This window comes from Moschus berezovskii, chromosome 22 (genome assembly GCF_049115385.1).
Source record: "Moschus berezovskii isolate FMDL1 chromosome 22, NW_MosBer_1.0, whole genome shotgun sequence".
NCBI lineage: Eukaryota > Metazoa > Chordata > Mammalia > Artiodactyla > Moschidae > Moschus > Moschus berezovskii.
Genome location: NC_142481.1, coordinates 53,244,968 through 53,297,602, shown reverse-complemented (window position 1 = coordinate 53,297,602; position 52,635 = coordinate 53,244,968). Strand labels below are relative to the sequence as shown.

Sequence of the window (52,635 nt, the reverse complement as noted above, 5' to 3'; positions counted from 1 at the left end):
GGTGTACAGAGAAATGGCTCGGTTATGTATGTGTATGTATATATAAAATATGTATGTTTTTCTTCAGATTCTTTTCCATTCTAGGTTGTGATAAGATACTGAATTTCGTTACCTGGGCTATATGTCAGGTCCTTGTTGGCTATCTATTTTACATATAGTAGTGTGTATCTGTAGGAGAAGGCAATGGCAAGCCACTCCAGTACTATTGCCTGGAAAATCCCATGGATGCAGGAGCCTGGTAGGCTGCAGTCCGTGGGGTCGCTGGGGGTCGGACACGACTGAGCGACTTCACTTTTCACTTTCACGCATTGGAGAAGGAAATGGCAACCCACTCCAGTGTTCTTGCCTGGAGAATCCCAGGGACTGGGGAGCCTGGTGGGCTTCCGTCTATGGGGTCACACAGAGTCGGACACGACTGAAGTGACTTAGCAGCAGCAGCAGCAGCAACAGTGTGTATCTGTTAGTCTTAAACCTCTAATTTGTCTCCCAACCCAGACCTTTCCTGTTTGGTAACCATCAGTTTGTTTTCTGTGTCTGTGAGTGTTTCTGTTTTGTAAGTACATTCATCTGTATCATATTTTAGATTCCACACATAAATGATATCAGATGATATTTGTCTTTCTCTGTCTGACGGGTCCATGCATGTTGCTGCAGATGGCATGAGTTTGTTCTTTTTATGGCTGAGTAATGCTCCCTTGTATATGCGTACTGCATCTTCTCTATCCATTCATCTGTCCATGGCCATTTAGGCAGGTTCCATGTCTTGGCTGTCGTAAATAGTGCTGCTATGAACACTGGGGCACATGTATCTTTTTTATTTTAGAGTTTTTTGTTTTTTCAGGGTATATGCCCAGAAGTGGGATTGCTGGATCATATAGTAGTTCTATTTTTAATTTTTTAAGGAACCTCCTTCCTGTTTTCCATAGTGACTGCACCAAGTCACATTCGCACCAGTAGCGTAGGGGCGTTCCCTTTTCTCTACACCCTCTCCAGCATTTATTATCTGTAGAGGGTTATACACTCTAAAGCATGTATACAGTTATAGTTAAATGAAAGCGTTGCTCAAGTAGCCAGTGTACCTGGTAGGAACTGCCCTGAGCTCCTAACTCCTATGGTCTTAACTTGGCTGTCCTGTACATTTACGTCCCCTGCCTGCATCCTGCAGGCATTCATATCCGTGACTTCGGGAACAGACAGTCTTGAGAGTGTTTTCCAACTGGATTATCTCTTGTTTCTCGTTTCCTCTGCCTTAGAGCAGTTCTGGGTCACATCATCCTTTAATTTAGATGACACAGTGGAGATGTTTTTGAAGGCCAGATGTTGAAGTGGGTCAGGTTGCTCTGTGTCCACATCAAGGCCCTCCCCGGACAGCAGGTGCCCATCTGGAGACGCCTTCACTGACTGCTCTGACTCCACTGCCCCCGGGCTTGCTGGTCTGGATGAGAGAGAGACGTCAGTCCCTGTCCCCTCCCCGATGTGCCAGGTCAGTAGGACGGGAACCCAGCACCAGGCTGGTCTCAGAAGGACAAGACAGCGGAGGGAGCAGAGAGCTGTATGTCTGGGCCACTGGAGGATATGAGACTTGAGTCCCAGTGGGTGGGGAAGAAAAGTCAGAAGGGATGGGTTGTTCCCTTGGCTGGTCCAAAATTGTCAACCAACCACTGACCATCTTCCTTTACAACAGACATGGAAGGTAGAAACTTCTCTCCCCATTTCTCAGGTGGGGAAACCGAGCCTGATAAGATGAACCAGGTGGCTCGGTGGTAAAGAATCCATCTGCCAATGCAGGAGATGCAGATTTGATTTCTGGGTTGGAAAGATCCCCTGGAGAAGGAAATGTCAACACACTCCAGTATTTCTTGCCTGGGAAATTTCATGGACGGAGGAACCTGGCGGTCTGCCGTCCATGGGGTCACAAAGAGTCACGCGGAATGACTGAGTACACACACACACACACACACACACACACACACACACACAAGAAACCAAGTCAGGGACTTAAGACTGCAATGATTTGTGATTTTTCCATAATTCCACAGCTGGGGTGCAGCTGGATGGTTCTGCTGGTCTCCCCTGAGCCCAACTGTGCAGCCTGGAGCTTGGCACGGAGCTCGGCTGCAGCTGGAGCGTTCAAGGTGCCCTCCTTTGCTGGGGCATCTCTCCACAGAGCCCCTCTTTGGGAGGTAGTCTAGCCTGGACCTCTTCAGAGCATGGCAGCCAGGCTCCAAGAGAGAGGGTGAGAGCTGCCAGTCTTCTTATGACCTAGGCTCACTGCATGCCTAGTTCACTGCAGACCAAGCCACAGAGCAACCCAAGGTGAACCGAACAGGCACCACTTCTGGGTGTCGGGAGTGGCACGTGCTTGCACAGTTGGGAGGGTTTCCTGGTGGCCTGATTCACCTGTGTCTTCCACAGAGGGGATTTGTGGTGCAGATGTTAGGGGCTGTACTTGGAGTACCAGCTGGGTGGGAGCCCAGAGAGGGAACAAAGAACTTTGGCTGGGGCGGGGTGAAGAGAGAAGGCTTTCTGGAGGATGTGGGACCTGTCTTGGTTGGCTCCTTAGTGCAGTGATTGAAAGGGGGACTCTGGAGTCAGAATGCCTGGGTTCACATCCCAGTTTCAGTTGCCAAGAGCTTGGACCAATCACTTGAGCTCTCTGCCTCAATTTCCTCATCTGTGAAATGGGCATAACAGTTATCTTTGCTTCATAACCCAACAGGGTATTTCTGTAGAGCTCGCAGGACTGTGTCCAGCACATAGTGACTTCTCAGATGTTAGCTGCCCTTGCTGTTACTATGATTACTATCCCGGTGATAATGTGACATTGACAGTGTAGAGGATTATCCAGACTAAGGGGTATAGGAATGAGGGTGCTAAGCAGAGAGAGCCGTCTCTCCTCAGTCCCAGAGCTGAGAGGACCTGATGCACAGAAGGAATGGAAAGAAAACCTGTATAGCAGATGGGCAGCATTTGCGGGGATGGTGGTCACAGGCTGGGGAGGTAGGCAGGGGTAGACCAGCAAGCCTTTGTGAGGCAAAGAAAGGATTTGCGGATTTTATTTTAAGGGTAGCAGAGGTCCACTGAAGCAGGGGCCTGATGCTCTGTTGTGGTCTGGCTGCAGTGGTGGGAGTGAGCAGAGGGAGCAGGGCTGGTGTGGGTCGGTGAGTGTGGGGGCCTCTGCCTCATCCATGGCAGAGGGAAGGGGCAGGGGCCTGGTGGTGGCAAAGAGGGTGGTCGACTGGGAGGGCTTGAACGCTGCAGGAGCAGGAGTGGCTGACACTCAGCATTTGATGGGACGTGAAGGATGGAGGAGAGGGCGGCATCGTGGGTGCCTCCTCAGCCTCTGGTCTGGGGGTCGGGGTGGGTCCTCTGAGGACCAGCTTGGGCAGGGGATGATGACGGCTTCAGTTGTGAAGATGCTGTGTTTGGGGGACCAGTGGAGCCTCCACGCCCTGACAAGTGAGTTTCTCTTGGTAGAAGGAAGGACGTGTAGACGGAGAGAAGAGATGCCTGTGGGTGGGGTCAGGAGGGCAACGAGCACTGGGCTTGGGGGCCTGCGGCCTCAGGCTCTGTCCTCAGACTGGAGAGGGACTCCTCTGATGGCTGCACAGGGGCTTAAGGCACAGGAGCGCAAGGAGGATGAGAAACGAGGCTGGAGAATTATGCCAGGACCACAGCGAAGGACTCGGAGTGCCCTGGAATTTGCACGCGTGTTGAGAGCCGCAGATTACCCGCTGAGGGCTTTAAGCAGAGAAGTGATGTGAGAAAATCTTTTTTTGTTGTTGTTTGGAAGGAAGCCAGAGCGCAGAGGGACCCCCGCTGGTGGTGGGAGAAATTAATGCTAATGCTTTGAACCCAGATTATCAAACCCTGTGATAAAGCCGCTAAGTCAATACTGGGCGTGGGGAGCCAGGCATCAGGTGGGGAACTCATTAAATATAGATATTTGCCCATGAGTTAAGACGATTATGGAGTCTGGTTCCAAGGATTAGAGGCACAAACAGCCTGTTGACTTCTGTCCCTTGGCAACAGAAGTCCTTGTCAGAAAGGTGTAGATCTTCCAGGGTCCCCTCAGACACAGAAGGGAGTTATTTAGCGTCAGCACTCTCTAGCCAGATTAATCTGGCAGCCGCCTCATGGAGATTTCACATCTTTCCTTCCTTCCATCCATCTGCTCTTCTACACCACTCGCTCATCATCCCAGCCACTCCTCCTCCTAGCTTTCCTTCCATCTGTATCTTTCCTCTCCCCTGTCCTCCTCTCATCAACCCATCCCTTTCGCCCATCCATCCACCCAGTCTTCCAACCACCTATCTGTTCCAATCAGCTCTTCCATTTTCCCTTTCATATGCCGATTTCCCACCTATCCATCCTTCTTTCCAGCCATCATCCATCCATCCATCCACACTTCCTTCCCTTTACCCACTCATTATCCTGTCCACTCATCCTTCCGTCTTTCCTCCCATCCCCCTAGACTTCCCACCCACATAGATGTTTATCCATCCACCCACCAATCTGTCCATCTCTCCATCCTCCATCCAAACATCTGTCCCATGATGTTTCCATCTTTCTGTCCGTTTTCATCCACCCATTTCCCCATCCACCATCCTTTTCTTTGCTTCATCCACCGGTCTTTGTCCACCCATGTATCTCCATCTGTAAGTGTTTGGATGCCTGCTGCATTTCAGGTTCTGTGCTAGGCGCTGGGGAGTGACCAGCACACAAGATAGACAAGGTCTCTTCTCTCGTGCAGCTGACCTTCTTGAGCAGCAGACAGGTAGGAAACAAAGGTTAAAAGAGAGAAAGTGATGGATGCTGGAGGCATCCCGGACATCCCTCAGGCGCTGTGAGACTGACTGCATGACTGCTTTCGATCAAGTAGTTGGGAAGACCTGTCTCTCTCTTTCTGAGGAGGTGATATTTGAGCTGCAACCTGAATGGTCAGGAACAAACATGCACACTTTGTTTTGGTGGTGGGAGGAGAGCATTCTAGATGGAGAGAGCAGCAAATGAAAAGGCTGGGTCCACGAATGAGTTTGGTGTGTTTGAGGGACAGCGGTGGGGCTGGGAAGGGAGAGGCTGGCAGACAGCAGAGGGTGATGACCTGCAGAAGGACGGGGCCAGGTCCCAGGACCCTGGATGTCAAACTGAGAAGGACAGAGAGTGGTCACCCCAGGGAGATGACCCGACCTGGCCAAGTGAGTGTCTCCAGCCCCATCTTCCCTGCCTTTGTCCTGTATTATTTTCTTACTGCTGCTCTAACATGCTACTGCAAATTAGTGGCTTAAAACAACACAAATGTATTATCTTACAGTTCTGATGGTCACACGTCTGAAGAGGGTTTTACGGAGTTAAACCAAGGTGAAACAAACACACTAGGCATCCCATTGCAGAATTCATTGTTACCTCTTGGCAATGTATTAGGAACATTTTCCCAAGTCAGTAAGCAGACCGATGCCCCGTTTTAATAGCGCGTGGGATCCCAGTGTCTAAATATACCTAATTCTGTTAACCGAGTAGACATTTGTCCCGCCACCCCATTCCCATGTTTTGCAATGATACACAGTGCGGTGATGGGCTCCCTTGAACAGGCATCTTTCTCGATTCACCTTTATTGCTGTTTGCTTAGCATTCAGGCAGAAGGACTAAAGTCAGACCAGTTACTCTCCTTTAGTGCAAAACACCCAACTTCTTTCCCCAGCAGTGGCAGGCTGCTTCCAGCAGGGGGTGTCGTGAGTCAGTCCTGCAACTGTCCTTGACACCTGGTATTCGCTTCATAATTAATGATAGGTTCCAGTCCCCGCAGAGTAGTGCCTGGGGCCCCTAACTTTCTCAGGGTCTGTTGGCAACTCTGAAATCTGTTGGAGATTTCAGATGTCTCCCTTCTACCTCTTTCCTTCCTTCGGTCGCTTTCTTTCTGAAGATTCAGTTATGCTCACTTCCTCTACACATCCTGGACCACTTTTCTGAGACTTCTATTAGACACGTTTATCAAGAACTGGAGATGTCACTTCTCGATTGCTGGAGGGCTGGGACAAGTGTGAAGGGGCATCGCTGGAAGCAAACTGCTTGGTGCTTGCCTCTGCGGGGTCCTCGCTCAGTACACAGACAACACTGGAGGCAGGTAATAGGAGAGATGCTCTGGTCGAGGGGAGGGGGCTCATGGCTCTGGGGGGAGGGGCTGAGAGCCTCATGCATTTGTCCTCCAAGGAGCTGCCACCTCCTCCTTTCCCTAACGCTGGGAGGTCTGGGCTCTGACACTGGACAGTAGGATTTAGCTAGAAGCAGGGAAGAGCACTGGGGAAGAAGGCAGGACACGAGGAAGCCACATTCCCAAGCATGTATCTGGGCTGCTTGGGCATCAGACACAGGGCACACACTGGGATTTCACCACCAAGAAGATGCTCAGGGAGGATCCAGAGTCCTATGCAGTCCCTGGGGAGCAGAAAAGAGTGTGTGGACACTTCTACCAGCCTCCAGGGGGGAAAGTTCTCCTGGACTAGCCTAGGGTGACCCAGGCTGCAGGAGCTGGGCATTGTGTTGAAGGGGAGTCTTTGGGTCAGGGAAGCTGGGGCCTGTGTGACTGTAGGTACTTGTGTGTATGTTGGGGGTGGGAGATCTATGTCTTGGGCCATCAGGTGACTTGGGACTCATCTCCACATTCACATGTCAGGGCAGCAAATGGCAGAGCCCGGGTGACAGTGTTCTGGTTATGATGGAGCCATCTCCGCCCTTGACCAGCTGGGTGACCCTGGGCAAGCTACCTCTGAGCCTCGGCTTCCCCATCGGTGACGTGAGGCTGATAATAGTACCTGCCTCGTAGAGTTATCATATGCATTGAGCATCTTCTTGGCTTAGAGCAAGACTGTGTAAGTGTGATTGTTATTGTTATGCTTCCATGGTGGCTCAGAGTGTAAAGAATCCGCCTGTAATTCAGGAGACCCAGGTTCAATCCCTGGGTTGGGAAGATCCCTTGGAGAAGGGAGTGGCAACCCTCTCCAGTATTCTTGCCTGGAGAATTCCATGGACAGAGGAGCTACAGTCCATGGGTCGCAAAGAGTCGGACACGACTGAGGGACTAATACTATAGTTGTCACTGTCCACGCCATGTAACAAAGGTCACAGAGTCCCTGTCCTGGGGGTGAAACCGCCAAGAATAAGGGGTGTGGGCAGCAGTGGGTAACAGGTTCTCTGTCGCCCTTGGACGCTTGGCTGCTGCCTAGGCCCTCTATTGGGCTGGGTGTCAGTCACCCGCTCTGCACAGCCCCCTTCATGTGGAAAGCTTTCAGCTTTGGTCCAGAGTGCGGATGGTCCCTCTGACATTGACACATGTATCTCTGTGTCCCAGACGTGCTCATCAGTCATTCACTCCCATCTCATTCCCTGCCCGTCTGGCTGATGCGCGGGCATGTGAGATCATTCCCCAGCTTTTTCTTTCTTTCTTTCCAGTTGCCTTTTGTGATGTCCCCAGATCACAGGCGCCTTGAGAGTCAGTTATTTAGACCAACCTTCTAATCTTCTATGATGAGATCACCGTGATTGACATGTAATAAAAGCACTGACTGTGTGTTATATTCTATAAAAAGTCTTTATATTCTTTTAAAAGTTTGCGCATCAGTCCTATGGGGCAGAGGCTATTATTGTGCCACTTGATGGTGGGGAGTGTGTCAGAGTGTGGATGCATTTGTGCTCCAGGGGACATTTCTGGGAAGCGGCAGAGCTGGGATTTGAACCCAGGGCCATGGTCTTAGTAATAGGCGATCACTGTAGACAAATTGGAAACTATAGGTTAGTAATAAAGGGGCTAAAATGAAATCCACCCAAATTCTACCATCCAGGGGAAGCCACCATGAGCATTCTTTTTGTTTTGGCAGTGATAGTCCCTCTTTTATTTTTAGTTTTCATAACATTTGTCATATTGATTTTTCTTCATGAGTCTCATTTGAGACTTGTCGGTTTTACTGATCCTTTTAAAGAACAAATTATAGTGTCATTAATTTTCTTAATTACTTTTGTTTTTAATTTTATTAATGTAACCTTTTCTGTTTATTTTTATGACTGACCCTCTCTTCCTCTTGATTTAGATTAACTTTGTTCTTTTTTTTCTAATTTATATAGATAGAAACTTAAATTATTAGCTTGAGATGTTTCTTTTATTCTAATATAAATGTTATAAATATGCCTCTAAGCACTGCTTTAGCTACATAGTACAAATTTTGATATGTGGTATTTTCATTTTTATCTGGGTCATAGTTCTTTCTTAAGATCTCATCTTTGCCTCATGGATTATTTAGAAGTGTTATTTAATGTCCAGGTGTTTGAGGATATTTCTTTTGTCTTTCTTTCATTTATTCCTATTTCAATTCCATTATGGTAAGAGAGCATACTTTGTATGATTTGATGCCTTTTAAATGTGTACATCATGAGGAACGCTGGGCTGGAAGAAGCACGAGCTGGAATCAAGATTGCTGGGAGAAATATCAATCACCTCAGATATGCAGATGACACCACCCTTATGGCAGAAAGTGAAGAGGAACTCAAAAGCCTCTTGATGAAAGTGAAAGAGGAGAGTGAAAAGGTTGGCTTGAAGCTCAACATTCAAAAAACTAAGATCATGGCATCTGGGCCCATCACTTCATGGGAAATAGATGGGGTAACAGTGGAAACCATGTCAGACTTTATTTTTTTGGGCTCCAAAATCACTGCAGATGCTGATTGCAGCCATGAAATTAAAAGACGCTTACTCCTTGGAAGGAAAGTTATGACCAACCTTGATAGTATATTAAAAAGCAGAGACATTACTTTGCCAACAAAAGTCCGTCTAGTCAAGGCTATGGTTTTTCCCGTGGTCATGTATGGATGTGAGAGTTGGACTGTGAAGAAAGCTGAGCGCCGAAGAATTGATGCTTTTGAACTGTGGTGTTGGAGAAGCCTCTTGAGAGTCCCTTGGACCGCAAGGAGATCCAACCAGTCCATTCTAAAGGAGATCAGTCCTGAGTATTCATTGGAAGGACTGATGCTAAAGCTGAAACTGCAATACTTTGGCCACCTCATGCGATGAATTGACTCACTGGAAAAGACTCTGATGCTGGGAAAGGTTGGAGGCGGGAGGAGAAGGGGATGACAGAGAAAGAGATGGCTGGATGGCATCACTGACTTGATGGACATGAGTTTGAGTGAATTCCGGGATTTGGTGATGGACAGGGAGGCCTGGCATGCTGTGATTCATGGGGTCGCAAAGAGTCGGACACGACTGAGCGACTGAACTCAACTGAAATGTGTTAAGGTTTATTTTATGATCTAATATATGGTTTATTTTGATGAAAGCCCCATCTGCACTTGATAAGAATGTATATTCTTTTGTTACTGAATGGAGTGTTGTATAATGCCTTTGTTGTTAAGCTGTGTCCAGCTCTTTTGCAACCCCATGAACAGTAGTAGCCTGCCAGGCTCCTCTGTCCATGGGAGTCTTCAGGCAAGAATACTGGAGTGGGTTGCCGTTCCCTTCTCCACACCAAGCGTGTTTGTGATGGGAGATCCAAGGCTGTGAATGGTGTCACTGTTTGTCTGGTTTGGGGCCTCCTTCCTGCCCCCCTGATGTCCCACATGTCACTGTGGCTTGGTGGAGCTGGGTGGCCCCAGCACCACAACTCTGGAACCCACCCCCTATCTATTTGCATTTGTTAATATGCTTGGGGAGTCTTTGTTATATTAGGTTCAAAGAAGAGGGACCAGAGTCTTTGGGAGGAAGAGCTGTCCCAGAGAACAAAGAGCCTGAATTGCCTGAGAGGTCGAGGATGAACAAGCCTGGTGTGTGGTCCCTGGAGCCTCACAACAAGCCTTCTCTCCAAGAGAACTCGGAACTAGAACTTGGAGTTAGCACAACTGGACAAAATTTCCTAACTGAATGTCCTGATATGCAAGGCAGAACCATGAGGTCCCACATAGCATGGCTGAAAAGCTGTTTCTTGGTTTTGTTCCACAGAGTAGACACCCTTTGGCATGTCAGTTACGTGATGATGCTTACAACAAACCAAGCAGGTGCTCACCTCGGGGCCTTTGCACCTGCTTTGTCCATTGCCGGGAAAGTGCCTTGACCTTCTCTCCATACAGGTGATATATTTTCATCACTCTGATCTTGGCTAGGATGTCACCTGCTCAGACAGACCTTCCCTGCCCACCTCTGTATTTATCCGTCTCATTCCCCTGCTCATGATTGCTTTATTGTCTTCATAGCGCCCGCCACCCTGAGATAATCTTGTTCATTCACTGGTTTCTTGTTCTGACAGGGGGAGCAACACTCCCTCTTCCCTTATTACAATGCAGGCTCCCCAGGCCTACAGGAATACCTGGTACAGAGTGGATGCTCAGTAAATACGTTTAACAAATGAATGGAAAATTTCTTCCACTGTGGCATCCGGTTCCGTCTGCTTCTGATCCAGTTAGAGGAAGCAGAAGAGGAGGAAAGGCAGGCACTGTGTGTGTGTAAGGAATGGGGGCTGTTTTGCAGTGACTGCCTGTCTACCTGTACTTGGTGGGCCTGTTTCCCCTAGAGCCATCCTCCTCTCCTGCTGCGGGGGACTCTACAAGGGGACTCATTCCAGTGGGCAGTCCACCCCCAGCTGTCGTGTCACTGGGCTCCACCAATGGGAGGCCCCGATGGAAGGCGGGAGGGCAGGAGGCAGAAGCAGAGGAGAGGGGTTTCTCCCCATCTCTACACTGGGAGCAGGGCCCTGAGCAGTGGCTGTGTCTCCTCTGTGGTTCCAGCGTCACCAGGCATCTTCCTCCTGTGACCGCATCCCATCTTCATATCACCACCCACCGGGGGTGGGACAGCGGCGTCTTGCTGTTGTTTGTCTCCAGGTCACCTCACTGTCCCTTGTTCAGCTTTTCAGCCCTCCCGTAGCTTGTGTGACCAAGTCCTGGCATTAATCCACCTGCTTTAAATGTGCATCATTGAATATGTCTTCCTGTGATACAAAAATCCATGCCTCTGTAATAAGAAAAATAGTTGAATAAGAGCCAGAAACGTGGCTGGGGCTGACTTTTGAGGAATGGACGCAGAGGAAGAACAGGACAGGGGCCCAGAGCAGGGCTGTTACCTTTCCTGCCCGCCAGCCAGGGCTGGGACCCTGCATGCCCAGCCAGGCAGAAATGGCCTTCTAAATGTCTGTTCCCATCACACGGTGATGTATGGTGGGACGGCCTGTTTCTGCCAAGCGATGGATTCATGTGCACCAGGCACTGCTGAATAAGGGTCAAGGATTCTTTCCTTCTCTTCTTTTTTAACCCTGCTGTCAAGCTAGAGCGTTCTCCAGGGTCCCTGTGGGGAAGGGCAGGGTGCCCTGCTGTGTCCACGTTGACCACTTCCCACCAAGTGGTCCGAATCACTGACCCCCCAGGAAGGGAGAGGCAGAGGAAGGGAGGGGTTTGCATGGGTTTTGACAGTGGTGTCCCTGTGGCCAAATGGAACCCCACCAGGTTCCCTCTCTCTCTCAGGGCGGCTGCTGGGTGTCAGGCAGATCACTGTCCTCAGCTCCTGGGGAATGCTGGATGTCTGCAGAAAACCCTGGCTCAGGCCACGCTGAGGCTCCTCCCCTGCCAGGGCAGCACCATCGCACCTCCAGGAAGCAGGCTGGCCAAGTACCCAGGCAGACCTGGGTTCACATCCTGCTCCTGCCAGTTGGAATTGAGCAAGTGTCTTCACCTCACAGCCTCAGTTTCCTCTTCTGCTGGGTGGGATAACATAGGAGCTGCCTCAGAGGCTGGTCTGAGGATTAAGGACAGGCCTGTATAAAGTAACTAGTACAAAGTATGGCACATAGTAGGTATGTGCCTACTCAAGAAATGTGAGTCCCAATCTCTTTCCCCTGTAGCTTCTGCTTTCATAGATGCTCATCAGCCAGATTAGACAGAAACTTGGTTTGTATCCGTCAGGATGTATGCAACAGTCACTAACAAAAAGCTCCAACTCTCCTGGCTTAACCCTAAGGAAGATTAGCTTGTCCCCTGTAATAAGAAGACTAGAGGTAGGACAACTCCAAGACTGACTAAATTCAACAGCTCAAAAACATCCCCGTGAATTCAAGGTTGTTTTTTTATTCCCATGCAACTATTTCAGTGTTGGTCTCACTCTCTGCTCAGCTCCCCTTGTTGCGGCAAAGTGGCTGCTGCAGATCCTGGCATTGCAACCTGACTGAGTAAAGTCTAGATGCACAAATGGATCACCACTTTTCCACAGGTCTCTGGGTATGAGGACCACATTCCCAGAAGCCCTGCCCCTGACTTCTCACACCTCATTGGCCCAGATCAGATGACAGACCCATTCCTGAGCCAGTCACCAGTAGGGATCGGGTGGTACTACATGATTGGCTCCAGCCAATCATCCAGGTGGTCAGAGCTGTAGGGGGATCATCCACCCTCATCACTAGGTGACTGATCTTAAAAATCCTGCTCCCACCATCTTTTTCTCCAGTTCCTCCCCCCATTTCAGGATACAGGAAGAGCCTGCTGCTCACCCTTTCAGACCTTCACAATTTTACCTCCCAGCAGGATGGGGCAAGAGGCAGGTGGCCCCTTCCCGGAGGACTCTTCCCACCTCACTGCTCCTCCCCACCTCTGGTTTAGTCAGCCCCTGGACTCTACTCCTCCCATGTCTGGTTTAGATGCCATCCCCTGGACGCTGCTCCTCCCAACCCGATCTGAAAGGATTCCCCATCCCACAAGGTACCCCACAGTCACTGCCTCAGACTTGTGGGTCATTTCAGCACGTAGCACAATTGACCTGCTTTCTTGGTCTGTGTCTTCCCACTGGACCATCCCCTTCGTGGCAGAGGGGATCTCCCTCCCTTTATCCAGTCCCTCTATGTCACAGGACACAGAGATCCTGATGGGCCCAGGAAAGCACAAAATAAGGCTGGTGTGTACAAACGTGGGAAACATTTGCCTTCCAGGAAAGTTAAGCCTTTGCTTGAGGAAAGGATTGTGAAATCTTCAGCTCACCTCCCAGGCCTTATATCAGCAAAAGGGAGTGTTCTGATGTCTAGCTTTTCTGGAGTCAGAGTTTGTTTGTTTTTTTCCTTCATTAAAAAAAAATGACATCCTTGGCATTTAAATAGCATCTTGGATGATTTCACCCAGCTTAGATTTTGTGGAGCCCCCATCAGCGGCATCATGGATTGTCTGACCTTGTCCCCCACGAGGTTGACTGAGTCGAGTGATCGACCAAAAGCAGCAGCTACTTGCTTGTCTTGGCAGCTGAGCTGAGTTCTTGGGGTCATTGCTGAACTGTTGAATTTAGCTACCCGCTTGCCCTGGTGTAGGATACAGGCACAGATAAATAGAATCTGTTTCTGTCCTTATTTTTAGTCTTTTTGGCCATGCTATGTGGTTTGTGGGATCTTAATTCCCACTGTAGGGGCTCCAGTTTACCCAGCCAGGTCAGGGGACTTGGTGCTAGATAGCTAGTAACTTGGGTCACTGGCTGGCATTGTGCCCAGTTCCTTAGTTGTGTCCAATGCTGTGCAACCCCCCATAGACTGGAACCCGCCAGTCTCCTCTGTCCCTGGAATTTTCCAGGCAAGAGTACTGGAGTGGGTTGCCAGTACTAGAACCAGCAGGCTGGTTCCTGCTCCAAGGGGTCTTCCAGACTCAGGGGTTGAGCCCATATCTCCTGTGCCCCCTGCATTGGGAGGCAGGTTCTTTACCACTGGCACCACCTGGGAAGCCCCACGGCTGGCATTAAGATGGTCCAGCAAAGCCATCTGGGCCGCAGCCCTGGAAGAGAGGTGTGGGAGCATCCATTTAACCCATCAGTGGGTGTTCACTGAGCCCCTGCTATGTGCCAGCTGCACCGTAGGTAAGAAAGAATAAACCGAAAACTGTATAGACAGACACCAACCTGGCTCTGAGGGTGCTGACTGTCTATCAGGAGAGTCAGGCATGGTAAGAAAGAATCGCCTCTTCGACCATCGGGTTGTGTGGGTCCTCGCAAGCAGAGGTGCACGGGGACATGACAGCCTGCTCCAGGGGAACTGAACTGGCCTGGAACGTTTCCAGGATGAAGGGACTGTTTTGCTGAGAGCTGAGGCTTAACAAGGTTACTCAGCAGGGACTTCGCTGGCGGCCCACTGGTTAGGACTCTGAGCTTTCATTGACGAGGCCCAAGTTTGATCCCTGGTCAGGGAGCTAAGATCCCACAAACCACATTGTTGCTGTTCAGTCGCTCAGTTGTGTCTGACTGTGTGGCCCCATGGACTGCAGCACGCCAGGCTTTCCTGTCCCGCACCGACTCCTGGAGTTTATTCAAACTCATGTCCATTGAGTCAGTGATGCCATTAAACCATATCGTCCTCTGTCACCCCATGGACTGCAGCACATGGGGCCTCCCTGTCCATCACCAACTCCCAGAGTTTACTCAAACCCATGTCCATCAAGTCGGTAATGCCATCCAACCATCTCATCCTCTGTCGTCCCCTTCTCCTCCTGCCTTCAATCTTTCCCAGCATCAGGGTCTTTTCCAGTGAATTGGCTCTTCGCATCAGGTGGCCACAGTATTGGAGCTTCATCATTAGTCCTTCCAATGAATATTCAGGACTGATTTCCTTTAGGATGGACTGGTTTGATCTCCTTGCATTCCAAGGGACTCTCAAGTGTCTTCTCCAGCACAACAGTTCGAAAGCATCAATTCTTTGGCGCTCAGCTTTCTTTATGGTCCAACTCTCACATCTATACATGACTACTGAGAAAACCATAGCTTTGACTATACAGACCTTTGTTCAAGCCACATAGCACAGCAAAAAATAAACAAAATTTACTCAGCAAAGAAAACCAGGAAGTGGAAATAGCATATGCAAAGGCCCTGTGGCTTAGGCTCATGGTGAGTGTGTATGTGTAGGGAAAGGCTGGCATGTGGCAGCAAGGAGAGGCAGGACAGAATGTGTAGGGACAACGGCCTTGAAGGTCAGGGTGGGGACTGCTCGGGGAGAGGCTGACTTTGTCAGGGCTCCTGACGCTGGCTCTTCATTAGAATCAGCTGGGGAACTTTGGAAACCACTGGGTTCTGATTCCCTTGATCTGGACTGGACCCAAGTATGGATGTGATTGACAGCCCCTCCCGTGGGTGATGCTCCCGTGCAGCCAGGTGGAGAAAGGCCAGTCCAGACTGGTAAGGTCCTGGGGAGTGTGTTTTTATCCACATCCCAACAGGACCATGGCAAGGCCTTCAGCTCAGGAGGGGCGATGCGGGGGAGGTTTCATGATCAGAGGTGCTTTGGGGGAGAAAGATAAACAAGTGGCAGAGAGAGAAACGCTGCTTTGAGGGTGAGTCCAGGCCCTGTGGGCAAAACCGTGAGAATCTGGCAGCGACCTGGCCCGGCAGCCAGAGAGGGGCCGAGCCCGCCGTCAGACATGGTCCCAGTCTCAGCTGTGGGAGGAAGGGGCCGCGAGGCAGCCAGCCTCCCCACCTAACCTTTCCATCCGAGTCCCCTGGCTTCGTGACTTCCTGCCCCTTGAAAGGGGACCTTGCCCCGCAGCCATCCTTAATGGCAAAAGAAAGCGAGGGAGCTCCCAGTGGCCAGAGCGGAGGGTCACTTCCCAGGGAGTTTGGTCCCAGACCAGTCACTCTGGGGCGCGGGAGGAGGGGAGCAGCGGAGAGAAGTGGGGAGTTTCCTGGCTGGAGAGCAGAGTCAAGGAGGGAGAGGGACGCCGAGCAGAGGTCAGGGACAGGGCGGCCGGGTGAAGTGAGCTCAGCCCGGGTCTCCAAGGACGGGCGGCCAGGGGACATCTGCTGTCGTTCACCAGCTGGAGCGGAGCAGGGCGGGCTCTGCTTCAGGCCAGCTGAGCAGCCTTTCCCAGCGGCCCTCCTTCCTCTCACAGAGGACACTGCAGAGACCTGGCCCCTCCTACACAGACTCACCTATTGTCTCTGTTTAATTCTGGCTCAGAGGGTGCAAAGCCTTGCCCAGTGTCACACAGCAGTACTTGGGCCCAGGGTCATCTTCAGGCACACAGCCCAGGGCCTACTAGACTTTTATGGGCCCAGAAAGGTGTGTTAAATTCTCTTAAAATCAAAGGAAGTAGGGACTTCCCTCTCAAGACTCTGCGCTCCCAATGCAGGGGTCACAGTTTCAACTGTTGGTCAGGAAACTAAGGTCCTGCATGCCACACAGTTCAGCCAAAAAAACCCAAAGAAAATAAAATATATTCCAGCTTGGATTATATTTGTCTTTTTATCAGTGCAGTCATAAAAGATTATTGTTATTTTTTTTTTAGTAGAGGAAAGGCCCAGGAAGGCGAAAGTACCAAGGGCGCGTGGAACAGTGTGACTCTGTTCAGGTGGCAGCACCACCTTGCCACTGGGTGTGGGCCAGCCCAGGCTCTTCCCCTGCCCCCGGCCTCCTCTTGGGCAGCAGCATGTCCTCACCCCGTCAGTCGGCACCTCAAGCCCGTTCTGGCCAGCCGCATCCTTTGCTTCTCAGGTGTGTGGCTGCTTCCTGGGAGGCCTCGCTGGCTTCTGTGACGAGGTCACAGCGCCGCCCCCCGCAGCCCATCTGCCCATGTTGCAGCTTAGCTCCTGTGGACACACAGTGCAATGGTTTTGAGCCCAGACTTAGAAAGCAAATGTCTCAGTTGCAGTCCCAGGTCTGCCAGTTATCAACCATCCACAGTTTGGCATGTGAAAAAGAGGGGAGTGAAAAAGTTGACTTAAAACTCAACATTCAGAAAACTAAAATCACTTCACGGCAAATAGATGGGGAAACAATGGAAACAGTGAGAGACTTTATTTTGGGGGGCTCCAAAATCTATAGATGGTGACTTCAGCCATGAAATTAAAAGACACTTGCTTCTTCGAAGAAAAGTTGTGACCAATCTAGACAGCATATTAAAAAGTAGAGACATTACTTTGTCAACAAAGGTCCATCTAGTCAAGGCTATGGTTTTTCCAGTGGTCATGTATGGATGTGAGAGTTGGACTATAAAGAAAGCTGACAGCTGAAGAATTGATGCTTTTGAACTGTGGTGCTGGAGAAGACTCTTGAGAGTCCCTTGGACTGCAAGGAGATCCAACCAGTCCATCCTAAAGGAAATCAGTCCTGACTATTCATTGGAAGAACTGATGCTGAAGCTAAAACTACAGTACTTTGGCCACCTTATGTGAAGAACTGACTCATTTGAAAAGACCCTGATGCTGGGAAAGATTGAAGGAAGGAGGAGAAGGGGACGACAGAGGATGAGATTGTTGGATGGCATTACCAACTTGATGGACATGAGTTTGAGTAAGCTCTGGGAGTTGGTGATGAACAGGGAGGCCTCGTGTACTGCAGTCCATGGGGCTGCAAAGAGTCAGACACGACTGAGCAACTGAACTGAACAGTATGGCAGTTTGTTCATTTCTCTGACCCTCAGTTTTCCTGTCTGTAAAATGTGGATGGTAAGAGTACTGACATGATGTAATTTTGATAGATTAAATGAGTGGATATTTTTAAAGCACTCCACTGGTCTGAGACTCAGTCTCCTTATCTGTAAAATGGGATGATAATAGCAATTTAATAGAGTTGTGATAGGTTAAATGAATTAGTTTTTTTTTTAATGTACTTGAAACTGTGCCTGGCACCAAAAAGTACCATCAAAGTGTTTATTAAAAACACTGATTAATATCTGGCTTCTCCACTTGTTAAGCCCTGTAAAAGCAGGGGCTAGGCCTGGTTTTACTCTCGCCAGTCTGGCATATAGTAGGTATTCAAATGTTGGAACGAATTAAATGTTCTCTGTTCTTCCTTTTTATGCTTCTATGTTTCTTTCTGCTGGAAGTCACTCACACTTTAGTATAAAGTATGAATTTAATACCCCCGTCCCTTTTCCTAAAGCACTTATTTGCCTGATTGGTTCACTGTGGAAGAAATGTTCTGCCTTTTAGAGGAAGGAATCACTGCCTTGGTGATCTGGTGGGGAAGCTTTTGGGGGTTGGAAGGGCAGGATTTCCTCTTAGACCCTGTAACCATGGGCCATGTCCTTTGCTCCTTAGAGAGCATACACTTGCGCCCTCTGTATTTTTAAGGGAGCTATTTTCCTGTCTTTCTGGAGGAGGAAAGCGGTCGGCCAGCAGTGGCTGTCAGACCCTGGCTGGCAGGCCTCGCCAGCTGGCCCCTGGCAGCAGAGGAGATGAAAGGCCTCGCCAACTCCAAGGCTTTCCCAGAGGAAACCTCGCCCACAGTTCTGCAGGAAGTCACACTCCGGCTTGATGAGTCCCAGGAGGGCAGCCTGCTAAGCTCAGGATCAAGTCCAGGTCTCCAGAGCTCAGATCAGCCAGAAGGACCTCCGCCACTTGGAACATAAAGTTCTGTGGCTTGGCAGGAATAGGGGAGGAGCCGCCTGCTCTGACATCCTGAGGGGCCCCCTCGGCCCCAGCTGGGAGCGTCCAGGCTGGCTGTCAGGCCGGGACCCTGCCTCACCCTGATCAAAGGAAAGCGCTGCGTTCCCGGGGGGATTTGTACCATGTTTATTTCTTGTCTCAGAGCCCTTTCTCCTTCCACATGAAACCTGCAGGGCCGCTGTGTTCCCAGAATAGTCGCCCTTCTGGTAAAGGCTTGGGGAAGAGCATTTTCACAAGTTAACAATCGCAAGACATTAACTGATGGGGACACTGCTTGGCATCCTGGGTCCCCACGGTCTGAATCCAGCTGAGGAATTGATAGCTCAGTTGAAGAACATTTGTTGAGCACCTGCTGTGTGCCAGGCCCTGGGAGATGTCCTGAGGGGATGCCTGAGAGGTCAGCCATGAAGGGGAGATTCGGGAAACATCCCTGACTTTTGTGACCATCTCTTCGTCCGTCGATGCCCTTGTGGAGTCGTCATGAAGATGAGTTATTCTGTGCATCCGGCCAGTGCTTCCTGGGTGCTGATGCAGCCTGGCATTGTGCAGGGCACCAGGGTGCATGCAGTAAGAGATGCAGGGACTTGACCTTGAGAGCCCACATCCCACTCGAGGGTGTTGGAACTTCCCACTGTTACTCTGACGAGCGACCACAAACTCCATGTCTCAGATGAGAGAATTGAGGAGCAGTCAGCACCCCCCAGACCGAGGCTGAGCTGGGACCCAGCCCAGGGGCATCTAAGCCCAGAGCTGCCCCTGGTGGCGTCACCGTGATCAGACAGGGCAGGCGTGGAGCCCCAGCTCTGCCACCACTGCCTGACCTCAGGCAAGTATTGTACTTCTGTTTCTCCATCTGTAAAATGGATATCATGGCAATGCCTGTCTTGGGGTTGCTGAGAACAGGCGATAGAGTACAAAGTTTGTGAAGTATGGAGCTGTGTATAAAACACACACAAACTGACGGTTAGGATGTCCGTGAAGTGCTTTACTTGCACAAATGCACAGAACTGTCCCAAGAGACGCGTGACGTGTGAGTGACAGTCCACATGCCCACGTTGGAGAGGAGATTTCCAGGGTTCAAGGGCACTCTTCCCTCAGCTGTGTGCTCCACTGGGCCCCGTTCAGCAACAAGTCTTCCAAAGAAGTTTTGTGGGCAGAAGAGTTTGTCAGACCAGCTTCGAGTTTGGACAGAGTAGCAGCCGGAAGCCCCCAACCCATCCCCTGTGTGCCCACCCCCACCCGGCCGCAGCCAGCCCCCAAAGCCAGCACCTCTCCTGGGGAGGGGACTGCCCAGCCTGCAAGGAAGTGCTCATTATCCCAGTGTGACAGGGCCACTCCCAGCCACGTCTCCAAGCAGCATGATGCCCCCGTCTGCTGCTGTTGCCTTCTGAGCCGCCTCGGCTGCAGACGTCTGGCGGGGAGTCTCTGGGGCCAGATGGAATAGGGCAAGCTAAAAATAACCTGGCGGGCGGCCCCCACCAGGGGATGGGGGTGGGGGCCTGGGCTGGGCGCGGACACATGATCCCAGGGACCCGGCCGAGTGGAGCTGAGAAACTCTCCAGCAGTCCGAGCACACTTCTGCTCCCTAATCTAAGACCCACTGGCCAGAGCACCCCTCTCCTCTGACCATCCAGGAAGAAACATCTCAAACCAGCTGCAGGATGGGCAGCGGCCGGAGAAAGGTCAGCTGGACTCTGTGCTTCCTGCTTCTGCTGTTCCTTGAAGCTGCTTCCACTAAGAACCTCTGGAAGCGGGCATTGCCCTCAAGGCTGGCAGAGAGGTCCCGTGTAAGTACCCAGGTGGGGGAGGGGCTGGGGGCCACGGGGAGATGGGCAATTCTTGCCCCCCACATGCGGGCAGGCCAGGGCAGGCATCTTTATCTGAATTGTGCCAAAGTCGGTGGGCAGGCAGACGGACCTCACAGCCCTCAAAGGGCTCCGTGCCTGGAAATAGAGAAGCCAGGGGCCTGTAAAAACACATAGGGGCACAGTGATGGGCTTTCCCTTCCCAAAGTTACTTTCTCCTGACAAACAGCACCTAATTTAAGAGTCCAAGGACTTAAAACTGAGTGTTGCTTCTCAGCAATCAATAACCAAATGTCGAAAGGATTCAGTTATGCTTCCATGTGCTTCCTGACTCAGTAAACACTTGGTGGAAACTGCTCTGGGCCAGGCTCCATGTGTGGTCCTGTGGGTACAACACAGAGACAGCAAGCAGCTCCTGCCCTTAAGGGTGGCCTCCTTGAATCGGGTAAGCAGCTGGATAACATGTGACAGCCATACAGAGGGATGGCACACCATGACCAGAGGCGAGAAGCATGGGCCTTGCAGCCCTGAGTTTGGATCTGTACTCTTGCTCACAGGCTGCTGTTTGATGTGTCTGAGCACCAGTGATCTCATCTGAGAAAGACTGTGCATTCCTTTCAGTTTGTTTAAACATATAGGCAGTTAGACGGCCACTGTTTACCCAGGTTGCCCTAGGCTGTGAGGATGCCAACTTGTATCCCCAAGCCTTGGGGAACTCGTGTTACCCCCACAGGCCTGGGGTTGCAGAGAATGAATGAGAAGCGAAAGGAAGATGGATCCAAGCGCACCTGATCTTGCTGTGTAGGTCTGTGGGCATACCGGCGCCATTGTTCCGACAGCATTTGTGGCTCTGTGTCTTTGTATCCCACGTTGGTGATTCTCCCGCTATTTCACACACTATTTTTATTCTGTTTGTTATATTGATCTGTGACCAGTGATCTTTGATGTGACTATTGTGAAAAGATTGCAACTCACTGAAGGCTCAGAGGACAGTTAGCATTTCTCAGCAATAGGGTATTTTTGTGATTAAGATGTGTACATTGCATATTTTTTAGATGTAATGCTGTTACATGCTTAATATGCTGTGGCATAATGTAAACGTAACTTGTATGTGTGCTGGGAAACCAAAACATTCATGGGATTGGCCTTACTGTGGTGGTCTGAGACCACACCCACAGGATCTCTGATGCCGTGTGTCTGCCGACAAGCGTTGAGAAGGTAAATAATGCAGGAAAGGGACTAGGAGGGAGACTAAGGCTGGGGGAGGATGTCATTTTAGGTTCCCCGCCCCAAAAGGGAGCACAGAGGCACAGAAGGTTCAGGAAGACACTGCTAACACTCTCAGCCTAAGGGTGAAGAGTGAATGACTCCATATCCATCAAACACAGCACATCCTGAGCAGTCCATGTGACTTGGTGACTTTTGCTCAAATAATTATGAAATTGGTTGCTGTTTGGCTCCCCAGAGGGGATGTAGGTTCTTCACAGTAGGGCCCGATTCTGTCCCCCTCAGTGCAGTGTTCTTGGTGCCTTGCCAGTTGCCTGCCATGAAGAAGGCATCCCATACATTCTTGGTAAATTATGGGCAAATGCAAAGGAAGCCCAGAAGGGTGTGTACAGCTGTGTGCCAGGAGAGTCAGGGAAGGTTTTCCAGTGTTGGGGATATTCAACCCCGGGGTTTGAAGGATGAATAGGAGTTTTCCAGGCAGAGATAAGGGTAAAGGGAATGTTTAATGATGCCAGGCATGGTACGATATATGAAGCTGTACTGAGGCTAATCTCAGCCTCCAGGGCTCACACTTTAACAAGTCAGGCAGGAGGCCATGTGCGTGTAGAAAAGCATAGTAGCAAGTGTTTGGAGGGAGGAGAGTCGGTGTTTGGAGGGAGGAGAGTCAACCTTGTCAGATTGGGCTCTCCTGTGCTCTTCACCGGCCCAGCAGGCCAATGTAGGCCACAAAGTATCTAGTTCTATGGTTCTAGAACTACAGAGAAGTTTCTGGTACATCACCTGGTCTCATTTATACCTTGACCCAGAGCATCACAAGAGCCAATGCCATGATATCTCACTAGGAGGAATGAGGAGGCTGGGAAGATTGGGGGCAGTGTGCACTGGGGTGGGGGAAGTTTCTAAAAACACATGCCTGGGTGGGCTTCGGGAACCAAATTACTCAGCCACTGTTTATCAGAATGTGGGTGCTTTGAGTGTGTACTCACTGGATTGAAACTCTCCCCTGTTATCAACAGGTATCTGCTTCCCTCCCTAGCTCCAGGACACAGGAGAGATTTGTGCCAAGAATGTACCTTGGAGAGAGCCCCTGGGGAAAGACAGGCTGTTGACTGGTGACTCAATGGGTAGGGAGACTGAGCAGGGCGCCAGGCCCAGGAATTTATCTCAGTGACATCGCGAATGAGCTGTGCAACCTTGGGCTGCTCGCTGCCCCTCTCTGGGTCTCAGGTCATTACTTGGGAAATGGAAGGCAGAGGATCAGATGACCTCCAGGACCCTTTCAGTTCTGATTCTAATTTCCATGCAAATATCCAGCAGGGAATTTAGGAGTGATAGGAAGCAGCCCCTGCATATTCAGGGGCCAGACTTCCCACGTGGCCCCCACTGCCCCACCTAAACTGAGTCAGCTCTTCAGCTGTGGCTTCTGGGGTGGGTTAGGGCAAGGGGAGGTGGGCCTCCAGGTTTCTGTGAAGCCCGCTCATACCCACTCCAGAGTTAAACAGAGCCCTTATTAAAAATTAAGTCATATAAACTTATGTAATTTACATGAAAAAGAAAGGAAGTCCTCCTTATCAGAAGCATATTACTTACTAATTATCTTGCTACATCTTAACCACGCTCCCTGCCCTCAAGATTATTCATGTCTGTAGCACCTGCGAGGTAGAAACGCCATCCATCAGAAGCGTCTCCATTCCTCGTTCAGCAGTCTCACACTGGTGGCGTGAAATCAGCCCCGGTGGGAGTATTTGCACCATGGGAACCAGTACAGACTGCACGTGGAAAGCTGGGTGTTAAACCTGGACCCGTGTGGCCGCCAGCATCTGCATCCTGGCTCCGCCCCTTCCTGAAGCCCCGCCCCTTGGCAGAGTGGGCAGAGGGGCTCCGGGGAGTTTCCTGGACCCTGTATGCACTTTCCTGCTCTAGACACAATGCCGGAGAGGAAGACAGGCGAGGCCCTTTCAAGAGGCTCGTAAGGAGAAGAAGGCTTGTCCTCTGTGAGTCTCTGTTGCCTTGCCTGCAGCCTGGGAGACGGCGGTGCTGCTTTGCAGTCCAGAGGAAAGGCCACAAGAGCCTCCAGCTCAGGGCCTGGCAGGGGAATACTGCTCTCTATGCACTAATAAAAATAAAGACAGAGCCAGATATTTACAAGGCTAGATAAGACGGAATAGGCCAGGAAGTAGAATGTTTATCAATAGCCCAAGAACCTTTCTGGGGAGCTCAGGGTCTGTTTTGTGGAGCTGGTGTTTTGAACTTTGCTTTTCTGGCATTTGATGAAAGTCATAAGAACAATCCTTCCTACGTGTCAGGCCAGGCGTTCACCCTGCGTTCTATCTCAGGATCCTCTGAGCAGACCCCCAGATGGGACTCTCTGTAGCCGCCATGGCGGCCTGGTGGCCTGATGATCTCTATGTGTCACTATATGTCTCTACGTGTCACTACAGGTCTGTTTAGTCTCCTAAGCTCCCATCCGGGACAGCTGGAAATGGAGATAGGGCTCTAGTCACGGTAACCAAAGTGGAAACAGCCCAGATGTCCACAAGCTCAGAAGGGATCGACAAAATGGGGTCCATCCACCCAGTGAAACGTTATTCAGCCTTAAAAAAGAATGACATACCGGGACATGCTCCAGCATGGATGAACCCTGGAAACCTTATGCTCAGTGAAAGATGCCAGTCAGGGGACTCCCCTGGTGGTCCAGTGGTTAAGACTTCACCTTCCAGCACAGGGGGGTGTGGGTTCAATCCCTGGTTGGGGAGCTAAGATCTCACATGCCTCATGGCCAAAAAAAAAAAAAGATAAAACAGAAAAAATATTGTAACAAATTCAATAAGGACTTTAAAAACGGTCCAGATCAAAAAAAGATGCCAGTCAGAAAATGCCACATGGCCTGTGACCTATTGATATTTATGAAATGTCCAGAAAAGGCAAATTCATAGAGACAGAAAGTAGATTAGAGGTGGCCAGGGGCTGGGGCTGGGGTAGGGGTAGGGATTAGGAAGTACTGCTCACTGAGAATAGAATTTTTTCAGAATCTTACATAGTTATAAGTTGACTATACTTAAAAGTATAGTTAAGTATAAGTCAACTATACGTCAATTAAGAAAAGAATTTCTGTTTGGGAATGATGTAAACATTTTAGAAATATAGAGGTAAGTGGTTGCACAATATTGTGAATTTAGTCATCACTACAGAATTGTGCACTTAAAAATGGTGAAAGTGGCAAATTTTATGTTGTCTGCATTTTACCATGATTTAAAAAATGGGACCCTGAGGGATTCCCTGGCAGTCCGGTGGTTAGGACTTGGCACTTTCACTGGTCGAGGAACTAAGATCTTGGAAGCTGTGCAACATGGCCAAAAAACAAACAAAGCCACTCAAGTATCTAAGGTGCTTCTTAGGGATTCTGTGAAGGTCTCCTGGCCAGGTTTGTCTTAGTTTCATGGTGCCTCCTCAGAGGAGCCTTCCTTGGTCCCGGAGTACCCTGTTCAGGTCTCCCTTACAAGTCTTCTTAATTTCTCAACTTCTCCTTCATAACACTTAGCTCCCATATTATCATCTGCATGATTTCTTTTTTTTTTTTTTAATTCTGGCTTTGTTTCATTTCTCATTACTTACTTGCACAGATAAACAAGAGGATAAACAATTTGTTTGCTTCCTCTGTGTGATGTTTGGTTGGTGCCTGTCGCTCGTCCCAGAGCTGAGCCTTGTGAAGACAGGGCCAGTGTTTTCTGGTTCAGGTTAGCTCTCCTTGCGTGCACCCAGTGCCTGGCACACAGTAGGCCTGAGAACTATGAATTTACCATGAAATGAATGAATTACATTAAAAATTACATTTCTAGAGCAGAAGAGAAGGGGTGGAAAGTTCTAGAAGACTCTCAGGTACCCAGCAGGGCTCAGTGAACACACCAGCTGGAGGAGTTGGCCAAGTTTGCGGCCCTGCTCTGGACGTGCCCTGAGATGGCTTGTCCTGGGGTGAGATGGCGGGTTTCTGAGCCCCTCCCAGAGGAAGTTCCGTGAGCCTTGCACCAGACTCTGCTCCCAGAGCCCGGGTGTCAGGAAATGGCATTCAGCTCACACTGAACTCTCATCCCGCTGTTCCAGGGAGAGACGTATTTTTAGATCTTTGACGTCCGAATTCCAGAGGAAGAGTGAGTAAATCTTGGAGGAAAATTGGCTTTCTTCCTGCACCCAGCAAACCAATCCATCCTGGGATGCATTTTTATTGGTCAGGCCATTAAGTCTCTGGAACATTCCAAAGAAGGGTAACGCTCTCTCGGGGATCAGAGCATTGGGGGCGGGGAGCGTGTGGAGGGAGGGACGTGGTAAACTGGGGCAGCTCTGGAGACTGGATTCTTTCTCCTTAAATGGAGATGGTTTCAGTTTTTTCCCCCCAGTTATAAAAACAATGATGTTGACTGTGCAAGACATTCAGACAATACAAAAAGTCACGAATAAGTAAAAATGGTCTAAATTCTCCAGAACACAAGCTCTGTTGATATCTTGGTATATGTGTGTGTACCTAGACTTCTTCATGAAGCACTTATACTCAGCACATATTGTTTTCTTAACGATATTTTGCTCATGTTGTTTAAATTTCTTTTGAGATGAAGTTCACATACTATAGTCAGCCACATAAGAGTGAACCATTTGGTGGCATTTAGTGCATTTGCAATGTTGCACAACCACCACTTTTTTCTAGTTCCAAAGTATTTCCATCACCCCAAAAGGAAACCCCAAACCCATTCAGCAGCTTCTCCCTACTCCCCTCTGCATCCCTGCTGCCTGGCAACCACCAATCTGCTTCCTGTCTACAAAAATTTCCCTGTTTTGGACGTTTCATACAAATATGATCATATTTGTATGTGGAATTTGTGTCTGGCTTATCATTCATGTTGTTTTGTACCTTGCATTTTTCATCAAATGATGTAAGGTGAATGACTTCCCCAGTGGCTCATCTGTAAAGAATCCACCTGCAATGCAGGAGACACAGGAGATGCTGGTCTCACCCCTGGGTCAGGAAGATCCCCTGGGAAAGAAATGGCAATCCACTCCAGTTTTCTTGCCTGGGAAATCCCATGGACAGAGGAGCCTGGTGGGCTACAGCCCATGTGGTTACAAAGAGTCAGACACAACTGTGTGACTGAGCACGCACTCATGGTGAGTATGTTAATATGATGGATCCATGTTCTCTTTTCAAAGACTTCTGTGGTGTTCCAGTGGATTTGCCATGGTATATTTATCCAGCCTTCTTTGGTTGGACATCCAGGCATGCGCTTCAGTGGACTCATGGAATTGGGCTTCCCTCTGGAGCAGTCCAGAATTGATTTTTCCCTACCTGCTTCCTGAAGGAATCGGCAGAAGAATGGCTTTGCAAATAAACAGAGGCTTCCAAAAATATCCCCCCAAGGAATGAAGAAAAGAATAGCTACCGAATCAAAACCTTAAGGGAACCGTCTTTACCCACGCAAGGCATGCAGCGATAGGATGTTCCCTTCCGAGCTGTGCCGTAGGAACTCTGAAGCAGGCTCACTGTGCCATCCCCTAGCAGGGATGAAAAGAAAAGATGGAGGACATGAGTTGTCTGGGATATTCGTGAAGGATGTTGTCAGTCTGGAGTGAGCTGAGATTTGACATGGTGTTATTTTCAGCTGAGTGGCAATGGAGGGGAAGGCTGGCTAGGGCTGCAGAGAGCAGGGGCCAGGGTGAGTTCTTTCCAAAATGTGTTCCTGGAGAATGAAGTTACATACCTATATCCAGAGCTGGGGCTGGTCCACAGGCGGGCAGGTGGCAGGACCATGTGAGAGAGGGGGACCCCAAGCCGACAAAGCAGGAGGAATCTCACAGAGATTGGGAAGCAGCTCCCCAGACCCAGGCTCCCGGGACAGGAATTTGCCAGAGTCAGACCCAGGTTTGAATCTTGCCTCTGCTGCTGGCCAGCTGCATGACCTGGGGCAAGTGCCTTCAGTGTTTCTGGGTCTCAGTCTCCTCATCAGCAAAGTGGGTGAATCAGAGCCATGACCTTAGAGGACTGTGCTGAGAATTCAGTGAAATTCAGTACCTGTTGACCTAGCACCGCGTTGGCTCACAGTGGGAGCTTAATAAATGCCACCTGCTTTGCCGTGATTAGGAAAGCAGACTGGCCCGAGTTCAGAGCCTGGCGCTCTCCATATGGTGTATGTGCCTCGGTTTTCTCACCTCCCCGGTGGGGACACAGGTCACCACAGGGAAGCAACGGACGCCGCCTCGGGGGACCCTCAGAACAGTGCTACTTCCTCTGAGGAGCTCTGCCAGTCTGCCCCTGCCCCCATCCTCCTCAGAAATGATGGCATTGCTGCAGAAGGTTTTCTTGCTTAAGCATCTTCAGATCCCAGTTACTAGCAGATCTTGAACTCCTTGGAGTCAGAGACCAGCTCAGAGGTTTCTTTTGCATCTGCCTCAGCATCGTGCCTAGAGCTTCATTGTGTGTGAGTGAATCGAGGGCAGGGAGGAGGGAGGAAGGAAGCGGGAAGACCGACACGGAAGGAAAAATAAAACCAAGGGATCAGCATTGCTGATCTCATCCACTCCCTCTGCAAACCCCTGCAGCAGGCACTTCTGGGCCCACTTCGTAGGTGAAGAAACAGGCTCAGAGGGGTCCAAGGCACACTCATCTGGCTCCCACGCCTGAGCTCAAATCCCTGCCTGTTCGTGAGGTCACGGCCATTGCGCCGTCCACCTTGGTACACTTGAATGTGGGACATGGCTCTGAAGTTCTTGCCCCAAAGGGAGAGGAGGCTCCAAGGCAAGGAGGGGTTTGGGGTCGTGGCAAGCCTTCAGACACTGAGGCCGCTGAACCCAGGTTTATATTTTGGATGCTTTATTCTGACTTTAGAAGGGAGGCGTGTAATACTTGGGCTCATGACGCTTCTCTGCTTATGGCCTTGGGCAAACCTTTAATTCTCTGAGCACCTGGCACCTGCCCCCACTGGACTCATGTGACCAGAGACTATGCGGATGCCAGGGAAAAGGTGCGAAATTAAACAAACATGAAGGGACACCACCCACGCGGGGTCCATGTGCAGGGTGAACGCGCAGGAGGGTGCTTGGCACGTGGTGAACCGCCGCTCAGTGTTGCCGTCTCTGTCACACCTCCATCGTCCTCATGATCACCGTTCCCATCAACCGCAAGGAAGGTGAACGGAGCACCTGCTCTCTGCCACGCACGGGCAGAGGTGCTGGGGACACAGGTGGAAAGAAGACGGAGTTCAGAGGAGAGCACATTGTAGGGGAGAAAAAAATGCAACAGTTGATCAATGCGCAGTCCTCCCAAGGGTGACGGAGGGTTTGGAGCTACCTAAGGCACGCAGCGGGAAACGGGGATCGCCAGCTAAGGGCATGTGTGCAGAGACCTGGACTGTGTCAGGGCCAGAGCCGGGCAGGCATCTCGTGCAAAGGCCCAGAGGTGGGACCTCAGAGGGGCCAGGGCACTGGCCAGGAGTGAGCAAGAGGGCAGCGGTGGGAACACATGAGGGAGGCCAGAGAACTGAAGGGGCAGGGCCGTGGTACCAGCTGGGGTCTGACCTTTAGCCCGCAGACTCTGGCCTTTAACCTTAAACCCCGGGGGCTGGGACGGTAATCTATTTATTTCGTTGATTAAAAAGTCTGTTCTTTCTCTTCCTAATCCTTTGTTTAGGACCCTCTGTGAGCATCACCTTGCTAGACGTGAAATATTTTTCAAAACATTTAATCCTTTAATCTGGGCGCCTCGGTGAAATCGGTTCTTTATCACCCAGGGCCATCTGTTGTTCCATCCTCAACATAAATCACTTGGGCGATTTGACTTCTAAGGCGCTTATCTCTTTTGTTCTCTCCCAATTCTGAGAAGTGACATCTGAGTTTTCCTCAGAGAGCCCTGGCGCATCTAAACTGGATCTCTCCATGTGCCCCCCACCTCACTCCCGCCCCAGTGGGGGCTGCCCTTAGGAAGTCACCCACCTGGGAGGCATCGGAGGTGGGGGAAAGCATGTCCCGTCTGATCTCCGGGTTCTGTTAAATTTCATAAATGAGGCTCAATGTGAAAACAGGCTGGGCGGAAAAGCTGACAGTCCCTTCCCGGCCACACTCAGCTTCCCTGCTCGCCCTCCCAGGGAGGCCAGGGCAGCTGTCACCTCCGATTAGGATTCCAGTGCCGGGGCCCCAACATGGGTCCAGGGTTGCTCATTCTGAAGAAAATGAACTGGGAGTTGATGGCGTGGGATGATGTGTCTGCGTGCAGCTTGGAAATTATTCCTGAGGATACAGGAATTGGGGGGGGGGGTGGTGTTGGCTGAGCATGGCGTGGCAGAAAGCCTGAACCAGAGCCGGAAGATCCGAAAGCTATAAGTTTGCCCCTTTTGTTTGGTTAAGCTTTGTTTCTTCCAGATGTTGGCTTTGTTTTTGCTTTTCACAAATTAAGTGGTTTAGATAAGGGAGAAAAGATGACTTCTCTGGAGACAAAGTACTCCACCTAAAGCAGATAAGCAGCAAGGGTGTACTGTATAGCACAGGGAATTGCATTCTGTGTCTTACAATAATGTGTCATCTGAATCAGCTGTAAATAACTGAATCACTTCTGTGCACCTGAAACTAACACAATACTGGAAGTCAGCTATACTTCTATATATATATTTTTTTTTAAAAGATGAATTCTCTGGGTGAAGGGGGGCAGACACCCCACGCTCCCAGGCTGTCCCCCCCCCGCCACACTTGGTCACTGTTACCTTCCCCACCTGGCCCTCAGTCTTAGCCCCTGTGGGTCACTGGGAAGTAGTTTGGAAACCACGGGTCCTTGTGACCACCCCCCAACCTATTGGTAGATGCATCTATTCAGAACCTATTCTTGGTAATCTGACGCCCCCTACAGGGCACTGGGAGCGGCGCATGGGGTTTGCGGCCACCCTGGTGGCTCAGATGGTAGAGAATCTGCCTGCAGTGTAGGAAACCCGGGTTTGATATCTGGGTCAGGAAGATACCCTGGAGAAGGAAATGGTTACCCACTCCAGTATTCTTGCCTGGGGAATCCCATGGACAGAGAAGCCTGGTGGGCTACAGCCCATGGGGTTGCAAAAAGCCGGACATGACTGAATGACTAACATACAGTAGCTGCAGGGGGGGGACGTTCAAGACAGCCTTGACCTTTGAGGCCATATGCCATTCTGTAGCTTGCCTTTATTTATTTTACTTAACATAAAGTTTTTCCTGTTAAGTACTTATACTTGTAAATTTTTTAATTGTCTTTAAATTGAAAAAAAAAAGTAGTGTGTTCATGGCAATATATATATTGCAATAAGGAGAAAAAAGTGTTGACAAAATCTCCCTCAACTTCAGAACCTAATTCTTCTTTCCAGAGGTAATCTTTGACAACAGTTGCTTGTGTATTCTTGTATATCATTCCAAAGATGTTTTTGGCCTGTATAAATATATGCATATTACATGTGTGTGCATATGTATATTTTAAAACATAGGTGCAGAGCATACAAACTGTTCTACACTTTAGTTTTCTTTACAAACCACCTTATCTTGGGGGATTGCTCATAAGCAGGTTTTAGTGGCTGCATGCTATTGCAGTCTGCAGCAGCACATTATTTACTTGGACAGTACAAAGGGAATTTTGAAGTATATGTATGTTGGGGGATTGGAGGATCAGTAGTTACAGTGTTTTAGGTGGGAAGAGTAGTTCAGACAGTAGCAGGCGGTAGGGCAACCCAGGGTGTTTTTTTCGCAATGACTTTCTCTGGCTCTGACTCTGTGTGTTCATGCGTGTGTGTACATGTCTGTAGGCATGTGTAAGACCTGCCCTCCAAACACCCTACCCTCAAATCCAGAAACAAAACAGTGCTTCCTGCACAGATGGCATCTGGTGTCACAGGGATCCAGAGTGGCTTACCTGGCATGATTTCAGCTCTCCCAATCCCACCTCTGAAATGCTTATTTTATTGGCCATGTGTCCATACTTCTTACATGTTAAATAGTATATCATATTATTCCCTTTTTCTGGAAACATAGTGCCAAAAAGTGGGAAAATCCTGAGTCAGGCTCCATGAAAATGCACTATGGAGCCAGCACCCAGGTCAAGAAGCAGAATGGGGCCACTGTGTGTGCTCTTGTGACGTTGGGGTTTTCTTTTCTTTGCTCAGCATTATGTTTGTGAGTTTTATCCAAGTTGTCTGTTGTGTGAATTTATTCATTTTGTGTGTGACTTGTAAATTCTCAAAGTTCTATATAAGCATAGGGATGAATGCTAAGAAGTATATATGTATATACAGAAATACACGTGTACATATCTGTGTGTATGCATATGTATGTACATATATACCCTTTTATATGTAAATACATACGTATCCGTACATACATAAATACACCAGGATAGATGCTTGGTTAACATACAGTTCTCCAGATTCATTCATCTTTTGGCAGCTGCTGGGCTCACCATCGGTAAGCCCAGTGTTCGTCAGTGAGCCCCACAGTTTGGGGCTCTAACAAAGAGAAACAGCATCTTTTCACGGTCAGAGCAACCTTCAGAGGGTGGTTCTGCCAATGCCAGGACGCACTGGCTCAGAGAGGCCCAGCGATTTGACCACGGCACACAGCACCCAGCACATCCCACTGATGCGCCTTCTCCTTGTAGGCCGAGGAGGTAGGCGGCTCCCGTCAGCCCCGTGCAGACCGCTGCCCACCGCCCCCGCGCTCGCTGCCCCCCGGTGCCTGCCAGGCTGCACGCTGCCAGGCCGACTCCGAATGCCCGCGACACCGGCGCTGCTGCTACAACGGCTGCGCCTACGCTTGTCTGGAGGCTGTGCCGCCCCCGCCGGGTAGGATCACAGGGCCCGGTCGGGTAGTGGGGAGATGGGGCGGGGAGGGGGCAGGGTTGGGGGCCGGCACCGCAGGGGAACTGCCCTGCCTGGTGCTGCCTGACTGCGGGAACAGCTGGGCTTAAACTTGGGCCACCTAGGAAATGGGAACATAGCACTCCTGAGGCAAGCATCCAGCTGCATGCAGTGAGCGCCTGCTGTATGCGGGGCTCACCTCTGCCGGCAGAGAACTACAGTCCAGAGGACAGCCATTCCAGGGGAAGTGTTTCTGCCTATGAAGCTGGGGGAGAGTCCTCATTAAAAAGTCCAGATTTCCAGCTTTTCTTAAAGATACTGGCCCGCATTCCCTGGGCCATCATCTGCTGCAGCCTCAGGTACCCCTGCATGGCAGGGGGACCCCTCTAGTTTTCCAGAGACCCCACCAGGACCACTCAGTTCACTCATGAGGCCTGGCCCTGGGGCTATTTGAGATGGAGACCTAACACCTTAGCCATCCAGGTGAGGACGCAGACTCCTGGGTTCAGATCTGCTGGCCAGCTGGTGACCGCCTTAAACCCCGACCTGTAAAGCAGGAATGAGAACGCTCGGTTTCTAGCGAGTGCCCGGTCCCAAAGTGCTTGCTCAGCCTCACGTGGAGCTAGGAACAGGGAATCAGTACATGTTCATTGAATCCTAACGGGAATCTCCTTGGGAGAAACAGTTCTTAGGGCATCATCTTTGGAGGGAAAGCGTTTCAGATCCCTTCTGGAGAACTTGGGGAAGGGAGAGGTAGGAAGGGAGCCTGGGGGGATGGGGAGGGAGGTGGGAGTCTCCACTGAGTGGGAAAAACGTGCCCTGAGTGGGTAGGATGAGGGAGGCAGGGGGTGTCTCTCCGTTATGCTTGGGGCTGAACCTTTGGAGCACAGAAGTCTGGTAGGACTACACTGTCAGCCAGAGGCTCTGGTTCCTGTGGACCTTCATGAGTAAGCCCCCCCACCCCCGCCACAGCCAAGATAAGAATGAATACACTCAGTTTTATTCAGGGTGATGTCACAGTGATGACAAGGGACTCAGCACCCTTAATAATGCTCATAATTACAATTGGTGCTGCCTTTAAGCACTGCCTCTTGGCCAAGCTGGCTCCTACAGGGCCTTTTACAAGAAGGACAAAATGGCACCCCTCCTGGTTGAGGAAGCACATACAAGTATGCCTATCTGGTTGGACAAGTCTGAAAGATATCCCCTCCTTTGGGCTGATACAGAGTATAGGAACTCTAGCCCTACTTGCTGCCTAGAACAGGTGTTTTTGAGCAGTGCACAAACTGAATAACTGTCCATGACATTCCAAATAGCCTTTTCTTGCACTATCTCACTTAATGCTCACACACTCCCATGGAGTAGAGAGACCATTATCAGCCCTGTTTTACAGCTGAAGATACTGGAGCTCAGAGAAGTTGAGTACCTTGCCCAGAGTCACCCAGCAGGCAGAACTGGAGCTTCAGTTTAGTCTTCTGACTGTGGGGAAGTGTCCACTGCCTTAGGCTCTCAGTGCAGGAATGTGGGGCCCCGGGCCCATTTGTGGAATCCAGTCTTTCCCCCAGACACCCACATAGCTCACTTCCTCACCCTCTCAGATCTCAGCCCAGAGGTGGTCTCTTTTTCAGGGGAGATGTTATTCAGTCGCTAAGTTGTGTCCGACTCTGACCCAATGACCTGCAGCACGCCAGGTTTCACTATCCTTCACCATCTCCCGGAGTTTGCTCAGATTCGTGTCCATTGAGTCAGTGATGCTGTCTAACCATCTCATCCTCTGCCACCCTCTTCTCCTTTGGCTTTCAGTCTTTCGCAGCATCATGGACTGTAGCCTGCCAGGCTCCTCTGTCCACGGAAATCTCCAGACAAGAATATTGGATCGGGTTGACGTTCCATCCTCCAAGGGATCTTCCTGCCCCAGGGGTTGACCCCCATGTCCCGCACTGCAGGATTCTTTATCATCTGAGCCACCAGGGAAGCTCCTCAGGGCAGTTTCCGTCTCTGATCATCTTTACTCTGGCCTTGCGGCTTTCCTCTGGCTCCTTACTGCCTGTGACTTAAGCTTTCTTTATGGGAGGCCTGGCGTGCTGTGATTCATGGGGTCGCGGAGAGTCGGACACGACTGAGCGACTGAACTGAACTGAACTGATGGCTCAGTCTAGAATATTGTGCTTCATTTGTCTCCTGACTGTCCCCCCGACTTGAAGTTCAGCCCCATGAGGCAGGAAGTTTGATTTGTTTCAGTCACTGCTATATCCCCACCATGTAAACGTAACTCAGTGAAGGGTTGACGAATCAGTGAAAGCCTGGCTCTCACTGGCCAGCAGGAAGAGTCGGCAAAGTATTAGTCATAATAATTACAACAATAATTTGTAGCCACGTTGTCTTGCCCTTGGCCCTCTTGACCTTTGGGTTTGGATAATTCTAATTGGGGTGGGGAGTAAGGGACTGACTTGGGTGTTGTGTTCATGGGATGTTGAGTGGCACCCCTGGCCTCTCCCCACTAGATGGCAGTAGTAGCCCCACCCCCACACTGGGACAGCCAAAAACCATCTCTGGATTTTACTAGATGTTTCATCTAGGGTTAAAATCACCCCACATTGAGAACTGCTTGTCTAAGATGACTAAGTAGCTTACACATTTCCTTGCAGTCTGCTTGTAAGTTCCCTTTCCCTCCAAAGCAGACCCTGAGATAATGTCATGGGTGGAGGGAGTTTATCTAGTAGGTGATCCCAGAAAGTTCTAGTTGGAGAGCAGAGAGGCAAGGCCCCGGGCTTCCAAGCCTTAAAGGTCTGCACATTTATGGGAGGCCTTGACCAAATTTCAGTATTCCAAAAAGTATGTCAAAGTGTGGGCTTCTCTGGCAACTCAGCTGTAAAGAATCTGCCTGCAAGGCAGGAGATGTGGGTTTGATCCCTGGGTTGGGAAGATCCCCTGGAGGAGGAAATGGCGACCCACTCCAGAATTCTTGCCTGGAGAATCCCATGGACACAGGAGCTTGGCAGGCTGCAGTCCACGGGGTCACAAAGAATCAGACACGACTGAGCACACAGCACACACATAGCTAAGTGTGTATGTTTTCCTATATGCTGCTGCTGCTGCTAAGTCACTTCAGTCGTGTCCGACTCTGTGTGACCCCATAGACGGAAGCCCACCAGGCTCCCCCGTCCCTGGGATTCTCCAGGCAAGAACACTGGAGTGGGTTCCCATTTCCTTCTCCAATGTGTGAAAGTGAAAAGTGAAAGTGAAGTCGCTCAGTCGTGTCCGACCCATAGTGACCCCACGGACTGCAGCCTACCAGGCTCCTCCATCCATGGGATTTTCTAGGCAAGAGTACTGGAGTGGCTTGCCATTGCCTTCTCCGGTTTTCCTATATAGGGTACATTAATACATTTCCTATTTAGAGAAAAATAACATTGAAAACATATTTTGTAACATTAAGCCTGAGGTGATGGGAAAAAGGAGGGAAGAAACAGGAGATGAAATAGAGCTCTGGAACCATGTCACCCCTCTCATTTGGAAGTTGCGAACAGCTGGTCTGGTCTATTGTTTCCACTTCTACACCAAGAGCAATCATCTTATAACCATATTGTACTCTTTTGACGGAGAAGGCAATGGCACCCCAATCCAGTACTCTTGCCTGGAAAATCCCATGGACAGAGGAGCCTGGTAGGCTGCAGTCCATGGGGTCGCTAAGAGTCGGACATGACTGAGCGACTTCACTTTCACTTTTCACTTTCCTGCATTGGAGAAGGAAATGGCACCCCACTCCAGTGTTCTTGCCTGGAGAATCCCAGGGATGGGGGAGCCTGGTGGGCTTCCGTCTATGGGGTCACACAGAGTCGGACACGACTGAAGTGACTTAGCAGCAGCAGCAGCAGTACTCTTTTGAAGAAAAAACTAACCAGCATTTTTACCAGTTTCCATCTACGTGCTCTCAAAGGCACTAGACAGCACATCAGTCTCTATTTTGTCGTGTTTTGGAGTCAGACTAAAGCAGCGGCCATAAGCAAATGTGATCCCAAACCAGTGTTATTTGATCTCCAAAACACTTTAAAAAAAAACTAATTGCCAACGTTTAAAACTGAGTTTATCTTTTTTTAAAAAAAATACAGACTTAAAAGTTTAAGAAAAAGAAAAAGCCACCCACGGACTTCCCTGGTGGTTCAGTGGTTAAGAGTACAGCTTCCAATACAGGAAACGTTGCTTTGATTCCTGCTCGGGGAACTAAGATCCCCATGAGGCTGCTAAGCCTGCGCGTCACAGCTGCCGAGCCTATGCACTCTGGAGCCTGTGTTTTGCAGTGAAGCCCCATGTACCGCAACCAAGACTCGATGAAGCCAAATAAATAAATAATATTTAAAGCAACGACAACACCTAGAGGCTCTGAGAACACTGGGAATGGCTGGCCAGAGCTGACCAACTGCTGACCCTTTGAGGCAGAACAATCTCCAGTTGGCTGTGGTCCTACCCGGCCTGTCTTTTTCCTTTGTGTTACTTCTCTGTCCCCAGAAACATTTGGGTTTTCAATCCCTGTTGGGAGGGTTGAAGAGCTTCCAGTCTACTACATGGTCATTCTTCCTGTTAAAAAATGTACTGGTTAGAGAACTGGCCGTAAGGCTGTAACTAAAAGACGCATAAGCCAAGGGGCCCAGCCTATTAAATATTTCCTTCTCCCTTGGTTAAAAGGCCAGAGTTGACAAATGGTCCATAGCCGCAGGTGACTCTGCTCCACAGTCACCCAGGGACCCAGGTTCCCTCTGTCTTGTTGCTCCACGTGGTCCAAGTGGGCCCCAGACTGCAGGTTGCAGGAAAGAGAGGGAAGGGGACAGACAGGCATCAATGCAAGGGCCAGACAGAAAGCTGCATCATCACCTCTGCTCACATCCCGTTGGCCAGAACTCGGTTTGCATGGCCATACCTAGCCACAGGAGCTGCTGGGAAATGGAGTCTCCAGCTTGGCTACCCAGTGCCTAGTTGAAACTCAAAAATCTGTTACTAAAGGGAAGAGGTGAATTTTTTTGTTTCTTCTTTTGGAGGGTCAGTGTTTCTTCATGAGATGTGAGTTCCTCCATTCCCAGAGGCTGGGGCAATTCTTGGCTGCCTGAAGAGGGAGGGCATTGACGTAACCATTTCTTATCTTGTCAGTTTTAGACTGGCTGGTACAGCCGAAACCTCGATGGCTTGGGGGCAACGGCTGGCTCCTCGATGGCCCTGAGGAGGTGTTGCAAGGTACCTGCGGCATGATGCCAAACCCGACGACAAGGCCAGGGTCCCCCTTCTCAGGCTGCCCCAGAAGATGGAAAAGCAGGGGAAGCCTCTGCTCCGGGAGGATCCTTGTCCTCAGATACCCAGCCCTCTTGAACTGCCCCCACCTCCATGGAAGAGTGTGACCGGGGCTTGGCCAGGCTCTCAGAAGCCCCAGAACACCATAGGGTTCACCTGTCCCTGGGACTGGGGCCTCCTCACTGGGTGGAGAATTCAGAGGAAATGGGGTGGGGTTTTCAGATCCTTAAAATCACCATGTGGGTTCATTGTTCCCTGCCCATGAGGCCTCCTTGGGGGCGGGGGTGGTGGAGGACAGTTTCTGAAAGGAATGACAGGCAGGCCTGGGGGTCTGGACCACTGCAGGGGTGAGGGTGTGAGTGAACACCTTGCCGTGTGCAGCTGTGCTTTGTGGCTCTGCACGCACACACGTGCACCGTCGTGTCCATTAGGGTGTGCAGTGGCTGTGTGTCTGAGTTTTTGTGCAGCTGTGTTCATGAAGACGTGTGTGACTATAGATGTGAATCTGTATGTGCGGGATGTGTTTGTGTGTGTGTGCGTGCAGATGTGGCTATATGTATGTGTGTGTGTGTGTTGGGACTTGGGTGGTGCAGCTCGAATGTGTATTGGGATTTTGGTGTGTAAGCATATGTGCAGGCGAATCTACCTCATGTCATAATGTCATAATGCGTGTGAGGGCGTGTTTGGGGTCATTTGACTTTGAGCTGCCCCTGTGTGCACGTGTGTGTGCGCGTGTGTGCAGAGACCCCAGGCACAGCCTGGCATCTGGGTTGCAGACGAGAGGCAGCCCCTCTGCCCTGCTGGGGGCCGCCCCTGAGCCCCCCGTGTGTGCCCCTGTCCCGCAGCAGAGGCCTGCAGCACCACCGAGGATGGGGCCGAGCCGCTCCTCTGCCCCTCAGGCTACGAGTGCCACATCCTGAGCCCGGGTGACCTGGCCGCGGGCATCCCCAACCGGGGGCAGTGTGTCAAGCAGCGCAAGCCGGCAGGTGAGTGCGGACACCAAGCCCCACCTAGCTCTCCCCGGAACTCCCCCATGGGAGACCCGTCCCAGAGGAAACCCCAGCCTCTGAGCCTGTCCCCACCCTCTCCCCCGCCAAGAACCTGCTCCAGGCCACTTTCTCCCTGCTCATCCGCACAGAGCAAAGCCCAGCTTGCCACCTCCTGCCTGGCTCACCTTAGGGTCAGTTGTTTCAAATCTCTGAGCCTCAGTTTCCTTATCTGTAAAGTGATATCACTTCCTGTTGGGTTATGGGGTGATGGAAATCACATGTGTGAAGCCAGAGCCAAGACAAGAGGTAAGGGGTGCTCAGTAAACACTGGATAATTTACTTCTATTAATATCTATCTGTCCATTATAAACTGCACAACATTTGAGTTATCTGAGAACCCTTAACTTCCCCCTGCTAGGACCCTTCAGTATGACTTAATTAATATTTGTCTTTCGAGACGAGTCAATAAATAGTTCAGTGAAGGGCCTGAGTAGCGTGGCTTTAGTTTGCATGCTTTTCTTTGGGGTGAGGGGCACAGAAGACAGAGCAGAGGAGGGCTGCTGGGGGGACCTGAAGCCACTTCTGCCTCATGCGAGGTGTAAGGTCGAGAAGTTAGGCATGGAATTTGCCAGGACTATGTGCAAGGGAAGAATCGGGCAGCCTTGTCAAAGTTGAGCTCATTAGAGCTTTGAGTACACACCCCCACTTCAGCATCCCTCAGCCCTGATAGCGGAGGACAGCACCTCAGTCGAGGTTGGGATAGTCACAGTGACCCTGTTGGCCCAGAGAACCCACCACATGCATTTTCTGCCAAAGCATTTTCCCTCTGATTTGAGAATTTTCTTTCTCTGAGGTGTTTCTGGAAAGACGTAGATGTTAAATCTCTTATACATTTAGCATTATCATCATTGTAAATAATTAAATTATGAGGCATGGGGCTGTTTCAAGGTATCTTGGTTCCTGGAATTCTGAGCTCAATTTGAAAAAAAAAAAAGTTGTTTGTAAAAGGTTCATAACCAACCGGGAATCTGAGATTTCTCCTTCATCCCACTTGCTGTTAGGAATATGAGCAGGTTCTCCAGCCAGAGTGGCCACTTAGCCCCTCGCTGCTGCATGTGGCATGTGGCCCAGCCTCTTCAGGTCTTGCTTTCCGCATCTATAAGCTGGGCTGATAATAGTTAAGCTGGGACTTCACTGGTGGTCCAGTGGTTAGGACTCCATGCTTCTATTGCAGGGGGTGCAGGTTTGAGATCCCTGGTCTGGGAACTAAAATCCCACATGTTGCAAGGCACAGCCAAAAAGAAAAATAGTTAAGCTGCTTCACAGACTCTTTGGAGAGCCAATGAGTTAATCCATGTAAACCTTGTCTGTAGTTTCTCAAGCACAGATTTGAATCCATTCTGTTAGCCCCACTGCTGTCTGTAGACACAGCATTGCGCCACAGGTAGACCGGGCCCCCCACCGTCCTCAGATGCTCAGCCCCAAGGACAGGCCAGCCTGTAGGAACCTGCTGGAAGGAGCAGCCTTTTCCAGAAGAGAGATGGTAGGGGCGAGGGCCGGTGGGGGGCAAGTCAGGAGCCCGCTGAGCTGAAATGTCATTTTTACAACCAGCTGCTGCTGCTGCTAAGTCACTTCAGTCGTGTCCGACTCTGTGTGACCCCATAGACAGAAGCCCACCAGGCTCCCCCATCCCTGGGATTCTCCAGGCAAGAACACTGGAGTGGGTTGCCATTTCCTTCTCCAATGTGTGAAAGTGAAAAGTGAAAGTGAAGTCGCTCAGTCGTGTCCGACCCTTAGCGACCCCACGGACTGCAGCCTACCAGGCTCCTCCATCCATGGGATTTTCTAGGCAAGAGTACTGGAGTGGCTTGCCATTGCCTTCTCCGTTTTACAACCAGAGAGACCTGGAATTACCGGGCCTTTCTTATCGCCTGATCGCGCTCGTTCAGTTACGTGATCTCCAAGACCAGGGTCAGTCAAACAAGTTCAGACCGGTTCTTGAGGAATCAGACCAATTCAGAGAAGACCCACTTGGAGGATAGAGATCAGCAAAGGGACATTCAGGGGACTGCACAGATGGTGCCTGAGGTTGACGGAGGCCCCCATGGGTGCTCCCCTAAGCCTCAGTGCAAGCCTGCAAAGGGAGAAGTATGACCACAAGCAGCGTCGAGTGTGGTTGAGACTGTAGGCCACACGGCATGTATTAAATGAACCTTAAAAACGTATTCCAGTACACAGTCACATGCGCTCAGTCGCTCAGTCACGTCCGACTCTCCGACCCCAGGGACTGTAGCCCTCCAGGCTCCTCTGTCCATGGGATTTTCCAGGCAAGAATACTGGAGTGGGTTGCAATTTCCTTCTCCAGGGGATATTCCCGACCCAGGGATGGAACCCACGTCTCCTCCATTGGTAGGCGAGTTCTTTACCACTGCACCACATGAGAAGCCCCTCCAGTATACAGTTCAGTTCAGTTCAGTCGCTCAGTTGTGTCCAAGTCTTTGCGACCCCATGAATCACAGCACGCCAGGCCTCCCTGTCCATCACCAACTCCCAGAGTTCACTCAAACTCATGTCCATCGAGTCGGTGATGCCATCCAGCCATCTCATTCTCTGTCGTCTCCTTCTCCTGCCCCCAATCCCTCCCAGCATCAGAGTCTTTTCCAGTGAGTCAACTCATCACATGAGGTGGCCAAAGTATTGGAGTTTCAACTTCAGCATCAGTCCTTCCAATGAACACCCAGAATTGATCTTCTTTAGAATGGACTGGTTGGATCTCCTTGCAGTCCAAGGGACTCTGAAGAGTCTTCTCCAGCACCACAGTTCAAAAGCATCAATTCTTCGGCGATCAGCTTTCTTCACAGTCCAACTCTCACATCCATACATGACCACTGGAAAAACCATAGCCTTGACTAGACGGACCTTTGTTGGCAAAGTCATGTCTCTGCTTTTTAATATACTATCTAGGTTGGTCATAAGTAGATGCAGACAAATACCACTTGTATGAGGTACCTAGAATCATTGAGTTCATAGAGTCAGAAAGTACACTAGTGGATGCCAGGGGCCAGGGGTTGGGGTGTGATGGGAGCGGGGATGAGGAGTTAGTTAACGGGGACAGAATTTAAGAAGGAGAAAAATTCGGGAGATGATGATGGTGAGGGCTGCACAACAGTGTGAATGTACTTAGTGCCACTGAGCCGTACAGTTAAATATGGTTAAATACTATGTTTTATAGTATGTGGCTTTTACTACAATAAAAAAGCATTAAAAAATATTTTCTGAAATTGGAAAAAAAAGACTGCAGGCCACTGAAATGGGGCTCAAACCCCATGACTTTCTTCCTAGATGACCTTGGGCAGCTAATCTAACTTTTCTTAGCCTCAGTTTCTTCATCTGTAAAATGGAGCAATTGGGGGTCCCCATAGTAAGTGCTTCTTGGCTGGTGATGAGGCTTGGATTAGAGAATACTTCTAAAGCCCTCAGGTCAGCACCTGACAGAGTAGGTCTTCAACAAATATGCACTGGGGTCACCTGTCTTCGGGAAGAGGGCTGAGCCTGTCCACCTGTTCCCCGCCTAGAGGAATGATCAGAGCCTTCTGGATGGAAATGTAAATGAAATTTCCCCTCACCTCGTCCCCAGAGGGCCATCACTTAGCAATAATTGTTGATAATTGTACAGGACTTTGGAAGCATCTTAAATTCCAACAACATCCCTTGGAGCAACGGTCTTGGGGAGGAGAGGGGCACTCCCATCCCAGGGTAACCTAGGAAGACACCTCTGGTTTTAAGTTTTTCTTTTTTTAAAAAAAGACATATATTTGAAGTAATTTCTGACTTACTGAACAGTGGCCAGGACAGTCCCTTGGACCCTCCACCATCATTCATTAGTCGTTACTGTTTCTTTCGTCGTACTTCTCTGCCTCTCCCCCCAGCCCATGCCTTCCCTTTGTATAAATCTACATAGGTATTTGGGGGCACTATCTGGGAATAAATTATACGTCTCATGCCCACACCTAAGATGCAAGTCTCTGCTGAGAGCTGGCTGCTGCAGGGGGCTGAGGACCATTCTGAGTTCAGTCCGGACCCTGACATTGGAGGAGTTCACGTCTTTCTCGAGAGGAAAATGAACATGGACACAGGCAGTAGATCTGATTTCTCAGAGAGCAGAGTTGGGGTCCTTAGTGCATATTTTATTTATTACAATAAATAAAATTATTAGTTTATTGAAGTCTGGTTGATTTACAATGTTGTGTTAGTTTCAGGTGTACAGCACAGTGATTCAGATATACACATGTATATTATATATATATTCTTTTTCAGGTTGTTCTTCCTTATAGATTATTATTGGCTTGTCCATAATATTCGTTTGGGTTTTTCTGTAATGTCTTAAGGAAAAGCTGGACTAATATTTTGGCCAACCCGACACAAAGTGTTGAGCAGGGTTCCTTGTGCCATGCAGTCGCTTCTTGCTGGCCATCTGTTTTATATATGGGAGTGTGTACATGTTAATCCTAAGCTCCTAATTTATACCCCCTCCCCAGTACATCTTCTGAGTGGCTTCCATGCCACTCTGAGGCTGATGGGCCTCCACGCCCCCCTCTGACAAGATGACTTCACTGGTGCTGCCTGAGGATAACATGCTCACGCAGTCCTGAGCAGGGGCTCAAATCAGTTGATGGCTTTTGTTAAAGTGACACTTTTGGTAAACACACCCAGCGTGAAGAGGATGTCCATTTGTGTACAGATCACAGTGTCCTTCCCTTGGCATCAGGAACTAAAATCCATTCCCAGGGAGACGGGAGGAGCAGGAATGTTTCAGAGAGCCTCGGGAGAAAGTTGTCATTTGCTTGGAAAATTGTTGTAAATAGTAGTCACCGAGATAGCTGATAAGCTGTCTGCCAGAGGCTGTGGATTGGCCTTTGGTTCTATTGCCTTGAACAGTAAATGTCAGCTCTGGCCCCGAACACCCTGATGATGGTTAGGATGTCCACAGAACAGAACGGTTTTTATTGAGATATGATTGGAGTATTAGTTCCAAGTGCACAAATGTGATTGACCTGGTAGCCATCAGACAATGCTCATGGGTGGAAGGGGAGGGGTGAGCTGACTAATGCCAATTAAGTGAACTGTCTGTATGAGCTGGCCAGATTTCTCCACTCTACCACGTTACATTTCCCCAACTCCTACCAGAAAGCGTTTCACTACTGTGATAGGGTGGGGACTCTGGAAGGGGATGGGGTGGTTGACAATCAGCAGTGGGTATTGGGTGGTGAGGATTCTTAGTAATTTGAGACAAATAAAATTACCAAGAGTTGACCACATTTTACACACAAAAGTCGCTGTTTTGTGTGGTTCCTGATCATCTTTGCTGCAAGTCTATGTTTCCAATGAAAGCATTTCTCTTAATCCTCATGATAACTTAAGAGGTATTGATTTTATGCCCATTTCCTGGTGAGAAAACTGAGGCTCTGAGTAGGTTAGTGAGCAGTGGAGTGAAGTTTCATAACTGAGTTGTTTTGTTTGCAGTAATGACTTTCAAGTCTTCTTTTGAACAGACTCAAAAACTGCTGCTTGCTTTCCTTGTGAATGTATTGTGCAATGACATTTGCTGAACAGTATTTTGGAATTTGCTTCCAGTTTGGCGCCCCACTCCAGTACTCTTGCCTGGAGAATCCCAGGGACAGGGGAGCCTGGTAGGCTTCAGTCCATGGGGTCGCACAGAGTTGGACACGACTGAAGCAGCTTAGCAGCAGCGGCAGCAGCACCTCTTTAGAGAGTGGTTCTCAAACTTCATATTAAAAAAGAGTACTGAGGGACATCCCTGGTGGTCCAGTGGTTAAGACTCTGCACTGCCACTTCGGGGAGTGTGGGTTTGATCCCTGCTCAAGGAACCAAGAGCCTACATGCCGTGTGGCATGGCCAAATCAAAACCAACAACTTAATTTTTAAAAATACTGAGAACCCCACAGAGCCTTGCATGGGTTTTGGCTATGGATATTTACCATATTCAAAGGTAAAGCTGAGACATTCCAAATATTTGTCTGACTCATGTTGATATAGGGCTTCCCTGGTAGCTCAGCTGGTAAAGAATCTGCCTGCAATGCAGGAGACCCTGGTTCAATTCGTGGGTCGGTAAGATTCCCCTGGAGAAGGGAACAACTACCCATTCCAATATTCTAGCCTGGAGAATTCCATGGACTGTATCGACCAGGGGGTCACAAAGAGTCCAACATGATTGAGTGACTTTCACAGATACAACACACACAACACATGTCGATACATGGCAAAAACCACCACAATATTGTAATTACCCTCCAATTAAAATAATTACTTTTAAAAAAGTGACTGATAAACTCACTATGGGGTGAACAGAAATAGTATTTTTCTTAAAAATGGCTCTGTTTTCCAACATACACACAAAGTGGGCTGAGTGGCATTGTTTTACATATTTGCAGCTGTAATATGTGTATTCAGAGGAGTGGATCCTCATGTCTGCATCTGCATTTGAAGGGCTGCAGTGTCACATGTAACATAGCTTCTGAAAAATTCGACCATACACTTGTGAGAGAATGAGAGTGAAAAACACAAATCATTTCTTAGCACTGTTATAAAGATAGTTTTGACCTCATAAACTCCCTGAAAGGAGCTTAATCCTCTCATTTCTTTTCCAGATGGTCGATTCTTACGACAGAAATTTTACAAAGAATATCCAGGTAGGAGAAGGCCCATTTTTTCCTTGCAGAGGGTACTAAAAATGGTGGTGGGTGTTTCTGGGGTGAAGAAGAGAAAGAAGCCCTGTGGGCTGTCCTGAGAGCTCCAGTCTGAAGCTACTATGAAGGAAAATGACTGTATTCCACCTGGTGGTTCTTATGCCATCAGCTGGTCCTTTGGGGGTCAGATGCTAGGAGGCTAAGATGCTTCTGTTGTGCAAAGTCTCTCCTCCAACCTGAGTGGTCCTCCCCACAGGTGGGAGCCACGCCACGCTACAGGCTGGGACTGGAGCAGTGGCTCAGGGATGGCTTGTAGGGGACAAAGTGGGACCTAGGATTGGGGAGTAAAGGAGACACCCTGTTGTCTGATGGTGGGCAAAAGGACTTACAGCAAACACAGCTTCATGCTAAACATCAGAATGTAGGACTTGACGTACAAAACCTCCTCCTACTTTCATTCAGGGGATTGAAAAATATGGTTGACACCATCTTTCCAGCCAGTCGTCTGTTCAGTTATCCACTGACCCATCCATTCATGTAATCATCCACCCACCCATTCTTCCACCCATCTAACCATCCAGTCTTCCATCCAACCACCCAGTCCTCCTTCCATCTTTCCATCCAGTCTTCCATCCATCTACCCATCCATCCATCCTGTCTTCCACTCATCCATCCATCCAGTCTTCCATCCATTCATCCAGTCTTTCATCCATCCAACCATCCAGTCTTCCATCCAACCATCCAATCTTCCTTTCATCTTTCCATCTGTCCATCCCATCTTCTATCCATCCTGTCTTCCATCCATCCAGTCTTCCATCCACCCTTCCATCCATCCAGTCTTCCACTCATCTACCCATTCATCCTTCTATCTATCCATCCACCCACCCATCCACCCATCCAGTCTTCCATCCATCCTGTCTTTCATTCATCCATCCAGTCTTCCATCCATCCACCCATCCATCCAACCATCCAGTCTTCCATCCATCCTGTCTTCCATCCACTCATCCATCCATCCTGTCTTCCACTCATCCACCCATCCATCCTTCCATCCATCTAGTCTTCCATCCACCCACCCATCCATCCAACAATCCAGTCTTCCATCCATCCACCCATCCATCCATCCTTCTATCCATCCAGTCTTCCATCCATCCAGTCTTCCATCCATCCTTCTTCCATCCATCCATCCTGTCTTCCATCCATCCATCCAGTCTTCCATCCATCCACCCACCCATCCATCCAGTCTTCCATCCACCCACCTATCCATCCTGTCTTCCATCTACCCATCCATCCATGCTGTCTTTGACTCATCCATCCATCCACCCATCCATCCTGTCTTCCATCCATCCATCCAACCAGTCTTCCATCCGTCCAGTCTTCCATCCATCCACCAATCCATCCATCCTGTCTTCCATCCATCCATCCAGTCTTCCATCCACCCATCCATCCTTCTGTCCATCCAGTGTTCTGCCCATCCACCTAATAATTCATTCAATCATCCATCCATGTGTTCTTCCATTCATCTACTATATATTTTTTAAGAATCGACAGTACATATTTATGAAGGGAAAGGGACGATAGAGGATGAGATGGTTGTATGGCATCATCAACTCAACAGACATGAGTCTGAGCAAGCTCCAGGAGTTGGTGATGGACAGGGAAGCCTGGTGGGCTGCAGTCCATGGGGTCGCAAAGAGTCAGACACAACTGAGCAACTGAACAAACTCTCTATTCTGTGCTGGAGGTTGAGGCTACATTTGTGAATATGGCAGATCCAGTCCATGGCATCATGCAGCTAATATCAAGCAGGAAATCACAAAATGAATCAAGTCCAAGTGGTTATTTGATGACTACAGTGATCAGGACCACTGAGGTCACATTCAGGACACCATGAAAATAGACGGGGATGTCAAGGAAGGCTTCCTGAGGAGGGGACATTGAAGCCCAGTGTGAAGAATAAGAAACAGTGGGCAAAGGATCAGCAGATGTGAGAATTGTGAGGTTGAAGCAACTCGGCCATCACAGCAGCTGAGCACGTCATGAGCACAGGGTTGGGGCAGGGTGCAGGCAGGGAAATGTCAGGAGTTGAGGGCAGACTACACAGGTGGGGGGCCCTGGGGAGGAGGGGGAATGGCTGCAGGTGGGGACTAGGGACCTCATTTGGGGGAGGAGAGGGGTCAGAGCCAGGCTGAGGCGTTTAGAGCTAGTTTGGCCGCTGAGCTGTGAGCACCTGAGCAGGAATCCACACAACTGCCCTGACCGCCCGATTCTTTCCACAGAGGGCACCTCCAAGTATGTGGCAGAACACGGACAAGGACAGCAGAGGCACTTTCAATAAAGTGACAGCGGTGGGTAAGCTGGAGGCGTGATCAGTCAGTGTCAGCGGGTGGCTTTGGGCAACCAGGTGTCTAAGGTAGCTTTCGTCACAAAGTTGACTGATAGGAGGGCAAGAAAAGAGTTGACCTGTGGGAAGAATGTGAAAATGCCCCTGTAATTTCAAAGTGAACACGTGAGTGCCTTGGGTGTAATCAGCAGTAGAAGTTTCTAGAGTCTGTGACTCTGAACCCGAGGACCAGTCTAGGCTGTGACTGACTTTGCGTTCCTTGGAGAACAGCAGACACGCCCTCTGCTGCCACGTGAACTTGGTCGTCTGCCCTGCTCCCTCTGCCGCGTGGTACTATTCACGGCCAACTCTCAGGCATGAAGCAGGTGCCCTGTGGCTCCACAGTCACTCGTGGAAGTCTCCAGTGTGCAGACGTGGTGCTGGGGGAACGCCGTGGACGAATCAGGGCTCCTGTTCTCAGGGGCTGATGTCCTCATGGGAGACTAAACCCGTCAACCAGCAGGACAGGCCTGGCCTGCAATGGTGTCATGAAGGGCGTTGGACAGACAGGTGATGTGAGGCAGGATAGGAGGGGACTGCTTCAGGTGAAGGTCAGGAAGGTGAGCAGGTGACATCGGAGCCAGCATCTGACACGGGCACCCAGGCAGAGGAGCCAGAAGGGCAAAAATCCCAGGGCAGGAAAGATCTTACTGAGGAGCCCCATGGAGGCCTCTGGGGTGGGAACAGAATGAAGGTGGGGGCAGCCAGCACCAGAGTTGACTGGGGAGGAAGGCACGGCTATGCTCTCAGGTGTTCTCCAAAGTGAGATATAGGAGGATGCAAAGATCCAGTAAAACCTGGATCTTTCAGCCAGTAAAACCTGAACACCCACCCAGTGCTCTGAAAGCTCAAGTCTGTGTGTGGTAAACAGACCCCCTGAAAGCAGGCGATTTACCCCTGAATGTCCTTGAAGGGCAAACATCAGGTTTCAGGTTCCAGAATCTTCAGGTGTGAGTCCTGCAGGAAAAGCTAGAGTCCGTGGGGATTGATGCCAACATGTCTATTACCTGCTGATGACAGGAACAGCCCTTGGAGTGGATATGACCCACTTGAGTCTGTGAACCTCACATGGGGAAGCGCTGGGACCAGTGGGAAAGAGCAGGGCCGTGGATGCCTCTTAGGAACCAGCTGGCCAGAACTGGGTTTAAACTCCTTTTCCACCACCAGCTGATCTTAGGCTAATGACTTCCCCTCTCCAAGCCTCAGTTTCCATATCTGTAAAATGGGAGTGATGAGGAGGGATGTATTAGGAACTTAGATGGGAGGGGAGATCAAGATGGCAGAGTAGGAGGACTGGGAGCCCACTTGACCCCACGAATGCATCAAAAATACATCTGCACATGGAGAGACTCACAACACACTGGAAACTGGCAACAAGATTCTGGCACAACCAAGGTTGTAAGAAAGATCCACATGGAGTCAGATAGGAAGGTGGAACCCAGAGAGACTTAGCAGTGAGTCAAGAATTGAGTCTTAGCAGAAGCTGGCATCTTTCTGGTGCTTCTGGTAGGTGAGGCAGAAGTGGATGACACATACTTGTGACCCCATGTTCCTGGGTTCATGTTCATTCCTTCTTTCCTTCCCTTTCAGCCTGTCTGCAAGAACATTCCTCCACTTTCTGCTGAGCCTCAGAAATCATTGGGTAAAAAATGATTTGACCCCCGAGGTCATGCCCAGCCTGAGAGAGCATGACCGCAGCGGTGTTTGGAGACAGGGCCCCTGGCTCTCAGCCCCGGCATGGCCCAACCCGGCGGGGTGACTTCATGGGAGCCACTCACTAGCTTCAGGTTCCTGCTTTATCGTCCTGGAAATGAGGCCCTCCTAGTAGTCCCCTTGACCTTGCCACCCCCTAGATCTGCCATGGGTAGAGGTCACTGCTTTTGGGAGCTGTGTGAAGGTCAGTGTCTTGGTTGGTACAGGTTTCTTCCAGGTTTGACTCTGAGAGACATATACCCATCCCAGATATTCTTAAGATAAGTCTGCTCATCATAAAATGGAAATTAACTCACCTGCTCACGCATGATTCATAATTTTAAGCACCTGATGACCTTAAATTGGATGTGCTGGAGCCGTGGAATCTGAGAGTGGGAGGTGGTGGGTATAATGGGGATGAGCTGTCTGCTCAGCTCTGCTTCTGGACCCCTGGACTATCGGGACCACATGCATACCCTGTTGGCGTGCGTCCCTTTGAAGCAGACCCTGGGAGGGGGATTGGATTTATTGATTAGGAAGTGATTTTAGCAGGAAAGTTCCTGGGGAGAACTCACATGGTCCTACCAGGTTATGTAAGGTGGTCTTGCGGAGGGTAACTTTGGTGAGACCTGCCCCCCCTGCATGGTGGTCCTGGAGGCAGCCTGCTTCCCCTAAGGGCCAGCTCCAGGGGCGGCACCCATCACGTGCTCAGAATGGCCTCACACTTGGTTTAAGAAAGTTGGGCAAGGGGCCGCATGTTCATTTTGCAAGTGATTAAATGGGTTTCAGTCCCACTGTGGAGTTGGCCCCATTAGAGGGCAAGGGAACTGAGCCCCGCTCAGTGCTGGGGTAAGGGGTGCTCCTTAGAGGAGGGGTTGTCAATTCCAGGGGCAGCCTGGAAAGGGACCCCCAGAGAATGCAAACAGAGCCCTGTGGGAGCATCTGTTACAGAAGCCAGATCTCAACCATGACTGCACAGAAATGGACACATATCCAGAGGCTTTGAGGGGAAGTGATTCAATTCACCCAGTAACACCACCACCCCCGCCTCCTTAAGACAGCCCTGTGGTGACTGGTGAATCAATGGTCAGTCATTTGGCAGAACTTGACCTTTTGAATTCCAAGAGGGGTTTGTATGGAGACTCCTGAGTATCTGTATTTTATTTATTAACTTTTTCAGTTGGAGGATAATTGCTTTACAATGTTGTAGTGGTCTCTGCTGTATATCAACTCAAAAAAAAACCTAGGAATAAACTCCCATATGACCCAGCAATCCCACTACCATGCACATACCCTGAGAAAACCACAGTTCTAAAAGACGCACACACTCCAAGCTTCACTTCAGCACTGTTACTTTATTTTTAATATTGATTTATTTACTTGGCCATGCTGGGCCTTAGTTGCAGCACGCAGGATCTTCCATCTTCGTCATGGCACGTGGAATCTTTAGTTGTGGTTTGCGAACTCTTTGTTGCCGCTCGTGGGATACAGTTCCCTGGCCAGCAATGGAACCCGGGCCACCTGCCTTGGGAGCGTGCAGTCTCAGCCATTGGACCGCCAGGGAGGCCCCCATATGTTAAAGACAAGCATCTCTGCTCACCCCGTCCCTCTGCTGACCTTCCCTCACCCAGGTCCACACTCTGTCTCCAGCTGAAAGCCATGTGCTCTTGAAAAACACCCGCGGTCCAGTTTACAGTGGAGACTGATGATTGCTGGGCCTTTTATATTTTTGTCATTTCTGAGCATCAGTGTGTTCGTATTGCTCAAGAACTGTTTTGCTGGCTTCTTTGTTTCTGTGTGTGGAACAGGAGGGAAAGCAGTCAAGCGCTTCACGCCACAGCTGTGTGCAGTGCGCCTTTGTCACACTGGCTGGGGGAGGTGTGGATCTTCCCGCTGATGGAAAAGGAAGATGCCTTCATCCAAGAATGGCAAACCCAGCCAGAGACGGATCTGCTCTGCTTCTTGGAGACTGTGGTTTATGTTCATCCATTGCAGGCACGAGCCAAGTTGTGGGGTTTATAGCATGTGGTTTCAGGGGTCACAGTGTGGGTCACCCACAAAATCCCCAGCACCTCACCTGTCTGTGCTAGAGGGCCCATCTCTCTGGTCTGGACAGGCCCTGAGCCTATGGTTGCCTGAAACTCCCTTGGGGAGGGGGTGGGGATGAGCAGCCAGACCATCAGGGCCAAGGACCAGCAGTCTAAGGGACTGTCCCCTTCTTCTCTGGCCATAGGTGGTGGGCACCAGCAGTTACAACCAGCAGAGACTTGAGTGTCAGAAATCTGAAAGGATCCACCTAAAATCACACAGCCCATGGTGCCAGAGTCAGGATTCCAAACTGGACTGTCCTGCTCACAACTCAGGCTCCAGAGACCTAGCAGTTCCATCCATGCACATTTCCTCCAGCCGTGGAGGCCCAGAAGGGGACACTGCTGGTGGGCAGACCAGCAGAGGGGCCTGGGGACAGGGCTGAGCTCATCTTCCCTAGAGGGCTGCCCGCAAGACAGGGTGGGGAGAGTAGAGGCTGGTCAACCTGTGCTGCTCCTGGGCAAGGCACTTCCCCTCTCTTGGAGCCTCAGTTTCTCCCTCTCTGAAATGGGTGTGATGAGATGGCTGCCTTTCAGAGTTGCCGGGGAGGATTATGAGAGAGGGTGTACAGAGAGTGGTCAGCAGCTATGGTGATCATTTTTCAGTATTATTACCTTGGCCCTAGACTCCTGTGTAGGCACATCGGCCCCCAGTTGAGCCCCTCTGGTGAAGCCCAAATACTGAGACTCCAGTTTGTCTCGCTTCATCCATCAGTGAGTTTCACCGGTTCATTGCCCTGAGGTTCTGGGTAATTAACTTCACATTCACTCATCAGGTACTCATTCACTCATTCATACATTCCTTCTATCAAGAGATATTTACCAAGTGCGAACCACCCTTTCTTGGCAAACCCAGGATGCACCTTCCTCCCGCCCCCCGCCTTTCCACGTCCCCTGAAGCTGGGAAGTGTCCTAGTCGTGACCGCCAGGCGTCATAGCCTGCACGTGAGCACAGTGAAATGTGCGGGCTGGGTGTCAGCAGCTCAGTGGAAACTTTCAGGAAAAACTGAGGAACCGTCTTCTGGGAATTTCTGTGTCATCAGAACCTCGGAGATTGAGAAGCCACGTTGGCAGGAAAACTCAGATACTGGCAACGCCGAGTGGAAAAGTGGTTGAAAAGGGTTGGAGCCTAGCAAGATGACCTTCTAGGAAAAATCTTGCCCCGTTTATTTCACATATGTCTTCTTTTATGTATGCGTAAGACTGAGACATGATCAAAATCTGTGTCCACATAAATCTGAAAGAAGC

The 52,635-nt window shown here is 50.0% G+C and overlaps 1 protein-coding gene across 4 annotated transcripts; it reads left to right on the top strand.

The window, feature by feature from the left end:
* The first annotated feature begins 19,709 nt into the window (after positions 1-19,709).
* Positions 19,710-50,440, top strand: WFDC1 (WAP four-disulfide core domain 1). 4 transcript variants are annotated; one of them, XM_055413034.2, is made up of 7 exons: positions 19,710-20,160; positions 32,051-32,234; positions 37,395-37,478; positions 38,381-38,518; positions 45,190-45,231; positions 47,505-47,573; positions 49,199-50,440. In XM_055413034.2, the coding sequence occupies exons 1-6, from the start codon at positions 20,035-20,037 to the stop codon at positions 47,561-47,563; spliced, it is 633 nt and encodes a 210-aa protein (XP_055269009.2). In that variant the 5' UTR covers positions 19,710-20,034; the 3' UTR covers positions 47,564-47,573; positions 49,199-50,440. The 4 variants fall into 4 exon arrangements, with proteins under 4 accessions (XP_055269009.2, XP_055269010.1, XP_055269008.2 ...); XM_055413033.2 differs by having other exon boundaries at positions 19,711-20,160; positions 38,378-38,518; positions 47,505-47,577; XM_055413031.2 differs by having other exon boundaries at positions 19,713-20,160; positions 38,378-38,518.
* The last annotated feature ends 2,195 nt before the right edge of the window (positions 50,441-52,635 follow it).

Excerpts from the sequence above, each read along its gene's own strand:
- WFDC1 (XM_055413033.2), top strand. The coding sequence starts at position 20,035 with ATGGGCAGCGGCCGGAGAAAGGTCAGCTGGACTCTGTGCTTCCTGCTT. Across the intron at positions 37,479-38,377 it reads CCCTGAGGAGGTGTTGCAAG|CAGAGGCCTGCAGCACCACC; the intron begins GTACCTGCGGCA and ends CCTGTCCCGCAG. Across the intron at positions 45,232-47,504 it reads ATTTTACAAAGAATATCCAG|AGGGCACCTCCAAGTATGTG; the intron begins GTAGGAGAAGGC and ends TTCTTTCCACAG.